This window comes from Silene latifolia, chromosome 10 (genome assembly GCF_048544455.1).
Source record: "Silene latifolia isolate original U9 population chromosome 10, ASM4854445v1, whole genome shotgun sequence".
Taxonomy (NCBI): domain Eukaryota; kingdom Viridiplantae; phylum Streptophyta; class Magnoliopsida; order Caryophyllales; family Caryophyllaceae; genus Silene; species Silene latifolia.
This window is the reverse complement of record NC_133535.1, coordinates 26668157-26730194: the sequence shown is the minus strand read 5'-3', so window position 1 is coordinate 26730194 and position 62038 is coordinate 26668157. Positions and strand designations below refer to the sequence as shown.

Below are 62038 nucleotides of genomic sequence, written 5' to 3'. Positions count from 1 at the left end.
TATGCATGGCTCCTTGTATCGCCCGGACAAGTTGTTCGGGGTCACTTTATGGGCCCTGGTCACTGCGGGTGTGCCGTCACCGTCGTTGCGGCGGGGTGATCGGCGCGATTACCCATCGAGTCCAGGAATAGCTTCAATTTGGTCGCATCGACCACATGTCCCATGACAGGTGACTTGGCGGCGGCGCGGTGTTTCGGTAGTATTGGCATCCCGTACGCCGGTTGAATTACTCGGCCGGTGGGGGACTGCCCAATTTCAGAATTATGGAATGTGTCATCTTGGTAGAATGCGGTTTCGTCACTCACAACTACTTCTTGTTGTTTTGACATCTTCTTAGCTTGCTGGGTGGGTTTTGTTTTGTTTTTTTTGTAAGGGATTTGACTAGCTTCTAGTATACTTCCCCACAGACGGCGCCAATTATTCCGGGTGTAATTCCGGAGCAGGATTTGTTACCACGTAAGCTTGTAGAATGATGACTTTGCTTGACCCTTCCTTTCGGCCTCTCCTGAAACAATGAACAAACTGAGGGCTCGGCTTGGTACCGAGCGAACTCACTCCGACGCTCAAGTCAGTAAACTTAAAAGGGATTAAGTTGTGTGTTACTTGGCAAAGTATATTGTAGAGAGATAAGGGAGTTTATACCAGATTAGTATGTTTAATTGATTATTTTTGGATCCTTTCCTCAATGAGGGTTGAGGAGTATTTATAAACTTTCACCTTTTGTCACGTAGTGGCCAAGTGGCCAAGTGGCAGAGCAGGTGGAAAGACTGTTCTACCCTCGGCCGAGGGACCCATGGCAGGCCGGCGGGCCCTGTTGACTCCATGCCGAGGGGTCTTGGATGTGAGTACGCGGATAAGCCTCCGGTGGCTAGTTGCCTAAGCCGAGATACAAGTGATGCCAATCGACAGTGTCGCGTCGGTTAGGCTGTCTAAGACGTTGACTTGCTGTGGATATCTTTGACCTTGCTCAATATGTTGACTCGGTCAGCGGGTGCAGAATATGCCCCATCAATAATATTAACATTAACATTAATAACATTATTATTCACAACAACAACAACAACAACAACAACAACAACAACAACAACAACAACAACAACAACAACAACAACATTAATAACATTATTATTCATTTTAATAATAATATTCATAATAATTATAGTAATTATAATAAATAAATTATTATTAACATTATTATTAACAATATTATTAAATATAATAATAATAATAATAATAATAAAGAATAATAATATTAAAAAAAATAGTATTATTGATAACAAAATTAATAATAACTATTAAATTTAAGATGAGTAAAAAGTGAAATGAAATTTAACTTAATTGAATTTTGAATGAATCGAATCAATCGAATGAATGGATGGATTCGAATCGAATCAATCGAATCGAATAAAGTGAATCAACTAAATCGAATCGAAGCTAAATAAATCGAATCGAATCGAAAAATCGAATCAATCGAATCAATAAAATTTAAAATTAATCAAATAAAAGTGAAAATAAAGCGCAGAAAGAACAGGCTATTTTTCATTCCATACATATATGATCCACAGTATTGCACCATACAAGTGTTAAACCAATTCTCAGTCCCACCGACTTCATTGCATCGCAACTTATTTGACATCATTACTTTACTAAAATTAAAGTAGATTTGTATTTGTATAGTAATTCTTGCATGCAACTTGCTCTAGAAGACCCCAAAAATCTTGTCATTCAAATTACCAAATTACTAGTACCGTAGTATTAGTCAAAACCAGGTTCTAGAGTCTAGACCCCACTAATTCCATTACCATCTACTGGTTTCTCTCAATTCTAACTATCGCCTCCGTTTTACATATTCTTCTTACATCTAATTTGACTAATTGAGCTCTACATAACACAAATTCTTATTAGGCGTTGTCTGTTGTCATACGGTAATTAATTTCTCATGATTTTACAAAATACGTGAATTGTGAATTGCTCAAAACACGTTTGGTTGATATACAGAAATTGAATTGACACATGAGAGTTTCTAATTGAATCTACGTAATCAAAAATATCTCATTTTTCCAAATCATGGAATTTTCCAATTTACCCATTTTTAGAGTGACAACCAAACAAAGCCTATTATTTAAGACGATATTATTCAGCTTAAGCTTAAGACGGGTCTAAGTATCTTACATCTTGTCATTCTTGTGTACATAAGACAAATATATACGAGTATTATTTTTCAGTATGCATTATCATAAACACAAGTGGTATTCACTTAATCTATCCTAAATTTAGAAAGGATAATACCATCTTGGGGAAGACTAAATGTTCAAATAAAGTCAAGTTTTTTTTTAATTTATTAACAAACAAAGAGGTTTTATATATTTCGTACTCCGTATTTTTTATTGATATTTTTGACTCTTTTTAGTCGGTAACAATTTTTACAATATTAATACTTATTTTATTATCACAAAATCTCATTATAGACGGCACATATTCGTCTATAACTAAAGATGGACCAAATACAATACCACATTTCTAATAGGACAAGCAACAAGTGGGGTGGTGGGGGTAAAAAATGTCACCACTTTCAAGTTATTTGACCCGTCTTTCGCTCTAGACAGATATATCCGTCTATATCCTCTATAGTCTATAACAAGACTAGCAGTTTTATTATATCTTGTTGTCAAATACAGTATTTTTTTTCCGTAATTCTAATCTCGTAATAATTAAATAAAACCAATAAGCCAGTTACTCATTTAATATAGAATAGAACTCGATACGTAATTGCCAACTGAATTTTATAATACAACCATGGAAAATTGGCTGAGTTGAGATCAAATTATAAATACCCATCAAACTTCAATTCTATTAGCATCCCCAAAGAAACATCACTCTAATATCTCACTTACTATACAACACTCTAGATATTTATTTCACCATTAAAAACTTGGAAAAAAAGAAAGGAAAAAAAAACTTTTCTTGCAAGAAAAAAAAAAGTCAGTTATTTTAAATAGGAGCTTCCATTTGTCGAAAGACGTACAAAAAAATATTTGCAGAAAAAATACAGAAAAAAAAAATGTCGAATACTGCTGGACAAGTTATTCGTTGCAAAGGTACAATTGAAAGTTGTTTTTTATTTGATCAAAGGATTAATGGGTTTATGTTATATTTTTCATCATATTGTTTGTTTAATGCAAGATTATATTTTTCATCATTAGAATGTTGTGAATTTTGTTTGTTGATTAATTGTATATATATGATGGATTTGTTAATTTGAAGCTTAAAGATTACAGATCATTTATTCATTTAGTAATTTACAATCAAGAATCAAGATATACTGTAGCATGTTAGACCATATTGATCACTATAACCCGAAATATAAAATGTAAATAAAAGATTAGGACAATATTAGTTTGCAAAATATAAACCAGAAAATGGGTTTATTTGTGTGAATAAAAGGGTTACAAAAAAAAAACTTAAGATATACAGAAAAAGCGGGTATCTTAATAACTTTATGAACTCTCTGAAGAATGTTTTTGGTTTGTGATTTGTGTGAGACGAGCTCTAGTATCTGGAAATTGTTTGATGAAATTTTACAACTTGGTTTTAAGAAATTACAAATTCTTATTGAAGACGGGGCATATTCATCACAAGCTGGAGACGGGTCAACTAATATATGCAAACAATTTTATCACATGAATTTATTGATAATTGATGTAGTAATTGTGTATATTTTTTGGGTGCATGTTGTATTGGTTACATCACATACCCGATATGTGATTAAACGTTTAATTATTGGTAACAACTTTTTTCTTGTATTGTGACATTGTGACCTTTTTGGAGCACATGTGTTACTCCAAAAACAATGGGGTTACATGTTTGTTTGCATCTGTGATGCGCGACTTTTGAAATTCTCGTCACATATTTTGAAAATTATGGGTTTGAATCAACATGATTACGTAGAAATATAATTTGAAAATATTAAGTGAGTAAATAATATCTAGAAATTTATCTATAGACATGGGTAAATTTTTTGAAATACAGTAGTTATTTCTGACTCGAATGTTTGAATGAATGCAGCTGCAGTAGCATGGGAAGCCGGAAAACCATTAGTAATGGAGGAAGTGGAGGTGGCTCCTCCTCAGAAGATGGAGGTTCGGGTTAAGATCCTCTTCACTTCCCTTTGCCACACTGATGTTTATTTCTGGGAGGCCAAGGTACATTTTACTTTAATTTAATTTGATTTTTTAACAGTCTAAAAATGGAGGTAGTACATCTTTTGAGGTTTTATATAATGCAATTTCAGTCATGTTAATATGCTCTTTTAACACTGATCCAGGGCCAAACACCGGTTTTTCCTCGCATTCTCGGTCATGAAGCAGGAGGGTATGCCAATTTCCCTTTCATGCATGTTTTGTTTCTATTTGGGTCTTCTTAATTCTGAGTTGAGTTTGGAGAAGTTTCTTATTTGATTGTCGAGATTGTTTGGGATTAAAACTTGGTGCTTAATTGATTGATCATTCATCATTAGTATGAACTATGAAGGTCTATGGTCCTTTCTAAGTAGTCTCGTGTAAATTATGCCCGCTAATTGATGACAGTCAGTAGTTTTATTCAGTTCTCATGTTATTACATTGGCCTGAGTTGAACATTTGTTGTGGCATTGATTTCAGAGGGGTGGTCAAAATTAATTGATGGTTTTGTGTATTTGGTGATTTAGAATTGTGGAAAGCATTGGCGAAGGTGTGACTGATCTACAGCCGGGGGATCACGTCCTGCCAGTTTTCACAGGGGAATGCAAGGAATGTGCTCACTGTAAATCGGAGGAGAGTAACATGTGTGATTTATTGAGGATCAATACAGACAGAGGAGTAATGCTTAATGATGGAAAATCAAGGTTCTCAATCAATGGCAAACCCATTTACCACTTTGTCGGAACATCTACATTTAGTGAATACACTGTTACTCATGTTGGTTCCCTTGCTAAGATCAACCCTAAAGCACCCCTTGACAAAGTCTGTGTTCTAAGCTGTGGAATTTCTACAGGTGATTATCAAATTGATGCTATCATAGGTTATTGACGCTTTTTATTGAGCTTAATGTTCTGGTGTATGGTTTATAAATGTTTTGCCCTTTTCCTGGCAGGTTTTGGTGCTACTGTGAATGTTGCTAAACCAAAGAAAGGCCATACTGTCGCTGTTTTCGGGCTAGGAGCTGTCGGTCTCGCGGTTAGTATCAATCCCACCATTAGTAATTTATTTTTATCTGCATAGGCAGATCTAGGACTTGAAAATCGGAGTTGGGAATCTATGGTTAATTCTAAACTTTATAGTTAGCCATTCTTCATTGTGGGTTATCTAGAGTAGCGAAAATTAGGATTCATTACAACACCACAAATATCCCAATGCCTCAAGGGAGCAAGCGGGGTAAGGTGGGGTCATGGGGATGTATATAACTATATATGCAACCGTACTTCTGTGTTAGGGGAGGTTGTCTCCAAATATCCATAATAGAAATTGCGTTGAAAATTTAAGGACTACTACTAAACTGAAAAAGAAGAATAAAAAAGGAATGCTGTCTTTGGCTCCAGGAAATCGAAAATTGGATTTGTATTAAAAAAAATGATGGGGAAGCCCTTCACTGCCCTCGCGCTCCACCTTGCTTATCTATACATATAATTGTGTGTTAAATAGAAACTAGACTTAACGATTACTTATGTATTCAGGCTTGCGAAGGTGCAAGAGTTTCTGGTGCTTCAAGGATTATTGGTGTTGATCTCCTTCCTAGTAGGTTTGAAGCAGGTAAATGATCCAATGCTGCCAGTACCGTTTCATTTACCGTGAATATAACTAAGCAGAGCTAATGAAGTTATTATTACCTGTTAACAGCAAAGAACTTTGGTGTGACTGACTTTGTGAACCCTAAAGACCATGACAAACCCGTGCAAGAGGTTAATACTTTATACCTCTCTTCTAATACCGTCACCATTATTTGATACTCTGATATTATTCATGTTTATTTTCGTCTGTCTGAGCTGATATTATCCTCAGGTGATTGCTGAGATGACTAATGGCGGAGTTGACCGAAGTATTGAATGTACTGGAAATGTCCAGGCTATGATCTCTGCTTTTGAATGTGTCCATGATGTATGGCTCTCAAACCCTACTTATCGAATCCTTAATCCTCGATTTAGAGCCGACTTTTGTGCTAGATACTTATGGGATTTTCATTGCAGGGTTGGGGAGTTGCTGTACTTGTTGGTGTACCAAACAAAGACGATGCCTTCAAAACCCATCCCATGAATTTTCTGAATGAAAGGACGTTGAAGGGCACTTTCTTTGGCAACTACAAACCTCGGACTGATATACCGCTTGTTGTGGAGAAGTACATGAACAAGGTAAACTTCTGTTTCATGTAATGTTTAACGCCAGTATCGGGATCCATGTTATAGAATCATTTGTCGCATTCCCACATTATGATCACTTTGTATGTTTAAAGGTGTGGTGGTATCGGCCACAGTTATAGCACATAGAGTAAGATCAGGATGTGGCGAGTGGACATGTGATTCCATGCTAGAGCGCAAATATTGTCTGATTATCAATTGATATTGAAATGCATCAATGTGACGCTTTCCAATTTCCAAAGCATCAAATCGCTAAATAGTGTTATGTTATGGGTTTATACAGGAGATGGAGCTGGACAAATTCATTACACATGAAATCTCCTTCAAGGACATTAACAAGGCCTTTGAGTTGATGGCAAAGGGTGAAGGTATCAGGTGCATCATTCGCATGGACGCATGAAACCAACAGCTGCATCTTCTGTGATATAGTTACCTTGTAGTGTCGAGACGCGAGAGAGTAACTAAGAGGCTCATGGTTTAAATATTACTAAGTGTGTTTTATTTCAGTCAATAAGGGTTGTTCAGATATGTTGATAATGCGTGGTATGTTATTTTAATCAAACATCAAGTTTTTCTGTCTTTCAACTCGGGCCAAATCGAAATTGAACCAAGATTAATTCACACAACGAATTCCAATATTATAATAATATAGTTAATTAAATTTTCATTTAAAAGAAAAAGATATCCGTATCAATAAAATAATAAATGGGTATTATTTTTTAATTATTTTATTGTCACGCTATCAAACTTAACGTCCATTTAACAACCTTAACATTAGAGGGTACCATGGGCAAAAAAATGGAACCTCAAGGGTACCTTAGGCAGATTCTTAAAAATGGGGGTAACATGGAAAATCTGACAAAATTAAGGGGTACCACAAGAAATTTCTGTATCTCATTTATGATAAAAAAATTTTTTGAAGAAAAACAACGTACAAATATTAATGGAGAGTATATGATCATATTATTAAATTTAAATATAACCATTAGATATAATGAGTAGCAATTGTCCGTATTCGGTATTCGGGATCTGGTTGGATGTCGAACTAAGTGAAAAAAGATGGTGTAATTCTGACTGCAATTGGTCTCCCATGTGACGGGTTACCATTTGTGACGGATATTTTGTGAGATAAAATGGTAACAAAATGGGTTAGTGGAGAAAGGGGACCACATGAATAGTGTTGCAGAGAGAGAAAAAGTGGGTACTTTGTGAGGTAAAATGGTATTCGTCACTCAAGAGTGACGGATATGTGCCGTCACAAACAAGAATATGTGTTCTGAGTATGTTATTTGTCCCACATTGAAAAACAATGCAGGTTTGATGAATATATTACGTATAAATAGTACTATAATTGTCGCACATCAGAAAAATAATGGTGAATATATATTACTTATAAATAGTAGAATTGTCTCACATCGAAAGATTAGTATAAGGTGGGTTGATTATATGATTATAAATACTAGTATTGGTGCCCGGCTTCGCCCGGGCTACTTTTACCTACCATTAAATTTTTTTCATTAAATAAAATTACTTAAAGTTGCATAACCCATAAATTTATCATTAATATAATTTTCTACGACATATCCTAAAATTACGATTAAATAAATTTTGAGACAAATTCACTACTCCCGTTATTAATATTTTACTCTTATTAATGAAATAATAGTAATAACATTTCACTACTTGCCTGTAATTATTTTTACTTTCACTACTTCCGCCGTAGTTATTGTTACTTTCAGTTATTGTTACTTTCACTACTACCGCATTAATATTGATAATTTACTACTCCCGCCGTAACTATTTTTACTTTCACTATTGCCGCATTAATATTGATTATTTCACTACTCCCGTTGATGTTTCTACCACTTTCACTAATCTCGCTGATAATATTATTACTTTTACTATTCAAATGAGTGATTACTATCATATAACTATATCTAATGTTACTACAATTTTTTTCTTTACTGACGAAATTACTTTTACTACTTAGAGGCATACAATTTTAAGAGGATTACATATTTATAAATATATTACATATATGCATTAAATCAAATCGAAAGAATTATACAATATTATATATTATGGAATCTAACTTGAATTATTTATAACCTACTTATATTATATTTTTGTATGTTAAATAATTAACATATCTATACATCTAATAAACTATAAAGTTTAATAAAATTGCATAGATTTTAAATTTAATATATAATTTTATGATGATAATAATTAATACCATAAGTGTGCATGTTTATACTAATTAATTATTTTATTTTAAGAAAATTGACCCTCTTCTAGTATTCTATAAATATTTAGGAAAATTACCAAGTATCTTCTTTCTTTTAGTCTCCTTGAAATTGACCATCCTAATTAATTATTTTATTTTAAGGAAATTGAATATCTTAATTAATTATTTTATTTTAAGGAAATTGACCATATTTTAGTCTCTTACAAATGTTTAGGAAAATTACCAAACTTCTATATAATTTAATTTTAACCCAAACAATATAATATTTGCATTGAGATCCCTTAATCGGGTCCATCACACGGTGCTAGTGATTTAAAACTATATAGTATAATTAATTTGTATAACTTTCTTTAATTACATTGAAGTCCCTTGGTTTCTGGAATTAATATATAGTATTGATTGATTGAAGAGTTAACCCACCTATATATTAATCTTTTATTTTTTTGAAATAGATATTTTAATAATATGTAAACAAATCATTAGACATAGAATGTAAACATTAAACCATTATAATGTTTTTTTTTTTCATTATAAATAAGTTAATTATCTCGTTGCAATACACTGACATTTAAACTAGTAATATTCTATTTGATATATTGCTTTTATATATCAATTGGTCTCCCTTGTGACGGGTTACCATTTGTGACGGATATTTTGTGAGATAAAATGGTAACAAAATGGGTTAGTGGAGAAAGGGGACCACATAAATAGTGTTGCAGAGAGAGAAAAAGTGGTTACATTTTGAGGTAAAATGGTATCCGTCACAAGCTTGTGACGGATATGTCATGTCTTCAATGAGAATTTGTGTTTATATATAAAGAGGATGATCCTTTAAAAGGACCAGAAGTATTTTTCATTCCATACATGTATGATCCACAATATTGCACCACGCAAGTGTTAAACCAATTCTCACTCCCACCGACTTCATTGCATCGCAACTTATTTGACATCATGACTTCACTAAAATTAAAGTAGATATTTGTATAGTAATTCTTGCATGCAACTTGCTCTAAAGACCCCAAAAATCTTGTCATTCAAATTACCAAATTAGCTAGTCTTGCTATAGACGGATATATCCGTCTGTAGCTAAAGACGGGTCAAGTAGCTTAAAAGTGGTGACATTTTGCATTATCAGAAACCAAGTGATATTTACTTAATCTGTCTTAAATTTAGGACGGATAATACCGTGTTGAGAAAGACTTACTGTTCAAATAAAGCCAAGTTTTTTTAATATAACAAACAAAAAGTTTTTATATATTTCGTACTCCGTATTTTTTATTGATCTTTTTGACTCTTTTTAGTCGGTAACAATTTTTACAATATTAATACCTATTTCATTATATCTTGTCGTCAAATACTTTTTTTTTTTCATAATTCTAATCACGTAATAATTAAATAAGACCACTAAGCCAGTTACTCATTTAATTTAGAATAGAACTCAATACATAATTGCCAACTGAATTTTACTCGTATAATACAAAAGTATACAACTATGGAAAATTGGCTGACTTGAGATCAAATTATAAATACCCATCAAACTTCAATTCTATTAGCATCCCAAAAAAAACATCACTCTAATATCTCACTTACTATACAACACTCTAGATATTTATTTCACCATTAAAAACTTGGAAAAAAAGAAAGAAAAAAAAACTTTTCTTGCAAGAAAAAAAAGTCAGGTTGTTATAAATAGGAGCTTTCATTTGTTGAAAGACGTACAAAAAATATTTGCAGAAAAAATACAGAGAAAAAAAAAATGTCGAATACTGCTGGACAAGTTATTCGTTACAAAGGTACAATTCAAAGTTATTTTTTATTTGATCAAAGGATTTATGGGGTTTATGTTATATTTTTCATCATATTGTTTGTTTAATGCAAGATTATATTTTGGGATATTCTCTCATGTACCCCCGAACTTTTTCGTTTTCTATGGTGTACCCCTCGTTTTTCGCAAAAAAATTTTGACCGATAATAATTCTCTATTACGAGTTTAGAAAACGATTATTTTTTTCCCAAACCAATTATCTCGTCAAGGCCTTCAATTTGAAAAAAAAATTCACCGCGTTTTGAACTCTTAGCCCGTAGTTATGGTTGGTCAAACATTTTTTAACGAATAAACTTTGACCGACCATAATTTCCGACTACGAGTTGAGACGTCGGTGAATTTTTTTTCAAACGGAAGACCTCTTAAAGACGGACAATTTGGAAAAAAAGTTTATCGTATTCTGAACTTGTAACCAAGAGTTATTGACGGTCAAAGTTTTTTTGCATGAAAAAAGGGGTATATCATAGAAAATGAAAAAGTTGAGGTGTACACGAGAGAATATCCCTTATATTTTTCATCATTTGAATGTTGTGAATTTTGTTTGTTGATTAATTGTATACATGATGGATTTGTTAATTTGAAACTTAAAGATTACAAATCATTTAGGTATTCATTTAGTGATTTACAATCAAAATATATGTAGCATGTTAGACCATATTGATCACTATGACCCGTAATATAAAAGGTAAATAAATTATTGGAGCACGTGGTAGAATATTAGTTTGCAAAATATGTTTATTTGTGTTAATAAAAAAAACGGTATACAGAAAAAGCAGTATCTTAATAACTTTATGAGTAACGGTCTCTGAAGAGTGTTTTATTAATGTGAGAAATTTATATGCAAACAATTTTATCACATGAATTTATTGATAATTGATGTAGTAGACACTAGTTGTATATATTTTTCCGGTTGCATGTTGTATTTGTTACAAACCCGATGATGTTTATAATTACATTTAATTATTGTTTAACAACTTTTTCTTGTAATGTGACATTGTCACTTTTTTGGAGCATCTGTTACTCCAAAACTATGGGGTTATCCATTTAATTTGCGTTTGTAATACGATTTTTGAAATAATCGTCACATATTTTGAAAATTACCAATCAATAAGTAAAAATAATATCTTGGAAATTTATTTTTAGGCATCGGTAAATTTTTTGAAATAGTCTTTTCTGACTAAATATTCCATATTTTCAATGGAGCCAAAGATTCATTACTCTTTGGTTCTGGATTATGATGGAATAAAAGCAAAATGACTCAGTAAAGTGGTTACGCTTCTTTCTCTTGTGAAGAAGTGGTCCTTCGATGTAGTTCTCAACACAATTTTCATCTTGGGTCATTCAGAGACAACCTCTTGCTAACAGTCCTAACACAAGGTAAGGCTACGTATATCCGACCCCCCTTACCCCGCAATTTGCGGGAACCATTGAGGCATTGGGGTATTGTTGTTGTTGTAGTCTTTTCTGACTAAAATGTTTGAGTAAATGTAGCTCTGGTAGCATGGGAAGCCGGAAAACCACTAGCAATGTCGAATACTGCTAGACAAGTTATTCGTTGCAAAGGTAAAATTGAAAGTTATTTTTTATTTGATAAAAGGATTTATGGGTTTATGTTATATTTTTCATCATATTGTTTGTTTAATGCAAGATTATATTTTTCATCATTAGAATGTTGTGAATTTTGATTGTTGATTAATTAAATATATGATGGATTTGTTAATTTGAAGCTTAAAGATTACAAATCACTTATTCATTTAGTGATTTACAATGAAAATATATTGTAGCATGTTAGATCATATTGATCACTATGACCCGGAATATAAAAGGTAAACAAATTATTGGGACACATGGTATAATATTAGTTTGCAAAATATAAACCAGAAAATGGGTTTATTTGTGTGAATAAAAGGGTTAAAATCGTAAAATATACAGAAAAAGCGGTATCTTGATAACTTAATGAGTAACGGTCTCTGAAGAGTGTTTTTGGTTTGTGATTTGTGTGAAAGGAGCTCTAGTATCTGGAAATTGTTTGATGAAATTTTACAACTTGTATTAATGTGAGAAATTTATATGCAAACAATTTTATCACATGATATTTTTGATAATTGATGTAGTAGACAGTAGTTGTATATATTTTTCAGGTTGCATGTTGTATTTGTTACGAACCCGATGATGTTTATGATTACGTTTAATTATTGTTAACAACTTTTTCTTGTAATGTGTTATTGTCGCTTTTTTTGGAGCATCTCTTACTCCAAAACTATGGGGTTATCCATTTAATTTGCGCTTGTAATACGATTTTTGAAATTCTTGTCACATATTTTGAAAATTACCAATCAATAAGTAAAAATAATATCTTAAAAATTTATTTTTAGGCATCAGTAAATTTTTTGAAATAGTCTTTTCTGACTAAATATTCCATATTTTCAATGGAGCAAAAGATTAATTACTCTTTGGTTCTGGATTATGATGGAATAAAGCAAAATGGCTCAGTAAAATGGTTACGCTTCTTTCTCTTGTAAAGAAGTGGTCCTTCGATGTAGTTCTCAACGCAACGCAATTTTCATCTTGGGTCATTCGGAAACAGCCTCTTGCTAACAGTCTTAACACAAGGTAAGGCTACGTACATCCGACCCCCCTTACCCCGCAATTTGCGGGAACCATTGAAGCACTGGGGTATTGTTGTTATAGTCTTTTCTGACTAAAATGTTTGAATGAATGCAGCTCCGGTAGCATGGGAAGCCGGAAAACCACTAGTAATGTTGAATACTGCTGGACAAGTTATTCGTTGCAAAGGTAAAATTGAAAATTATTTTTTATTTGATAAAAGGATTTATGAGTTTATGTTATATTTTTCATCATATTGTTTGCTTAATGCAAGATTATATTTTTCATCGTTAGAATGTTATGAATTTTGATTGTTGATTAATTAAATATATGATGGATTTGTTAATTTGAAGCTTAAAGATTACAAATCATTTATTCATTTAGTGATTTACAATGAAAATATACTGTAGCATGTTAGACCATATTGATCACTATGATCCGGAATATAAAAGGTAAACAAATTATTGGGACACATGGTAGAATATTAGTTTGCAAAATATAAACCAGAAAATGGGTTTATTTGTGTGAATAAAAGGGTTAAAATCGTAAAATATACAGAAAAAGCGGTATCTTGATAACTTAATGAGTAACGGTCTCTGAAGAGTGTTTTTGGTTTGTGATTTGTGTGAAAGGAGCTCTAGTATCTGGAAATTGTTTGATGAAATTTTACAATTTGTATTAATGTGAGAAATTTATATGCAAACAATTTTATCACATGAATTTTTTGATAATTGATGTAGTAGACAGTAGTTGTATATATTTTTCCGGTTGCATGTTGTATTTGTTACGAACCCGATGATGTATATGATTACGTTTAATTATTGTTAACAATTTTTTCTTTTTTTCTTTTTTTTTTTTGACAGCAGTAAAGAAAGGTATGCCTAACTATTCATGGCCTTACATGCAAGGCCATGGGCAATCTTATTAAACTCCCTAAGAACATAACTAAACGATAAACAATGAAATGATGAACAAAGTGCAAGGATATCATTGAGTAGTGCCTTAACCAAATGATGAGGCTTGGCGATATCCGCAAAGACCGCAACAATGGGAAGGCAATCCGAAAAAACTTCCAAGTGCAAGATCTTGTGTTTGACTGCCCACGAGAGGACCTCCCGTAGTCCCAGTGCTTCCGCCTGAAGAGGAGTTTCAGCCCTAATGGATTTCCCTGTCTCAAAAAGAATGTTTCCAACCTGCGAGAACACAACCCACCCTATCCCCGCAACTTCCCTCGACTTCCACCCTGCATCAACCATCAACCGAAGACGGTCACAAGTACTGAGAGACGTTACCAGATGAATCGGCTTACTTTCCCGGATCCATTGCATGCGTTCATGATCCAACTCATTAGTTCCCAGGATTTCACTCTTTTGAGGAGACAGTTTCAAAGAAATCACCTGAACTAATTGCGACCACAAATTCAAGATCATGACGGGGTGAAAAATTTCCTCTTTAAAGACTATGCTGTTTCGCACACTCCATATGGCCCAAATTGCCATGAATCGCACAACTCTCTTATCCGCATCTTGAAGTTTTCCCAAATAGTTAATCCAATTGATGAAACATTTACCCAAACCCAGACTTTCTCCTTCACCCGCCCTTATCCCTAGCTCAGTACATGCCCAAATTCTCCTAGCCACCTGACAGTCCCGGAAAAGGTGCTCCATAGATTCCAAACTCACCTCATTCGTGGAGCAAAGTTTACAACAAGGGTCAATGTCAATTCCTCGCTTCACAAAGTTATACCCTACAGATAGAGTATTAGTCAGAATCTTCCAGATCAGAACTCTCCATGTCATAGGTCCTGGTAATCTCCAGAGCTTCTTTCTACAAAAAATCCTTCCCTCCTCGTCCAATCTTATTTTGTCCTTCCGGGATGCCCTCTACTCCATATACTTTGTGAATAGAACACCATACGCACTTTTGACTAGTAAACTCGCCCGTAGCAATGTGTATCCAATAAATATCATCCTCAGAAAGAGATTGACTGATTGGGGTAGCGAGAATCATCCTAGCGCATTCCTCAGAGAAAATACCCCGAACCATATCTTCTCTCTAACTTCCAGTCTCACCTAAGTCACGAATGATAACCAAATCTTTCACTTGCAAATTCCTCAGATCCACCGTCCTTAAGGACATCATATCATCTCATGATTCAGCCATATTTCCATTGACCCATTTGTTTGTCTAGACATTAAGCATTGAATTACGCCCTGGTTTCCATCCAACATGTTGACAAACAAAGTCCAATCCATACCTTACACTTTTTGTCCCCCATGAAAGATTAGTACCCCTTTTAAGCACTCAATATTCTTAATCCCTAAACCTCGAAAAATTCGAGCGAAGTAAGAAGAATCTTTTCCCAAAAGCCTCCAAGCATGTTTGGCCAGCATTGCCTGATTTAAGCACTCAATATTCTTAATCCCTAGACCTCCTTCCCGTTTTGGAAGGCTGAGGAATTTCTGACTACACCAGTGAATGGTTTTCCCCACTTTACTGCCCGCCCACCAAAAATGTGACAGAATAGAGTTAATCTTTCGTGTCACACTTACCGGTATTTTAAATACTGATAGAAAGAAATTAGAAAGGTTTGATAGAACGGACGAATTCAGAGTCAACCTTCCTGCTGAAGAAAGAAAGATTTCATTCCATGAAGCAATCCTCTTCATAACATGCTCAATCAATCCTTTGAACAACTGCCTTTTTTACTCTTGAAACTCAGTAGGTAGTCCAAGATATTTCCCTAGCCCTTTACTGCATTTTACTTTAAATGTTTTCAAACATCGACGCGCTCTTAGTAGTCTAGTACTTGGGCTGAAAAGGATTCCCGATTTATCGTCATTGATAATCTGACCAGACACCTCACAATAATTATGAAGCAAACGTCTTAGGTTTCTTGGTCCATTATTTTGATCATGAAAGAAAAACACAACATCATCAGCAAAGAACAGATGTGTAGTACGTTCTTCCCCCGGGCAAAGACGTAACCCTTTAATCCTCCCCTCCATCTGAAACCTTTCTAAATTGCAAGACAGAGCTTCCATGCACAAAACAAAAAGGAAAGGAGATAAGGGGTCACCTTGTCTGAGACCGCGCTTTGGCTTGAAAAGATCCATCGGAGCCCCATTGAAAAGAACCTGATAGGAAACCGTACTAACACAATTCATGATAAGGGTCATCAATCTCCCCGGCAGGCCAATTTTAATTTTAATCAACACTGCATGGAGAAAATCCCATCTCACCCGATCATAGGCCTTACTCATATCCGTTTTGAAGGCCATTCTCCCATTCTTCCCTTTTGTGTGAGTGTTTATTTTATGAAGAGCTTCATGAGCCAGTAGGATGTTATCTGTAATTTGTCTTCCCGAGACAAAAGCATTTTGGAAGTCCCCTACCAAATAATTCATAACCTTTGCCAGTCTATTCGAAATACACTTGGACACAATTCTCAAAAAGACATTACAAAGACTGATAGGTCTAAAGTCAGCGATCACCTCCGGATGATCACACTTAGGTACAAGTGCAACGAAAGTTCGGTTCATTTCTTTTAAGACCATTCCTGAGTTAAGTACCGAAAGCAGGGCCCTTGTAACATCAGATTTAATAAAAGACCAGCACTTATGATAAAAAACTCCCGGAATCCCATCCGGGCCCGGTAATTTGAGCGCACCCATTTGAAAGACCGCTTTACGTACCTCTTTAGCTGTGAAAGGACGACCCAACCAATCCGCATCATCATCCCGAATGCACCTTGAGTAACCATTTATAATCCTGTCAAGATGTTGATCATGATTTGGCCCTTGATCATCACGCAGCGGGTTATAAAGGTTCACAAAAGAAGACTGAAACATTTGGCTAACCCTCCCTAGATCATACACCCATTCTCCATTCGCCTTTATACCATAAATAAAGTTTCGTCATGCTCTGCCTTTCACCCAATTGAAGAAGTATTTGGTGCAGGTGTCACCATCCACCATCCATTTCATTTTTGCTCGTTGCTTCCAGAATGTAGCCACCGCTTTTGAATACTCAGTAACCTCTTCATTGGTCTTGGAATATAGTTCATCCTTTCCTTCTGTTATAGCAACATTTATTCCTTCCTCCAGTTTCATATCAAAATCATCCCATTTCTTTCTCCATTCCATCCTTTTATCAAGTGCCCATTTTTTAACGTGGCCTCGAACCCTTGCTAACTTTCGTGCCACTACAAAAGCCGGAGTTCCCATCCATCGAAAAAGCCAAGCTTCCCGCATAATGATCATACACTCTTCGTGCGCGAAAACCCAAGCATCCAACTTGTACGACTTTTTTGTTTCATTTTTTACAAGGTTTAAATCCAGTTCTATCGGAGCGTGGTCAGAAATATGTATAGGGTAATGTTTTATCCCCGTATTTGGAAATAAAGTCAACCAATCCTTCGACCCAAGAGCCCTATCAATCCTTTCATACACTCTTTTATCCCCCTTCCTATTATTACACCAAGTAAACCTCGGTCCTTTGAAGGGAATGTCAACCAATTCATTACTGACCCTCCATATATTAAAATCATATGCTCCATCAATTGCCCTCTTATTGGTACTTAGTTTGTCACTTTCAAACTCTACTTGATTGAAGTCACCGACAATCAAAAAAGGCTGATTAAGGGCCATGATGCACCTTTCCAAATCCTCCAAAACGGATCTTCTCAAATGTAGATATGGAGCACCATAAAACAAAACAAGATACCACAAAAGACTATTATACTTTTCAACTAGCACAACGATGAAATTGCTACATGACCACACATGGCTAAACTTAGCCTCCTTACGATAGCCTACCCACAATCCCCCCGCACTACCAATGGCATCAACGCCTACAAAGTCAGAAAAACTCAACGGCCTAAAAAAAGGAAATAGACTACTTGCCTTATATTTTGTTTCAATTAAAAAGACGAAATCATAATAACTATTACCTAATAACGCTCGTAACTTAGGAATTGTAGGGGCGAGCGTATTATTAAGCCCCCTACAATTCCAAATTAATCCCTTCATGGTTGATGAGGAGGTTGACTAGGCCCAACCTCCGCAAAGTCGTCCTTATTTCCTCCAGTCGAGGAATACGAAGACATTTCAACATCCATATCTTGAACCATCATATGAAAACCACCCTTCAATGGCCTATTCTGATCCTCCTTCCCAAAGCTACCAATATCCATCTTCCTTCTCTTTACCAGATCCATGAGATAATTTTTTGCATTTTCCATTGATGATATAGCATCCTCAGGAACAAGGTCATCCCTAACTTCAGTGCAGCACTTCCTATTACGAGCACCATAAATAACCTCCTTGTTTGCCTCAATAGCAGTGGACTTATGATAGCAGTTAGCTAACCCCATAAAACCGTTTGACAGAGACAACACTTCCCTTTCTTCATCCATTTCAGTAATCAACCTTGCTGAAATGCCACAACCAGGAATATCAAACAATTTGATTGACTGGATCTTACATGACGACTCACCAGCATACAAAGTCCCTTCCTTCTCACGTCCAGATGGTGGCCGCTTGCCCAGAGTAGTGTCAAGGTTAATAATCTCTTCCAGTGGCTTCAGAGAAGATGAACCCAAACGCAGCTCCAAATCTTTCCTAATAATTGCTGCTGGTGTCAAAGAAATTGCACAGTTAATATCTCTCCCCTCCATGTCAACCTTATTGTCCATTCCAGAAGCCATAGTAGAACCCAGAGCACTGTTGTTATGCACCACTTCCAACTGCAGCTCAGTATTGACTTCCTTAGTATTTTCAGAGTATTTTCAGATGTAGAGACTAAATCAATCACACCCATATCATGGAATATCGATGATTCCTCAGATTCAGCATTCAAAGCATTTGGACTCAGTATCCAATCAGAAGGATAAGAGTCAGAATGTGATGCTTCATGGCTCTGATCAGTCTCAGAATCTGAACTGACAATTATAATATTTTCAGCATCCTCCTCCATAACAGCATCATTCTCAGTAACATTTTCCATCCCCTCAGCATTCTCCCCATCAGGATAATGGTACCTGATAGGAAATCCCTCCAAAGGGGGATCAAAAGTCTGATTGAACCCCCTATAATCATCTTCCTTCACTGCCCAGTCCCTATCATTTTTCACTCTTCCTTGAATAGCTTCCTGAATCCTCATATCACGATCAATACCCCCACCTGGACCAGCATTATCAGCAACTAATACATAAGCATCCGTTTCCTGAATATGTTGAACTGCAAAATCAACGGCAGTATTTTCCTCAAACTCCTCTCCCACACTATGGAAATCTTCTTGATTATTGCCCACATCCTCATTAACCCAGCCACCTGCTCCCCTTGAAGTTCCCACATTCCCATTTCCATTAGAAGAACCACCAACCTGATGCAAACCCCCAAAAGAACTCTAATTACCATTTCCAGTCGCCTCAGCCATCTGCACATCACCATTTTCTTCAGCACTCATATTCACAACCCGTCCACCATTACTGCCCAGATGAACATCACCCGTCCCAACCTGAAAAAACACAAGGCTTGCAAACGGCTGTGCCGTTACAGCAAAGCTCATTCCAGGTGTGACCCTGCCACCTGGTGTTATACCCAGATCAAATATCACCATTCTTTCCCTCTCCTCCTTCTTGAAATACTCACTAGTCAATCTTCTGTTTCCCAACTGTAACCTTGATGAGATATGCCTAGTTGTAGAAGGAGTTGCTCTTAAATCAAGATTAAACATTGGACTATTGTTAACCTGGAAAACAACGAAACCCCTATCCACAGACCTATCCATCATCTCAGAAATGCTCGAAACAACACTGTGCATTGTTTCCCTGCACTGTGATCCCCTATGACCAACCTTGCCACACCTAATACAATACTTGAATATTTCCTCATACTTGAACTGCACCCATAAGAGATGTCTGTAACACCCCCTCATACCAAGGTACCTTACCAAGGACTACCCTAGCATGAATGACTGTTACCATCTCGGTTTCCCGAGGTTAGTATATCAAAGTTACCAATTCCAAACAACCTTTATTAAAGTATGAAGAGTTAGCGAATACATGTTTTCAAAACCAAACCAAAACATAACTGCAAAATAACTATTAATTACAAAGAAAGCAAGCTAAGTCTCTCGACGGCGGAAGCTAGACTCTAGTGATGACTCCCATAATCGTCCCATAGCTAAGCATCAGATACGTCACGTCTGCTCACCATCCCCGAATGGATCACCGCAGGTTTTATAAAACAACAACAACGGGGTCAGTACCATTCAATCAATGTAAGATAAACAAACATTGTAACCGGCTGATCATCCACACTCTCCGGTCTCCCGATCTCACATAGTAACCGACTACACACCGAAGTGTGTAGCCCTGCCAGATTACCCATCGCAACGGGTAATCACACGCGATGGGTGACCGCAGTCGATCCCACCAAGTCCAGCTCATCAACGAGCGACTGAAAATCCCTGTCCCTTAATGTGCACATCCCCTCCCGTGACGGGTTCCACAGAGGGCGAACTAGGGTGTGAAGCCACTCCCGCAAGTGACTCCACCACAATCACAACACACACAGCATCACAGCGGTCACAACACCACAACCGTCACAACACAACAACCATACTCCGATGATCAGCAGATAACAACAATTACAACACAAGCACAGTCTTAAATCAATTAACAGTAACCGAGTAGAGAAACCCTACCTTTCCGCAATCCAAGCACACATAAGCAATCAATAGCAACTCCTCATGACACCGTCACCTACATACAATAATCACATAATTCCAATTACCATATCGCACAATCCCATTTCCCCCAATTCATAAATAAAGGCAAAACCCTAAAAGAACATAAATGACATGGGGAATAAAACTTACCAACATTAGAATGAGAGATTACACGCAAGGACCACGACGATTGTATACACAACGAGATTAGGGGATAATTAGAGAGTGATTAGAGAGTGGTTAGAGTAATCGTAAAATGATTAGAGTTGAAAATAGTGTTTTAGAAACTGACTTTGAATATAAAATAACCCTAAACACTCCCGCATCAAACCGCTAAAACAATACTCGCCAGACCGGATACTCAGTCGAGTATAGTGCATACTCGGCCGAGTATCCTCTACTCGGTCGAGTATTCTTCATACTCGACCGAGTATTCCTCGGCAGAACCAAAACAGACTACACAACTAGCACTACTCGGCCGAGTAGGCTCTACTCGGTCGAGTATACAACTTAAGAAAAACCGTAGTATTACAGTCTTCCCCCCTTAAAAAGAACTTCGTCCCCGAAGTTCCAACCCAACCTATAAAACATGGACACCTAACACTAACTCCACCAACCACGCTTACTAGATAACATATCCTCTCGATATAAACTCCATAATACCGTCGAATAACCACAATATAATGTTGCCAACCTTGTCTCACTTCCGTAACACTCACTAGCAACTCAATACTAAGACAATCCACAAAATAAGATCAACCATCAAAACAGAATGTTACATTCTACCATCCTTAAAACGAACTTCGTCCTCGAAGTTTACTTACACACATAAACATCCTCACACAATCCGTTTCTCTCACTCATAAACATCATACTACTACGAGCACTGTCATTACCTGTAATAAAATCGGCAATCACACAAATCCATCCTTATTCTGCACCAACACTCAAACTTCCAATTGTACTATAACATGTACAACCATCAAACTCTCTTTGTCGATCATACTCCTCTTAAGATGAAAGTTACGTCCTCGTAACTCACTAATACTAGGTCCATTGACATACCTCCCATAATCCTCATTACTACCGCATGACAACGATAACCCACTATAACCTCAACACCTACAACCATTCCTATATCCAGGACTCTCTTTCTTTAACAGTTCTCGTGCCTCCAATTATTCTGCACTCCCATAACGTATATCATAAAATCCTCAGTACAGCCACTACTCCATCTCTTCCACATTACCACGACACGACATACTTCTATATACATATACACTTATCTCCACAATCTTATCTCACAATCCTCAAGTGTTACACATACTTACCTTAGCTTCTCAAGTTCATCTTCTTTATTACCATTACTCCCTTAACTTGACACGATACTAAGTCCTAAAACTCCGTACTCCCTGTCCCAAGGAAAGGTGCTAAACCACTTGTAGTTTCAAGTTCAATACCACACAGGTTCCATAATTTCTTTTCACAACTATGTCCACTAATGCCTCATCTAACACAAGATCAAAAGCACTCCAACAACCTCTCACAACTGTGTCTCATTAACAAAATATTACTATACCATGACAACAACAAAACCACACCCAACTCTCTTTCATATCATACTCTATTCTCACTCCTATGCCGACGCTGGTAAGAAACATCGGGAATTAAAACAACGGTCTATACGCCCCAACCGACACTGACAGGAAACGGCAGAAAACAAACAACAAACTATATATATATATATATATATATATATATATATATATATATATATACTTTCGAAAGTTAGTCTATCAAGTAAATAAACAACAGTCATTATAACCGTGCGCAGATCGCCACTCGAGGCACAACAACCATATCAATAGCCATCACCACTTTTACAATCTCATAACACTGACTCAGTACAACATCATTGACCAGAAGACTTTCTTAAAACCGCTTTGCGAAATCACATCGCAACATATTACACAAAATAACACATTACGACTTATAACTATCACACCAACCATTACTCGCGAGGTCAAGACCTCACACAAACATTTACACATACATCTGACCCATAAACAAATCTAACTAGCCAATCCTGATCAAGTAAGTTACCACTTGACAATGAATACCTCTCATCCGGACTTAACTCAGGTGCCCTTCATAACATATCCTCTCATACACACAATTATCACCCCTCCGGCGAATGTAGCCATAACATCGCACCCAACCTCCAAATGAACACCTCATATGTCCACATCTTATACTCCCTCACAACCAAACATACTAATCACCTCCACAAAATCAACCTCATTAGAACAACTAACTTCCCTAAAGTAACATCATCCTCAACCACTAGTGACAACACTACAGCACCACCACCTTTCATGTGAGCACTCTCTTACTATCATTTCTTAATATAACAATCTGTTTCCTCTCTTTGGTTATCATCCCAAATAACGAACGTCCAATCCATCAATACAATCTACCTCAACATGATTCCCAATTCTATCCTTTACCATATCGTTACCTAACTCTCCACCAAAATCTCAGATCGTGCAAACACTCTACAAGCTTCTTATTCCCTTAATACCTCGAAACTCGCGGCTAACCTATCATCATGCTCTCCTATATAACCATTAGCTCACACCCTCTAGTGGAGATATCGTACATTTCCATAATTTCCTACCTTCATGCTCATTAGCTTCGGTCCACGTTCTCTCAACTTACTTCCATCCCTCTTTCTCCCGTATTTCCTTTCTCCTTCTACCTATTTCTTTAGTAATTTGTTTATTTTCCCATAGCTCCACAACTCTAATTCCACTAATTCATATCAATATTTTATCATTCTTCTTATCACTTATCCTCTCATCATGCTTCTCACTCATACTTGTCACCATCAAGTCTACACACTAACAGTTACTCTTCAATTAGTTGTATCTCCCTTTCGCATCTCTAGAATCCAAAATTCACTTCATACCGTTAACTGTCCAAAGAATTACACACTAGGCTCACCCCTTGATATTCCAACTTCCCAAACTTAGACACTATCTACAAATCCACATCGCGACATAACTTCCTCTAAGTTCACTATATACCTCTCTTCTCTATCTTCTTACAACAACCTTCCATTACATATATCCTTAAGCAACTATATCCTAGCCGTCTCCGTTAATAAATCCTTATACATCCCAATATGCCACTATTCATATCCCTTATCTCAATCTTTCATTCTCACGTTTCTTTACACTTACATCACCCTTGCCCATATACACTTACTTTTATACTACTCAACACACGACTATATCACTCATCATATCTCAAAAAATATGCTCCTTAACCTGATTAGCTCATCATTCTTCCCTTTTCTTTACTCACTATCCTTCACAACCACACTAACACATGTCTTCCTTACCCAACACATGTCCCTCATAAGCCGGCATTCTCCATGTCATAACTTCCGGTAACTTACGTATCAAGACCGCCACACATATAAAAGAATGCGTTAAGACTCAAAACATACATGTGTATATACCCTACGACTCAAAACAATGTAAAAACATAGCCACCGGCTCAAAACAAAAGTAAGAACATAGCCACCGACTCAAAGTGGCCGCCCAAAGAGGTACTCGATCGAGTACATAACATACTAGGTCGAGTACAAGGTACTCGGTCGAGTAACTATATTACTCGGTCGAGTTTTCGACTCCAGAAGCAAACTCAATTATCGTAGAAGGACTACTCGGTCGAGTATTGGGAATACTCGGCCGAGTAGACCTTACTCGGTCGAGTATTACTTTACTCGGTCGAGTACCTACACAGTTCTCAACATCGTCCAGTTTTCGTAAAACAGTCATATCTCACTCGTTACTTGGTCATTTTGGGCGTGTGACCTATCGTTAGAATCGTAAGAAGATAAGCTATCACCTCAACTTGGAATCACAGCAATATCTTTTCTAAAACTCGACTTATGACAGTTTTAAGACAACCCTTCCGTAATCGATCTTCATACCAATCAAATTTTCTAAACCAAAACAATTTGAACATGCATAAAGCAGCAACAACAACTCAAAACTCCAAGAAACCAGTACACAAGTGAAATCTTATCATGCCCACATGAAAATTAGACACGACATTCATGTATATAGACACATGCCAGTAACCATATGCTACTACCAACAATCAAGCATTAACATCATCATAATCATATACACATGTACCACTACCCTTTTGAAAGCCACATATTAAACAGGTAACATGCTCAACATATTTCATGCTCAAAGTTTTAACATCAACAATCCTCAATACTTCTTTCAACCACTATCACATTCCACTTCTTTCATCATTCCATCCAATCATGCACAAGTTTCAAACCATAGGTATCAAACACACATAACTCAAACATACAACCGTTTTCCCCCATGTGACCGGCTTGAAATCGTAAGGGCCTTAGTGCGACTCCGGGACGTCTCCCAAGTCTTTGTGGTAGCTCCAAACAACTCTCCCCGGGTTCATTTTATTTAGACTCCCTAAGTTCATTGGGTTCATTAGTTTTAGGTGCCAGAATCTTCGGCTCTGATACCACTTTGTAACACCCCCTCATACCAAGGTACCTTACCAAGGACTACCCTAGCATGAAGGACTGTTACCATCTCGGTTTCCCGAGGTTAGTATATCAAAGTTACCAATTCCAAACAACCTTTATTAAAGTATGAAGAGTTAGCGAATACATGTTTTCAAAACCAAACCAAAACATAACTGCAAAATAACTATTAATTACAAAGAAAGCAAGCTAAGTCTCTCGACGGCGGAAGCTAGACTCGAGTGATGACTCCCATAATCGTCCCATAGCTAAGCATCCAGATTACTGTCACGGTCTGCTCACCATCCCCGAATGGATCACCGCAGGTTTTATAAAACAACAACAACGGGGTCAGTACCATTCAATCAATGTAAGATAAACAAACATTGTAACCGGCTAATCATCCACACTCTCCGGTCTCCCGATCTCACATAGTAACCGACTACACACCGAAGTGTGTAGCCCTGCCAGATTACCCATCGCAACAGGTAATCCACGCCGCCAGTGGGTGACCGCAACCGATCCCACCAAGTCCAGCTCATCAACGAGCGACTGAAAATCCCTGTCCCTTAATGTGCACATCCCCTCCCGTGACGGGTTCCACAGAGGGTGAATTAGGGTGTGAAGCCACTCCCGCAAGTGACTCCACCACAATCACAACACACACAGCATCACAGCGGTCACAACACCACAACCGTCACAACACAACAACCATACTCCGATGATCAGCAGATAACAACAATTACAACACAAGCACAGTCTTAAATCAATTAACAGTAACCGAGTAGGGAAACCCTACCTTTCCGCAATCCAAGCACACATAAGCAATCAATAGCAACTCCTCATGACACCGTCACCTACATACAATAATCACATAATTCCAATTACCATATCGCACAATCCCATTTCCCCCAATTTATAAATAAAGGCAAAACCCTAAAAGAACATAAATGACATGGGGAATAAAACTTACCAACAGTAGAATGAGAGATTACACGCAGGGACCACGACGATTGTATACACAACGAGATTAGGGGATAATTAGAGAGTGATTAGAGAGTGGTTAGAGTAATCGTAAAATGATTAGAGTTTTTTTGGTCTAAACCATCCGGTAATCCGAACCACATTGGGCCGACTAATCCGGATTTCGGGGCGTGTCCAAGGATTACGGTATTTAAACCCCTCCCAATCGCAGTTGTGGGGGATCGATCCGCAGACCTCCCTACCAAGCGCAGCCCCATGCTACCACTGCGCCAACCAACGATTGGTGTAAAATGATTAGAGTTGAAAATAGTGTTTTAGAAACTGACTTTGAATATAAAATAACCCTAAACACTCCCGCATCAAACCGCTAAAACAATACTCGCCAGACCGGATACTCAGTCGAGTAAAGTGCATACTCGGCCGAGTATCCTCTACTCGGTCGAGTATTCTTCATACTCGGCCGAGTATTCCTCGGCAGAACCAAAATAGACTACACAACTAGCATTACTCGGCCGAGTAGGCTCTACTCAGTCGAGTATACAACTTAAGAAAAACCTTAGTATTACAATGTCCCTCATCCATGGCTAAGAAGAACCTCGACATAAGTGGCTCATTCATCTTCAAACACACCCTTAATCGTAGGTAGTCATTCCTGGGAATAACTTCAAAAGGCTCGATATGATAGTGATGGCTAAGCAGCTTGTCAGCCACATGTGCTACATGCATATTAAGACATTCGAAGGGTAACCCACACACACGGACCCATACCTCAACATAAGGGAATCTCACAGTACGTGGTATAGTATCAGGATACCACCTGGTTAAGACCATCAAAGCCCATCAATAGTGACAGTGCTTCTGGTAAGCAACCCTTCCAAATCAGAGACATCTTCACAGTGAAACATATAAATGTCTCCCATCTTAAACGCAGTTATCTTCCCATTTGTACTCCACTTTTTTCTGATCACATCATTGAGCAGATTAGCCTCAAATAATCGATAATCAACCAGAAATCTTAGGCAGCAGTTCCCACAGAATTCCCTGGAATGCACCAACTCAGCTGGGTCCACATTAATTACCCCCCAGACCTCCGATACCTCCATAAGTTTGCATGCAGAGGGTTTTGGGTTGAACTCAGCATTTGGGTGGGTATGGTGATACTGTTGTGGACCTTCATTATTCTCACTCCCCTCTTGACCTTGAAAACCAGCTCCTTGATTGTTTTCAAATCTCCCAAACTGCCCTTCAAAAGCCATCTTATCAGGTGAACTAAAACAATTAAAATGATTTTTTTTTCCATACACTCTTGAATAAAATTATATTGTAGGATTTTTGATGGAATAAATTTCGCCATCTTTTGATTTGCTTAAATAATCCACTAAAACCAGATGGAAGATCAAAGATCATCCGGGAACTGGAAACGTCCGTCCAATCATCAGAAAAGAAGAAACCACCCGAATAAAAATAAAAACCTTGAGCCCAGCAAAATTAACCCCGAATTAAATGAGACTTTAATGTAATAATTAAGGATAATAAAACCAGATATAGACGCAATAGGTAATAAAGATCCTTTATTTGTCCGGACAACCTATTAAGATTCCTCTAAAACCAACCACTATTGGTAGGGCTGTTCACTCAGTGCTCCGGACCGAATTTTGTTTGGTCCGGTCCACGGTCCACCTATTTACTCTACTTTGGTCTTCGGTCCGGTCCTAGACCAACCAGAATAGACCGCGGACCGGACCATGGACCGAAGTTATGTAATAAAAGAATTTTTAAATTTGTAAAATTATTGATTTTATTTTCTACTTTGTTTACACGTATTATAAGATGTGTAATTATGTAGTTAAATCTCGTAGGAAAATAATGTTGTTTATTTTCACCATTACGAACTTCTCGAGTTCTAGTTTTATATGGTAAAACATGTCAAAGACAATAATATTTGGTCCACTTTGGTCCATTTGGTCCGGTCCGGTCCACGTGTTTTTGTGGTCCAGACCGAACCGGACCAATATTAATATGGTCCGGTCCTCGGTCCACCTCTTAACCCTTATTTGGTCTTCGGTCCAGAGAGTTTGGTCCGGTCCGGTCCCGGACCAATGAACACCCCTAACTATTGGGTAGAAGAAAAGAACCATAAGAGCATCTCCAATGGTTGAGTAAAAGGACTTGCTTGCAAATTCTTAAAGTTTTAAGCTAGTTGCTCAACCATTGGAGAGCTCCACATGAACTAGCTTAGTTTGAGCAACTAGCTCCATGGAGCTAGTAGCTCAAATGGATCCACAAAGTGATATATGCCAATTAAATAAATGTTTGTAAATTCATTTAAGCAACAACTCTTATAGCTTAACCATTGGAGGAGTTCGTAGCTTAAAAGTGTTATAGCTCAAAAAGGTGATGTGAAAAGTTAAGCTAGTTGGGTTGTTGCTTACCATTGTGGATGCTCTAATCAAGGCAAAGATTATGGACAGATTAAGAAGAATTTGCAGAGTTTTTAAGATAAAAATGCAATACTGTTGGTCGGAACAGTAGTAATGATTAAAAGAGAACTTGCTTGAAGAATTAGAAGATGCAGAGTTTTCTGATTTGATGTGATTAAAGATAGAAGAACACGTGCTCTCCAAAAAAGAGAGCAAAGTTCTCTCTAGAAATTTCTTGTAATGTGTTATTGTCACTTTTTTTGGAGCATCTCTTATTCCAAAACTATGGGGTTATCCAGACTAAATATTCCATATTTTCAATGGAGCCAAAGATTCATTACTCTTTGGTTCTGGATTATGATGGAATAAAGCAAAATGACTCAGTAAAGTGGCTACGCTTCTTTCTCTTGTGAAGAAGTGGTCCTTCGATGTAGTTCTCAACGCAATTTTCATCTTGGGTCATTCGGAAACAGCCTCTTGCTAACAGTCCTAACACAAGGTAAGGCTACGTACATCCGACCCCCCTTACCCCGTAATTTGCGGGAGCCATTGAGGCACTGGGGTATTGTTGTTGTTGTAATGTTGTTGTTGTAGTCTTTTTTGACTAAAATGTTTGAATGAATGCAGCTCCGGTAGCATGGGAAGCCGGAAAACCACTAGTAATGTCGGATACTGCTGGACAAGTTATTCGTTGCAAAGGTAAAATTGAAAGTTATTTTTTATTTGATCAAAGGATTTATGGGTTTATGTTATATTTTTCATTATATTGTTTGTTTAATGCAAGATTATATTTTTCATCATTAGAATGTTGTGAATTTTGATTGTTGATTAATTAAATATATGATGGATTTGTTAATTTGAAGCTTAGAGATTACAAATCATTTATTGATTTAGTGATTTACAATGAAAATATATTGTAGCATGTTAGACCATATTGATCACTATGACCCGGAATATAAAAGGTAAACAAATTATTGGGACACATGGTAGAATATTAGTTTGCAAAATATAAACCAGAAAATGGGTTTATTTGTGTGAATAAAAGGGTTAAAATCGTAAAATATACAGAAAAAAGCGGTATCTTGATAACTTAATGAGTAACGGTTCTGAAGAGTGTTTTTGGTTTGTGATTTGTGTGAAAGGAGCTCTAGTATCTGGAAATTGTTTGATGAAATTTTACAACTTGTATTAATGTGAGAAATTTATATGCAAACAATTTTATCACATGAATTTTTTGATAATTGATGTAGTAGACAGTAGTTGTATATATTTTTCCGGTTGCATGTTGTATTTGTTATGAACCCGATGATGTTTATGATTACGTTTAATTATTGTTAACAACTTTTTCTTGTAATGTGTTATTGTCACTTTTTTGGAGCATCACTTACTCCAAAACTATGGGGTTATCCATTTAATTTGCGTTTGTAATACGATTTTTGAAATTCTCGTCACGTATTTTGAAAATTACCAATCAATAAGTAAAAATAATACCTTAGAAATTTATTGGGTTTGTCTACGTAGTACCCCTATGTTTTTCCGTTTTCTACGTGGTACCCCTTTAGTTTTTAAAACCTCTATGATACCCCTAACTTTTAGTAATAACAACAAAGCGTAACCTTAACCCTCTATTTCGTAAGTTAGTCTGTTAGTTGCTAACGTGGCTATGTGATTAACATAACTTTTAGTTTAATAAAAGACTTTAAACACAAGATTAACTACTAATCATACCAAACTTACAATTAACCCATCCTTATTCTCAACCCCCATCTCTCACCCACAACCACCCTATCTCCCACCATAGACAGCTCAAAATAGAGGTCCCTGTGACCATAAGCCAACCCGACCACAAGATAGTCTTTCTCCTTTGCACAACTTTGTTATACCACCAAATCTATCTATCTATCTCTCTCTCTCTCTCTCTCTTTTCCACACCTTTGTTATACAACCAATTTATCTCTCTTTCTCCAATGCGTTATTGTAGCCTATCAGTACTACAATTAGATTTAGATTTGGGGTGAAAGAGCATAAAATATTGCGCAAGTTGGTACATAAGAAGTAAAACGACAGAAAAATAAAGGGGATGAGAAATAGAACAATGATACATACATGAAGGAAAGTGGTGAATGTTGAATTGAATTGGGTAATTGAATAATGGGGTTTATCTTGTATGATGCTCTACTTATAATTGAATAATGGGGTTTCTCTTGTGGTTTGATGTGGGTGACATAAAGGGAGTTGAAACGATGGTGGGAGTGGTGTGACTGTGAGGCGGTGCGACGGAGTGAGGGGATGCGAGTGATTATGGGGCTGTTTGGTGGTGCCGCAATGTGAGGCAAACATAGGCGGTGGTTCACTGGTTCTCCTGTATGGTGGTGCAATGAGGTTGAGGGTGGATGATTGACTGATTGTCAATGGTGAAAGTGAAGGGTTAAGGTTTACATGAGAGTTAGAGATGGTTAATAAGATTAATGAGATCCATGTCATCGTCTAGTCATTGCCATGTCAGATAAAAGCGCCAAATATGCAGCCACACCAGAAATTAACGGACCAATTTAACGGATTACAAGCTTAAGGTTACGCTTATTAGTTCTTAATAAAAGTTAGGGGTACCACACGGGTTTTCAAAACCGTAGGGGTACCATGTAGAAAACGCAGAAAATCCCAAATCTATTTTTAGGCGTCGGTAAATTTTTTGAAATAGTCTTTTCTGACTAAAATGTTTGAATGAATGCAGCTGCGGTAGCATGGGAAGCCGGAAAACCACTAGTAATGGAGGAAGTGGAGGTGGCTCCTCCTCAAAAGATGGAAGTTCGAGTGAAGATCCTTTTCACCTCCCTTTGCCACACTGATGTTTATTTCTGGGAGGCCAAGGTACGTTTCATTGTATATCTTTTTGAGGTTTTATATAATGCAATTTCAGTCATGTTAATATGCTCTTTTAACACTGATCCAGGGCCAAACACCGGTTTTTCCTCGCATTCTCGGTCATGAAGCTGGAGGGTATGCCAATTTCCCTTTCATGCATGTTTTGTTTCTATTTGGGTCTTCTTAATTCTGTGTTGAGTTTGGAAAAGTTTCTTATTTGATTGTCAAGATTGTTTCGGATTAAAACTTGGTGCTTAATTGATTGGCGGTTTTGTGTATTTGGCGATTTAGAATCGTGGAAAGCATTGGCGAAGGTGTGACTGATCTACAACCGGGGGATCACGTCCTGCCAGTCTTCACAGGGGAATGCAAGGAATGTGCTCACTGTAAATCGGAGGAGAGTAACATGTGTGATTTATTGAGGATCAATACAGACAGAGGAGTAATGCTTAATGATGGAAAATCAAGGTTCTCAATTAATGGCAAACCCATTTACCACTTTGTCGGAACATCCACATTTAGTGAATACACTGTTACTCATGTTGGTTCCCTTGCTAAGATCAACCCTAAAGCACCCCTTGACAAAGTCTGTCTTCTAAGCTGTGGAATCTCTACAGGTGATTATCAAATTGATGCTATAATAGATTATTGACGCTTTTTATTAAGCTTAATGTATGGTGTATAAATGTTTTGCCCTTTTCCTGGCAGGTTTTGGTGCTACAGTGAATGTTGCTAAACCGAAGAAAGGCCATACTGTCGCTGTTTTCGGGCTAGGAGCTGTCGGTCTCGCGGTTAGTATCAATCCCACCATTAGTGTTTTATTCTTATCTGCATGGGCAGATCTAGGACTTGAAAATCGGAGTTAAGAATCTATGGTTAATTCTAAACTTTATAATTAGCCGTTCTTCATTGTGGGTTATCTAGAGAAGCGAGCATTAGAATGCGTTAAGGGAGCAACCAGGGTAAGGTGGGGTTGTGGGTTATCTAAAGTAGCGAAAATTAGGATTCATTAAGGGAGCAAGAGGGGTTAGGAGGGGTTGTATATATGCAACCGTACTTCTGTGTTAGGGGAGGCTGTCTCCAAATATCCATAATAGAAATTGCGTTGTAAAATTGAATGACTACTACTAAACTGGAAAAGAAGAATAAAAAAGGAATGCTGTCTTTGGCTCCAGGAAATCGAAAATTGGATTTGTATTAAAAAAAATAATGGGGAAGCCCTTCACTGCCCTCTCGCTCCACCTTGCTTATCTATACATATAATTGTGTGTTAAATAGAAACTGGACTTAACGATTACTTATGTATTCAGGCTTGCGAAGGTGCAAGAGTTTCTGGTGCTTCAAGGATTATTGGTGTTGATCTCCTTCCTAGTAGGTTTGAAGCAGGTAAATGATCCAATGCTGCCAGTACCGTTTCATTTACCGTGAATATAACTAAGCAGAACTAATGAAGTTATTATTACCTGTTAACAGCAAAGAACTTTGGTGTGACTGACTTTGTGAACCCTAAAGACCATGACAAACCCGTGCAAGAGGTTAATACTTTATACCTCTCTTCTAATACCGTCACCATTATTTGATTCTCTGATATTATTCATGTTTATTTTCGTCTGTCTGAGCTGATATTATCCTCAGGTGATTGCTGAGATGACTAATGGCGGAGTTGACCGAAGTATTGAATGTACTGGAAATGTCCAGGCTATGATCTCTGCTTTTGAATGTGTCCATGATGTATGGCTCTCAAACCCTACTTATCGAATCCTTAATCCTCGATTTAGAGCCGACTTTTGTGCTAGATACTTATGGGATTTTCATTGCAGGGTTGGGGAGTTGCTGTACTTGTTGGTGTACCAAACAAAGATGATGCATTCAAAACCCATCCCATGAATTTTCTGAATGAAAGGACATTGAAGGGCACTTTCTTTGGCAACTACAAACCTCGGACTGATATACCGCTTGTTGTGGAGAAGTACATGAACAAGGTAAACTTCTGTTTCATGTAATGTTTAACGCCAGTATCGGGATCCATGTTATAGAATCATTTGTCGCATTCCCACATTATGATCACTTTGTATGTTTAAAGGTGTGGTGGTATCGGCCACAGTTATAGCACATAGAGTAAGATCAGGATGTGGCGAATGGACATGTGATTCCATGCTAGAGCGCAAATATTGTCTGATTATCAATTGATATTGAAATGCATCAATGTGACGCTTTCCAATTTCCAAAGCATCAAGTCGCTAAATAGCGTTATGTTATGGGTTTATACAGGAGATGGAGCTGGACAAATTCATTACACATGAAATCTCCTTCAAGGACATTAACAAGGCCTTTGAGTTGATGGCAAAGGGTGAAGGCATCAGGTGCATCATTCGCATGGACGCATGAAATCTACAGCTGCATCTTCTGTGATATAGTTACCTATAGTGTCGTGACGCGAGAGAGTAACTAAGAGGCTCATGGTTTAAATATTACCAAGTGTGTTGTTTTTCAGTCAATAAGGGTTGTTGTGATATGTTGATAATGCGTGGTATGTTATTTTAATCAAACATCAAGTTTTTCTGTCTTTCAACTCCGGTCAAATCGAAATTGAACCAAGATTAATTCACACAACGAATTCACATGAACCTCCATTCATTAAGATCAAACTAGTAGGTTGTGAATTAAAAGAGACTATTTTCTAATATTAGTAAGTGTGTTTTATTTCAGTCAATTGGCCATCTAATGGTAAAACATAATCTCATCCCCACTTGAACCCACAACTGGCCTCTAATTTCATAACATAATTAACTGAAACTACCGTAATACTCGATCAAAGCCAGACCAAAACTAAAGCTCACTTGTATAGTTGAATCAAATCAATTTAATCTATATCTCAGATTCGAATCCCGACTGATTACTCATACGTCATGTACATGTAAAACACAGCTACTAAACTAAACGTTCAACGCTTTACTAATTTCACCTTCGCAACCTAAGATTTAAACATTTGCCATTTTGGTGACCTAATGATAATCAGCAAAACATTACCCTAGCGGAGTATTAATTTTCCATGAAATTTACTTTTATCTAGTACATCACTGATTATTAGCGTACATATCCATGTAGAAAATCAAAATGGCCATTTACCAAATCAAATTTAACTACATTGAACTGAGCCCTAGCTTACTAAAATGATAAAAAAAATCTGAGGGAAGCTTAAAGAGTCTCACATAAATAACCATCTAGTCTGAATGTTTGTAACTCGCAATTTGAGCGGCAAAATGCCTTGGAACATCTTGTTAAAACGTCTGAACTGAAAATTTTGTAACTTGAGGTAATCGAAGTACATAATTTTTTAATGAAATTTGGGTGCATATAAACACTATAAGCCTTGGGATGCATATTGCAAACCCACAAAAATCTGCAATACAACCCACAAACTGCTAACAAATAGCTTTACCTAAAGACAGATTAGGGTACAAGAAAAGAATTGTCACTAAATGAACAAGTGTTCTATAGAACAAAACTTTACATGATGTCTACTAAGCAGCGGATGCTACACGCATCACGATACAAGTCGGGATTACGGTACCCTTGCTAAAATACCCATGTCCAAAATCTTGACATCCAACGATTCATCTACTTTGACAATTCCATCACTACTGTCTATACCAATCAACTTTCCGGTAGCCCCGCGTTGTGCACCTCCCATGATCTTTATTTTGTCTCCTTTCCGAGGAGGAATCACTTCAATTTCATTCGGCAGGGCAGTGATTATTTCTTCATCACCATTCTTCCCGAGAGCAACTCGGCAAGAACCGTCCTGGAGGCCAACATAATTAAATTGATGTAAGAGAGCATATGTGTGTAGCTTTAGATAGAACCGACTAAAAGACAAATGAATGCAAGATCACTTGAACATCCTGTTTGGACAAATTTGTGGCATTTGGATTCACAAGAAAAATCAAGTGTCATATACACCCCCTCTTATTCTCAGGAATCGCCCATTTTCCTTTTTGCCTTCTGAATCTATTTCCTTTTTTTTTTGGGAAAATCATGTGTAAAATGCCAATATGGAAGGGGAGAGATAGAGAAGGGAATGTAGAAGAGGAGAAGGGAAGGGAAGGGAACGGCACGGTCAGTAGGGGGAAACTGACAATGGCATTTCCCTTCTGAATCTTTCTAATTTGATTTGCACAAGGAAAAATGGGTTTCTTCGTATCCTCCACTCCAATTTGCTAGCTAAACTAGTAAAATTGTAACCCACCCTTTCCGTCCACCCTCTCTTCTCTCCAAATTTTTCCACTCCACGAAAGGTTAGTCTTCTTTCAGATTATGGAAACTTGAAAGTGCAAGATTTGTTATAAAATCTACGCAACCACAAACAATTTTCCTATGGGCACTCTAAATCCCATGCAAGCATGAAAAGTATCAAATGTACCACTGAGAACATACCGGTAGCACTTCTTGAACAACTCCGACCATGGAATCGTCGCCTGACTTGTGCACATTCACCAGTATGTCGGGCAAAAGCCAGAGTCCTTCATTCTCTCCACCTGCAAAATTTCATCATAATAAAGGCATTGGTAGGAATTAAGAGTAGTGGGGCTGTAATAAAAAAAATGTAAATATATACAAAGAGAGGAGTAAAAGACGAAAGAAAAAATGGCGCCTGCACACTGGTGTGCCGTGCTAGCTGTACCATATCTAAAAGGTGTGGCAAGCAATTTTGCCTACGGCCTCACCTAGCCAAGCTTAGTAAAAATTGAAAATTCTATAAATGACGAAATATTGATATGCAGCAATTATAGAACACTTGTTGAAAAACTTCTACTTCCTAACTTCCCACCGGTGTGAAATTTTGAATAAAATAGCGAGTCGCCAATCACCATGAACTATATCGAGAACTGTTGGAAAAAGCCAGTCAATCTAAGTCATGATCAATGTCCACCCCATATTCTATTGTGCAATGAAGATGGGGTGGGGGGACAAGTGGCAAGTTAAAAGAAGTCAGACCTATCATGGGAGACATCATATCTAGGCCAACACCTCCAGGAGTCATCGGTTGTCCACCAGGAGTGCCAGGCAAATATGCTGCAGAGCTGGGCGTCGTTGGCTGTCCAGGAGTTGATGGCAGATAAGGGCTTGGAGCATTGGCTGAAATAAAAAAGATCATCAGACTTGTGACAGGACATCAAAAAGCATAAACGCAAGGTAGACGACATACGATAAGCCGAACCACTATCTCTAGGTGTCCCAGCATCAACGTAATTGCCACCAGGAGTTGGTGCATCATATGTCCTCGAGGGAGGACTTCCAGGCTGGAGAGAAGTTAAAAGATGTCAACCAAATTGAACAACAGCTGTTTTAACTTCGAATGCATTGTCAGCGAGAATATTTACCCGATACTGTGGGCTAGTTCCCCAAGAAGCAGGATTGGCATCATCCCAATTATCCCTGGTATGTCGGCGAATCTAGATTAAATCAGTTTCTTTGATTGGAAACAATGATGTCACTAACTGAAAGACGAATATGAAGCTTGAAAGCACACATCTAAGATGTAGAGCTAAACATTAGCTTACCCAATCAGCAAATGCAGAAGTAAGAATAGTAGTTGTACACTCGTAATGGAATTCAGAGATAAAAAGAACACAATTTTTTCCAAAAATCCCTACCACAAATTCAAACCAAATCCAATCTCTCCAAGTCTCCATAAATTCGAAACCCCTAACAGAAAAACTGTGGCCATGGGGAGATTGGATTTGAAGGGAGTGACTATTACTCAAGAAACATCAACGAACATGTGACCAATCCTCATTCTTTTCTCGCTCTCAAGAACCTGTGCCACTTTCAAGGACAGGTTCTGAACCAAAAACATGAAACAAATTCAACGAATAGCCAAACCCGACAAATGTAAACAGACAGAGCAGTGTTGTGTAACTAATATTGTAGTTGACGGAAGTGACGATGCGACTTAGACATCAATAAGAGGAAAGAGCAATGTAACAAATACTAAGGCCAGAAATGTGACCACCATGGAAAAGCTTGTGCGCTGTGACACAGCAGCAAGAGTAGTTTTTCGTCCAAACCATGTACAGCACCACCAATATAATATTCTTACTCGTAACAACCCATGTATTTTTAGGGATAAAAATAGATACCCCAGGGGAGGGGAAAAGGGAGAATTGTGACAATTGGTTCTGCTACAGTAAACTACAACACCAAAGGCCAAAGGGCTAGTATGAAGACGTGTACATTCATTAATCACAAGGAAGCCACCAAATGCCAATAGGCCCTATACAATAATAACGTTGCCCCGTGCCTCAAAGGCTCTATTGTCTCAACAATGAGGGGTTTCTAGATGAGCCATGATAAAATGCATGTCTTTTACAAGATTATGTCTCTTATGAGACTAGCCCAAATTCTCATTAATATATAACCTTCTGTACTAATTCATGAGCAGCTAGGACTTTTCTCTCAAAATGAGACGATCTCGTACAAGAGATTGTGTTATTAAATTACGTCAAGGTTTGAGAGTTGCATTCACCTCCTGCTACTTCACAATATAAGAAGCACAAACCTTTTAGCTAACCATTTGCTTTACTCCATATTCCAAGCAAAGAAGTAGTGAGTTTTTGGCCCCATTGCCAATGGAAATACTCAATGCATACTAGGCAATAACCTCTGTCACTTCGTTGTGCTGTTGTATGTCAACACAACACTTGGACACTTTTAAGATCAAAATATAAAAACACACAATAGATGAATAGATGAGCTTGAAACTCCACGAAACACCTACGTGCGACAATTTCAGATGAGTCGGAGTAACACAGATAACTAAATGATGGATACAACCAACCAGAGAACAATTGACTCCTGCTCGCACAGCCTCCAAGTGAGTTAATGTCAAATAGCACTTTAACAATGAAAGAGCAACAACACAACTCAATAGAACTTATTAACACGTACTCTGGACTTTGAAGGCTTTAACCAGAAGTTAAACGTGCAAAGGACAGAATAAGGAATTGGTCTTACCTTGCTGGACTCATTGGTGCATAAGGATTCCATGCCCTGTCTCGCATGGGTGTTCTCATGCCATCATGGATTGGTGTGGCTATAGAAAATGAGGTAACAATGTTAAATGGTATGGAAACTTCAGTCAGGAACGAATTGGTAATTTAAGAAAGTAGAAGGCAAACAAATAAACCTGCAGATTCTCGCATCGGAGTTCGTGAAGGATGCATGGGAGTTCGTGAAGGATGCATTGGAGTCTCACTTCCCATACCATACCGCGACGTATCCCTTATAGAGAAAAGATATAAGATTCAAAGGTCGACAAGAATACAAATTTAGAATCAAATTATCACAGGGTAAGCAATTACCTGTAAGGAGTTGTCACTGTCACATTGTCGGATATATGACTTCTGTCGACTGGGAGATGGGGAAAAAAGCACCATTTAGGTTGGCGTCTTAAGTACTAAAAAAATAGATCTGAAGCTAACGTCTGACGTACTAAAAAAATAGATCTGAAGCTTAGATCATCATGCCCAAAATACTTGCCTGTGACCTCCTTCATTTGAGACTCCAACTCAACTCGCACTGTTGTACCCTTAATATCCTTGACGCGTCCTCGGTAACCCTTGTATGGTCCAAGACGTATTTTTATCGTAGTCCCTATAAGAGAATCATGTCCTCTGCCACCTCTATGTCTTCCTCCAACTATAAAAGAACAATCAGTCATCAGCTTTGCTTACTTCTCATTTAAGTATATAGTATTCATATCACAAGCAAATCATGTGAAGTAGAACTCACAATCTGAATGCGGACCTCTAGGAGGCAATCTTCCAGGAGAATGTGGAACTCGTTGCGGAGTTCTCAAAGATGACAGTGGATCACTCTGACGAGACAACAATCAGAAACTATTTAATGGATATGCATAACAGAAGTGCATGTGGGAAGCAGATGAGGAACTCAAAAATTCAAATTTGTGCAAAATGACTAAGAGTCTGTGACAAACGAGAGCAACTGAAATTCCCGAGCTCCGGAACACAGTGGAAAAAATTCAGCAATTACATCAATAGGCTATTATACACTTAACAGAAACTCAACCAGCTTAAAGTATAAACATAGTCAATGACAAACCACACCATCCCCCCACAAGGCCAAACACTGAAAGAAATATGTTGATTGAAGAAATTAAGGCTCATCCTACATAGGACAGGTAGTAAAAAGTACTCCCTCCATTTTCCTATTTCTTCCTATTTGCTTTTTGGAGGTCAAAGCTACCAAACTTTGACCGTAAATATATTGGAGAATAGAAATTATTAGAGTACATAGAAGTTCTCTTTTACCCCTTTCCACTTAGAAGAAGCTACAAACGCACCAAGGACTACCAAAGCAAAGTAGGTTCGCCCAAACGCTGAGGGCGCTTACTTGAATAAAATACGAGATTAGATCAATGACAATAACAAAATTTGCTCCTTGACTTTAGGGAATAGAGCAAGCAAGTGAAGCTACCTCGCCCAGGCATTGACTATCAAAGTATCAAACCATCTTTCACAAAATATTATTTTCGAAAAAAAAAAAAGATAACAGTTACATGTCGGAAAATACGGTCAAAGTTCCATCTTGGAGACTATGAAAAAGCAGATGGGAAGAAAATAGAAAAATGGGAGGAGTAATATACTCCCTCTTCATTCAAATTCACGGTAATTACCTTTTTCAAGCATTCAGCTTGCAAATAGCACACCCAACCACACCCATGTGAATGTGTCCCATTCCCTTGCCCCAAATAAGATAAACAAAAACTACAAAAGCTCTACTTGACATAAACAAGAACATCATGCTCATATGCCTGCCAAAAATATTAACCAAGATCGACGCACAATTAAAAAAAAAAAAAAAATTGTGCTCACTGAAAACTGATGAATACAAGGTCGATGTATCAAAGTTAGTAAAAAGTAACAGCTATATAAGCCTCTTTTGCCATTTATAGAACGTTGTGGTTTTCATAACAGGCATACTACGTTAAATGGAACAAAAGCAATTCTCTGTAGGATACTGGTTGTCAGGAGAGCAAATGTGGTGAGATAATAATGTCTTCAAACCCAAAGAAGGGTCAAACCTCAAACTTTGGGATTTGAGAACAAGGGGAGATAGTCTTTTCAGTAATGAGCAAGAGTAATCAGGAAAAGGGATTTTTAAAATCACTAACAAAGGGAGTTTAAGTATGTTGTTTTCTAACCTATCTTTTAACTCACCAACCAAAAGGCCACCAAAAGTATATTAGACTATTCAGAGTAGATTGTTGGCCTAGCTAGTTGAGCTAGATTCAGTCATTTAGAAAGTAAATTAGACAATCAAATAAAATACCCATCAAGCATTCTTTATATACCAAGTTCACACAGTATAATGAAAAAAAACCATGCTTCCCAAATTAACATCAGAGAGAACCGTGTACAAATAACATAAAGGCAACAGTCCTTACAATTTTCTCCCTGTTCCCTCTTGAGCCACCAATTACCAAACAGGACTGAGACTTGGCACAGATAAATCCAGCATGTTCAAGATGATGGCGATCAAATATGAACAGCACTCCCCTAAATATGTGCTCAACAGGGCCTTGCTTTCCCTGAAAAATACAGTAATGAAATAGTGTGGATTATTAGCCCTGTATAAGCTGGTAGGAAACAATTGCATTATTACAAAGCTAGAACGAACATAAAGCTAAATGTTCAATAAAGCTTTTTTAAGTTAAACAACCTTGAAAACTAAGGATCAGCGAAATTTGTTTACAACAGAAAATTCTATAACCCGCACCTTGCATGGGCCATCAAGAACCCTCACAACATCTTTAACAGCTACCGCATTCTTAGACCGATCTTGGGCAACCAACCTCTTATCAATTTTAGATTTGATCTCCCTCAACCTCACGAGCACCACCTCTGGACGGTCTGGTACCCCTTTAAGCACCTGTAAGACGAGTAAATAATTCAAAATGGAAAGTTCACGATAATTTGAAATTTTGAATGTCACAAAAACTAACCTGGAAGGCTTCACTTTCTACCCGTATAATTACACCGAAACTCATATTGCTGCACAAATTACACGGTACAACATGTAAATATCGCTATAACACAAGTTTAAACAAGAAACTGGGGGCTTATTTGTGCAAAGAGAGATAGATGATAGATAATGAAGTTCCTCAATTATATTATCGGGGAAGTGGCAAATAAGCCCCATAGGTTTGACACTATGTGCAAATAACCCCCACAAGTTTTCACAGGAGCAAATTAACCCCACCCCTTTCATTATTGGTGCAATTGAGTCTTACCCCTAATTTTGTTATTAATTTTATATGTAAATTGAATTATAACATTTAAACAAAAATTATACTTCCATATATTATTACTAGCCAATTTGACAAACTCACAGTTTACACTTTTACCCTTTTTAAATCTCTACCAATCTCAGTCTCTCTAATCCTTAACCATAGAACATCGCTACCGCCATGGATATCGTTGCCGCCATGACATCGTCGCCAAATCGTCATCACTAACCACCTCGATTTCAACCCACATGATTCGTTTACTACTAGTATTGCTCATGGGCCGACTTTGATCGTATTGCGATAGTTTTCTAGTTTCCAATAAGTTCTTATGTCACTTCTTTTTTAAATTGATGCCATGATGGTGGCACTAAATCTGTAATCATAAGGTAGATGAATCATTTTGTGGGGTAGATGACTAATTTGTGGCAAGAAAACAAGGGTTGAGCGATTAATTGGAGAAGAAAGAGGGGTGAAAGGCTGTTGGCCAGTAGACATATTAGGGTATTATAGGTATTACAGTCATTAATCAATGAACTGCATATTTTTTTATATTTATAAATAAATTAAAATATTAACTTATTTTTATGATATATTATTATTTATTGGAATGTTATTCAAAAAACAAAAGATGGAGGTATTTGCACCATAGTGTAAACTTGCGGGGCTAATATGCACATAATGAAAGTCGTGGGGGTGATTTGTACATAAGACTAAACGTATGGGGGTTATTTGCCACTTCCCCGATATTATATTATGCCCCATGTTTTCGCAAAATAGAAGAGGAAGGATGGAAATAAGAGGACCCCAGAGCCCCAGTCCCACCATAGTGGATGTTACTATTATTCCATTTACGGAAAAGATAAGAGGCAAAAATTAGTGAAGCATTATTTTTCTACCCTAACCACTTCAGCAAAATTTTGCAGTACAGCTCTTATTCTCAGATCTTTAACTTGTTAATCACTCACCAGCTTTCCTTCCTACTTGACACTATACTTCCATAACTCCCATTTTACACAGACCCAAATGGCCCAAAAGGTGGCTACATAGAGCAGAAAATACATAAAATCACAGAGAACTTACTCTAAAAGTACAAGATCATGCAGTTCATAGTCACCAATTTTAGTGACTCCTGTTGTCACTTCTGAGCTTTCGACAACATGATCAGCGAACACTCGCAGCTGCACACAGAACCAAAAAAATAACAATCAATTTTTTTAAGAAAAAAAAAAACAACGGGGTATGTAATCAAGTATGATCACCTGCAGACCACACAAAACTATGCAAAGAGCAAAAAGGAAAAGATCCATACATGTTCTTTAGTTGTATCAGACAACAGTATCAGCACATGACCCTCAACCTTCACAACCATGCCAGTTGCACCTTCGTGGGAGCCAGAAACAACCTTCACATGATTCCCAGGTTCAAAGTATTTGCAAAGATCTTTTTCATTAATAGCAAGTGTTTTCTGAGAATAAACAAAGAGGGAAGAACTATAAGAATTGCAGAATACATGATAACTCTTGAACATCAGGGGTGGCCAAAGATATTCACTTTACCGGAAGGCCCTTCTCATTTGGTCTTATGTGGACATTTCCATCCTCAACCTTCTCAACCCATCCCTTCAAATTCTTAAGATCTCCTTTGACAATTATAACAGCATCACCCTTCATGAAATGTCCTTTTTTTCTACTTGCAAATAATGATGAGAAGCTGCCAATATCACCATCACCCTCGCCAGGCTGCCGGAATTTCTCCAGCTCATCTAATGTAGGCTGAATATTCTGAGTGCTGAGAGACTTCATAGACACATTTTTAATAAGAAACCCATCCTTGAACATCATTCCATTGATTGTTTCATGGTAATCCCCTGTCATAGGATCGCGTCTACGCTCAACACGAATGTGAAGGTCCCTAAAAACAGCCAAGAGAAAAACAAACAGCAACTTAGCAACTATAAAAGTAGATATACCTATTACAACAAGTGACTTGGAGGAAAAGGTCCTACTATTTACCTAGCCTCTTCTATGTTCATAAATCGAGGAGGAGGAACGAATCCTTTCTTCTTCACAAAATCCCTACCCTCCTACAAGTAAAACAAGCGTAACCAGTTAACGTACAGAATTTGGAAACAAATAAAGAATCTGTAGGTGTAAAGTCAACCAGATTCATGAAACCATACTATTTGCTCCAACATTAAGAAATGCTCAAACAAATGATAACCCAACAGTAACTAGTACCTGCCTATTTGCCACCGCTTGTAAATCTATTCTTGGAATCAATTTTACAGTAACTCTTTGCCGCACATTGTCAACATCCAACACCTACAGCAAATTAGGATCACGATAAGATATGGAAGCAGAAAGGTTGCTAAACTTAAACATAAACGATAAACCAATAAACCATATACTAATATACCTTTGCAAGATCTCCTTTATAGATCCCAGTCTTCAATCGAACCCATGAGTCCCTAGATAGGTCAATCACTTTACTTTCAACGGAAAGAACGTCAGTCATCTCTTTTATAGGAACAAGTGTTATTTTTTGTGCGTAAATATTGCGCATGCCCTTGACAGCCTGAAATCGAAAAGGCCTCAAGGTTAGATAAGGTAGTATGACAAAAAAAAAAAAAAAAAAAGGTTACCAAGACAATAATGAATCACTTTTACATGCCTCTCTAACATGGGCTTCTTTGTCAGCCTCAATATATATATAATTCTTCAGATGATCAAGGGCTACAGCAGATCGAATTTGCAATTCAGATCCTCTATCAATACACTTTTGCATGAGGCAAACAGCGACTTCCTTTTCTCTGCCAATCTGAAATATAAATGAAACATAATGGTTAACTCATCTAACAGAAGAAGGGATCCTTGTTGAGCCACAGCATTGTTTAAAAGTCAAGCTAATTAAAAAATATGAAAACCTACCGCACATTTAACCATCCACAACTTGGGATCCCTAACAGACGGCAAAAGAGCTTGTTGCTCCACATCCGTAGTCTCTTCATCATACTCTGCCTGACTTGACCTAGCATATCTTTCTTGGATTCTCCTCTCAAGGTCTTCAACATCTTCATCCTGATCCTCCCTTGGCAATAAGGGCCGTCGATGCATCCTTCTATCATCATCCTCAGGAACGTCTGCTGAAGGGTCTACTATGAAATCTGCACATCGAAATTCTTTTGTATCAGCTCTAATTCATAGAAATGATAATATATCAGAGTAACAAGATTTATTATTCTGGAGCTTGCAGAGCTATTTTCCATGATATAACATGACTGTCCCATATTGTTGTCCACCTTTATTTGAATGGCACACATGACACAACTGTGAGTTAATGCCAGGATGGACAATAAGTCAAGTGAAAAGTAGAACAATAAGAAAAGTCTTGCATCAAACATTAAGAAATAAGGTAACTAATATCTTTGGTGATATAAAACTGAACAATTTGAACCACTGTTCCAATTTTGAACACGCCAAATAGATTGCCCTCCAAACAAGAAGACTCGAAATGACACTCAACAAAAAAAAATTGAAAACTAATAAACTGAAAAGGGAGGGGAATGGTTTAGGAAATTCGAGAAAGAGAAAGGGAACAAGAGAGCCCCACAACCGTCTTAGGGTACACTAGTGCAGTTTAGTCATTCCCTTACCCAAAACCTTAACGAATACCGACAACCCTCTTTTTCTTTTTTTTCTTTTTTTGGAGCCAAAGACACTCTTTCTCACTTCCAGTCTTCCAGAACTGCACCCCCACCAAGATACCATTATCGAGTTTTCAAAGCAACACACCGCACTATCGCATCCTTGCCACTTGCCAGCACCACCAATCAGCCACAGCTTTCATCTCTGCACCAACACCCGACTGGCACTCAACACCCACTGCTGCCACCCTCACCACCTAAAACTGTCTGTTTTCGGCTTTCATCACATAACACTCCCAAGACTTTGCTAGCTAATTGCACCCTTGCCACCAATTCAACCTTTTACTACCCACCACGACAGCATTACTACAATAGCATTACTATTTTGTGCCAGTGGATGTTTATCGAGGGACGGGGAAGAGGAAGAAACAGTACGCAATAATACTTAACTGCATAGCATATAAACTCAATTTAGTCTCGATATCAGTTGCATGGGACTTAATCTAAGTCGTTGTGAGATAATGTGGCCGCTCGAGCCTCAAAATTGATCCTAGTAACCTTCAAAACTATTTGTAACGCTGTCGTGATGAGGTACAACCACCTAGATTTAATACCATGCCTAAATTTGACAAACTACTTCAGTTTATGTCTATATTCATAAATTAGATCACCCAGAGTGACTTCTACAAGCTAAACAGTCCATCCAAGAAGTCAAGACCCACATTAGGGGCAAGGACAATTAAAGCAACAGGATTTTTGCAGGATACGAGTTTTAGTGCACCAGCCCTGGTACACAACGACAGCAAAGATGACGGTTGTTCCTTTGGACCAGGCTACTACCAATTATTAAGATTGACAAAGAAATCTTAACAGGCCATGAGCCAGCAACTAGCACTGATTATGCAAGAATAACATTGAGAAAATATTTGGTAAGTACTAGCATTATAAAACCATATATACAGGTATTTAGCAAAATTTCTAAGTTTGTTTGTCATTATAAATCACAAAATGCATGAAAATCGAGCCAAACGAATCAACAACTAGCATAAGATCAAGCCCTTACCTCACCTAAAAAACCTGTAGGAGGGAGAGTACGATGAAAATGTAATCATCATAATGGTCGATCAGATTACTTAAGAATTGAATTTCTTTGAAAAACCACTCATATTCCAAATCCGAGACACATGCTTAGGTTGTATGACTTCCATTAAACTAAAATATGGAAAGAATTGAGGAAAAGGACGTGTAAATTCAATAAGTCTCCCTTGTGACGGGTCACTTTTCGACACAAATGTAGGCGGGCCAAATGCTGCCAGTTTAACGACAAATGTGACCATAGGTGTTATAGCATAGAAAATGGGTGTGGTTACTTTTTGTCCTAGATGGGTTACATTTACTATGTTGCCATTTTAACGACAAATGTGACCCGTCTCATTAGTCGTTAAAATGGCAACATTTGGCCCCGTCTTCATTTGTGACAAAAGTGTCCGTGCTGTCACAAATGATAATTTGTGGTGTAAATTTATGTATTAAGGCAAAATTGCTTCTAGAAATCAAAGGTTACAAAATCCTACAAATGATGGTGAACTTTAAATATAACACCCCCATCACTTTCAGAACGCCCCTCAAATGCTCAGTCGCCACCACCGCCTAGGATATCACAGTTTTATATGTTTTTTTAATGGCAAGGGACATAATGTAACCGACAAGGGTTACAATAGATAGCTGAAGAAACAGAATATCTGAAACTCTATTAATCGAATTCAGAGTGGCAAAGACCATAAATTAACCAGCAACTTCAACGATAGGTTGCTCACGACACAGAATATCATATACCTCCAACTAACTGAATTCAGAATGTGAATCACGGTTCATTTTGAACAGAGAGAGAAGAGACGGCTTAAATAGAAAGCCTTACAAAATGTGTATTATACTTTATAACCACCCAAATAGTATACTCTACTTTTCATAAATAGTTTAGTTGAACGCCTAGGATCAGTTGCATCCTCAATTTAATATGAAGCAGAAAATGTTTCTCCGAGCTAGGGTAAATCTACATTCTAAATTAGCCTCTTCACATAATGTTCCATAAATCACAAAACTCTTGACCGAAACGGCAAAATAGACATGAATAACTCAAAAAGTAAACATATATTTCCACACTAAAAATGAAAATTGCTAACTAAATCTAAGAAGCCGTAATTTACGAAAACTAACCTAATCAACTTCAATTCAACTCACATAGTCTCAAAAATTACAAGCAACTAATTCCAAAATCATGATAATAGAGCCTAAAAAAGTTCATTCAATCGTCGCCGAAAAATGCTAAATCCTAAAACAACGTTTACAAAGTACAAATTGCTAATTCCTAAATCTAAGAAGTGATAATTTATGAAAATTAACCTAATTAACTTCAATTAAACTTAAAAATGTTGAAAAAAAAAAGTACACTCAACTAACTCCAAATCTCCATAATAGAACCTAAATTTCATTCAATCATTCATGGAAAAAAACAAAAAGAAAGCAAAATCAATTAAATTGAACAAAATTAGGTAAACATACCATCTTCGCCTTCATCTTCATCTTCATCATCATCGTCAGCTTCCTGAGCAATATCATCAATAAACGAAACACCTCGATTCTTCTTATGTCGTCTGGCACTACCGGCATAAGCGTCGTAATCATCTTCATCCTCTTCATCATCCTCCTCCGCGACGTCATCAATAAATTCCGACCTCCGCCGCTTATTCGCTCCGCGTCCACCACCACCGCCTCCGCCTCCTCCGCCGCGACCACGACCGCCGTAGTCGTCGTCGTCGTCGTCTTCATCTTCGGCATCTTCGTATAGATCTTCAGCGTACTCGCCCTCCTCTTCTTCGTCTACGATATCATCGTCTTCCTCGTACTCGTCACGCTGCCTCGCCATGGTTGATTTTATCGAGGAATTGATTGGGGGAAATGGGAGATTGGATGTATCGAGATTTCTAGGGTTTTTAGGGAGATGATATTATCAGTGTAGAGAGAGAAAGGGGAAAATTGAGGAGAGAGAAAGGAGAGGGTATAAATCTGGGCTTTCGGGCGGTAGGTTTGGCGAGTGTAGGTTCGGGTCGGTTAATGGGTATGGGATGGTGACGGATTTGGTTGGGTTACATCACTCGTTCCCTTGCATAAGTTCTCACTAGTTCATGCCCATTAGTATCCGGCTATCCGCACAGCCGCACCATCGTACTAACTTTTACCTCATCTTTGCGAACCGTCTATTTGATCATTAGATAGTGACAAAATTTCGTCTTATTTGTTTTAGCCAGAATTGACCGTCTAAAATAAAAATTTGCATTATACAATCACTTATAATACAACGACCGGAAGTGTAGACGTGTAGTATATGAGTTTTATAATAAAGTTTGTTTGTGCTTTTAGTTTAAAAAAGTTGTCCTTCAGTAGTATAACATCAAAATATACTTGTAGTATGTGGTTAACTTTTTCATTGTTATAGGAACATCCTTTTTTTGGTGACGAAGGAACCCACAGCCGCTACCTTCGATGCGCATTGGGTAAACCCTCGGGTGTACGTGATAGCCTGCAAACCACGTATACCATAAGTCATCTGAGGGTGACAGGCTCGAAGTCTATTAGGCATGAACTCAAGCCAAGAATGCTCCAAAGATTTTGCTCTTGGGAGGCTTGAACCTGGGTGTAACACTCCCATCTGTCAAGGAGCCTTAACAAGACTTTCCCTAACAGATAAGGGCGTTACCATCTCGGTAGCCCGAGCATAGTAATAATCAAATGTCGATAAAAGAACGTTTATATTATATTACAAATGAATTACAACCACCAAACGATATAAAAGATACAACTCAAGACTACTATCAACTATGTGAAACTATATCTGCCATGACTCGTGATCGACCTGCTAAGACTGACTGCTCACCATAGTGGATCACGGCAAACACAACACAAAAAGACAACACAACAAAAACCACACAAGGTCAGTGACTGAGATAACAGGTATACAAAAGCAAACACAACACAAGTACAACAATACACACACCACACCTCCTCCAACCAACCACACATCTCTGACTGCACGAAGGTCCAGTCCTGCCAGTGGGGGACCGCAGTCGTTCCCACCTAAGCCCCGCTCATCTGTCCGAGCGATAAACTCATGTTCCTTAATGTGCACATCCCTTATGTGACGGGTTCCACAGAAAGCGAATCAAGGGCGTGAAGCCACTCCCGCAAGTGACCCCACTCAGCCGAGGACACACCTCACGAATCATAGACAACAATCACAACCAGTTGTACAAACAACAATCACCAACTACTATTCCAACACAACGATAATCAACTACCACAACCAATCAACAACAATGACCCTAAACCAACCAAACAACATCAACAGACTCTCTAAACAATCAACAGTACTGAGTAGGCGAACCTACCTTTAGCAAGCCGCAGCGATTTCGCGTCCGATCACAAGATACCAATCAACCATGAAAACCACCTATACAACCATCACAACTATCTATTACTACCACTATAACCATGACTGAAAGATGATGATGACAATATACCTATACAAGCAATCTGGCGTCAAGACCGCTACCCGACTCAAGCATCCCACCTCTAAGGTTTACTCAGTCACAAAGGCATCAAGGAGGTGAACCATGGTGAAGGAGAAGAGAGATGACGACATTTAGGTTTAGGAAGAAGGTAGAGAAATGATTTGGGGTTTCACGATTTACGATTTATAATTCCCCGCTGCAAACCCGCTACTCGATCGAGTAACCCACTTACTCGATCGAGCGACCTCTACTCGATCGAGCTCCCAAGCTACTCGATCGAGTAGCCTCAGCTAGATCGAGTAATACACATCCCAAGACTCATATCGTCACAAGTCATCACTCTTAAGGTTTCCGAAGGCCAAGGCAGGCATCTAAGGTCAGTCAACAGGTCCCTAAAAGGACGGGTATTACACTGGGTCTCTTGGGAATTTCACCCAAGTTTTAACCACTATACTCCACCCTTGCAGACGACATCCGGTTTTAGTTAAATACAAAATGTTATGTCTATAAACATATTGTAGGTCACCATAATGAACCCTTAATATCAAATACATGTCTTTATGAATTTTGCAAATTATTTTCACCAACCACAACTACGTAATACTGAATGATATTACGTAAAACAACATGTATCATAATTATATATATTTAGTGTGTTCAGAGAAAATGTTAGATCTCTTAGAACATAATTTTACCTTGACTATATACATACAACTAAGAGTATTTGATCCTTATAAATTTCTCACAAAATCAAATCCAAACTGAACTCCAATAGAATTAGTAGTCTAAACAACACTCAATCAAAAATATATGTAATTCTATTACATCAAATGCAAGGAGCACCTAGTAGTATCATCTGTCCTTCGTGTAGCGTTAATACATTTGGTCTCTATTATTAATGAGAACCTTAATTAATCCCTCGGATGGCGTTGATCTTGACGCATTTACCTAAAGCTCGACATTACTTAAAACTGTTTGTGGCAGATAAATTTAAACATTATTAAGTGTATGTGTCCGCTTAAGAACGAAAGGAGTCTTTCATCTGAGAAAGTCATTACCATACTCGGGTTCAATACCTTTTGCCAACTTTGGAACTCGTAATTATCTTCTCTTTTACTATGATTTTTCTAAAGCGGTTGATACTAAGAGTCTAAGACATGCCCCGTTACATAATCCTGTTACAAAGTTAATGTTCATCAACGACATAACTGGCATGTCACACTTGGTACTGTGGTGAAGCTTTACCATTATGAGTTATATTAAAAAATGTATCATGTTTACTCCATTCGCTTCTCAAACATCTTCCATCTTACTTCTTAGAGAGGCAAACTTTCATCATTAATATGTCAGAAATCATGGTCAAATTACCGCATTGACGACTGTATAAAAGCAATACAAAGATCATTGCGAAGAGAATAAAGTATATTTAGTGTGAAATTCCTAAAGGATAATTAATTTTGATCCTTAAGTCTAATCCTACTAAAGTACTGTGCACCAAAAAACGACTACTAAAAGCCAGGATGTCATTTGGGGGAGGGAATCTGGCGGATGTAGGTCTTCTCATACACGTATTTAATAGAATAATTACATGCCCCTAGTTGTCGCATTACCTGTCGCGGGTAAAAATTTCAAAACCATAACCTACTCATCTTGTGGAGATCTTAAAATAGTTTTATACTCGTTTATTTTATAGCTTTCTCAAATAATTCTCCTAATATTTTAAGTCATGTCTAACACTCATGGGTGACATGATTTAAAATTCAGTTTAAGCCTAAAACTTTATTTATATTCGCTGCATCCAAGACAAATGCGACATAATTGGACACTTGTGATAGATTTTCGCTTTATCGAATTTGCTTTATGCGACATAATTGGATACTTGTGATAGATTTTCACTTTATCGAATTTGCTTTTTCCTATTGTAGAGCTAACAATTTTTATTCTTATGTGTTAGCTTATTTTGAACTAATTGCATTTTATTTTGTTCCTCGTGATTATTATGGAATATATTAGTAATTTGTGTTATAATTTATAATTCTTAATATTAATCCTGAACCAATAGTTGTTTATTCTATCAATCAAGTCTATACAATTAAAAGGAACTTGAGATCAACTCCTAACAATAAGATCATATGCAAGTAAATATAGGCAGACATAAACAAGAAATTAATTTGATATGAGGAGGGTTTGGAGATTATGAAAAATCTCATATGTAGGCTCTGTCTCTAAGAAATAAGATTAAAATTATTTGACCAAAATTTTATTTATCTTAACCGGCTCTTGACGAGCTTGTAATACTACAGTTTTCTAAGCTGGTTACTAGCCCGAATATGGCTTACTCGGCCGAGTAAATGTGTCATGTGTTTCTGGACAGTTTACTGCCCAGGAATACTCGGCTGAGTATGGGAATACTCGACCGAGTAGAGGATACTCGGCCGAGTATACTCTATACTCGACAGAGTATCCGGTCTGACGAGGTTTATTTCCGCGGTTTGATTTAGAAAGGATTAGAGCTATAAAAACGGGATTTACAGTTCTTAATCATTTTAACAAAACCTAAGCAGTACAACGTAACTCTAATCCTCTCCAAATCTCTCTCTTAATTGCGTGGATCGTTCGTGAGTCTAGTTCATCTTTTCTTGCGTCGATTGTATCGGTAAGCCTCTTATTTTATAAGTTTCATTAATTTGTCTTTTAGGATTGTGCCCTAATTTGTGATTTGGGGGAAAGGGGTTTTGGCATGTGGTAATTGGAATTATGTGATTATTGTGTGTAGGTGACAGTGTCATGGAGAATTGCTATTGATTGCTTGTGTGTGCTTGGATTGCGAAAAGGTAGGGTTTTCCTACTCGGTTTACTATTTAATTGGTTTTAAGATATATGTTGTGATTTCCTGTACGATTGATATTGTGATTAACTGCTGTTGTTGGATTGGAGTTGGTGTTGGTGTTGAGATGGTTGATGATGATGTTCGTGAGGTGCGTCCTCGGCTGAGTGGAGTCACTTGCGGGAGTGGCTTCACGCACTAGTTTCGTCCTCTGTGGAACCCGCCATAGGAGGGGATGTGCACATTAATGAACAAGGTTATCGCTCTTTGATGAGCGGGACTTAGGTGGGCAAGGCTGCGGTCCCCAATTGGCAGGGCTACACACTTTAGTGTGTAGCGAGTTATATGTTGTGATTAGGAGTGGAGGTAGATGATGATCAACTGTTTATCTTATCGTACTTGTCTTATGTTGATTATGCAGTAAACTAACTTCGCTGTTTTGTAAATATGTGGTCACTACAAGAATTCCTTAATCGGGCGACTGTTGTCAATAGTCGCCAAATTGGCGACTGAAAAAAAAACCCGGTCGACTGACTTCGGTCGCCAATTTGGCGACTACGAAAATCACACCATCATTTAACTTTGGCGACCGTAAATTACCTCGGGCGACTATAGTTAGTCGACAATTTGGCGACTACCCCTTTCAGTCGCCAAATTCATTAATAGAGAGCAGAACACGGGTTCCTCTCCCACATTCATACACTTTACCAAAATTAAAAAAACTGAAAAGGAGATTTCACCGGATTCCCCACAACCACCACCACCACTACCAACACTCGATTCCGTCGCAACCACCAGCATCACCACCACCATCTCCTGATCCGCCGCCCCTATAGCACTCTTCTTCTTCTTCTCCACTTCATTCAAATTAATCAAGGTTTGTTAATTTGTTTATAATTTCAATTTTTAGTTTTGTTTGTCTTTTGTTTGTAGATTTAGCGATTATAATTATATTAACATAATGTTGTTAGCTGTTATTCTTTTAATTGTTACTTAATTAGGATTTGTATAAATTGGGGTTAGGGTTTATAGAAATTGGGGATTATGATGTAAAATGAAGGATGATTTTGATAATGTTAGTGTTGTTGATTGACATAATTGGTAATAAGTTAGTATAATGTTGATTTTGTTGAAGTTAGTGTGTATTAGTATGATATTAGTAATGTTTAAGGTAGTAAGTTAGAGGTAGTAAGTTAATATAATGTTAGTATAATGTTGAGTATATATAATTAATGTGATAAATTAGTATAATGTTGATATTGTTCAAGTTAGTATGTATTAGTATTGTGTAAAAAAAATTAGTATAGTTAGTATAATGTGAAGTATGGGTGATTGGTAAAGTTAGTATAATGTGATAATTTGATTGTATGTAATAATATTATTGTTAAAAATTGGTTTTTGGTTTATTGTTTAGATTAAAATGAAAAGATTGAAACGTTCATGGATGTATGAAGGAAGGTCAGACAATAAGAAAAAACGTCCTACCTCTAGATTTATAAAGGGTGTTACCGAGTTTATTGAATTTGCTAAACAACAAGATGAATATGACTTGGTAGAAAATAAAGTTAGGTGTCCTTGTACCAAATGCAAAAATATGAGATACCTACATGACAGTGAGGTACAAGAACATCTTTATACAAAGATTTTGTCCAAATTATTATGTTCCGGGTGTAATTCCGGAGCAGGATTGTGACCACTTAAGCTTGTAGAATGATGTCGTTGCTTGTCTCTTCCTTTCACTCTTTCCTGTAAAGATGAACAAACTGAGGGCTGGGCTTGGTACCGAGCGTACTCACTCCGACGCTCAAGTCAGTAAACTTAGAGAGATAAGTTGTGTGTTAACTTGGCAAAGGATATTGTAGAGAGATAAGGGAGTTTATACCAGATTATTCAGTTGGTTTTGGGATCGTTTTCTCAATGAGAGATGACGAGTATTTATAGACTTTTACCTTTTGTCACGTAGTGGCCAAGTGGCCAAGTGGTCGTAGCAGGTGGAAAGACTGTCTTACCCTCGGCCGAGGGACCCATGACAGGCCGGCAGGCCTGGTTGACTCCATGCCGAGGGGAATGGATGTGAGTACGCGGATATGCTTCTCGGCCGACTAGTTGCCTAGCCGAGACCCAAGTGACAGGCCGACTGGCTGCGTCGGTTAGGCTGTTTTTCCTTTGACTTGTTGTCTTTTGGCTTTGACCAAGGTCAATATGTTGACTCGGTCAGCTGGTGCAGAATATGCCCCATCAATTTGCCCCCAGCGTAGTTTATGCCGTGGTATGGACCTTCGATGAGTGTTGAGCGTATTCTGCGCATGTCGAACTTCTTCCTCGGCTTGGTTCTGTTCAGGCCGTACCATATCCCCCCTCCACATTGTTGTGTAATGGACATAGAATGTGGAAAAGAAAATGGCGCTGGCCGAGACCAAGGCTGAGAGTGTCGTGTGCTTTTGATTGCCCATGGCCGGTGTTGCCAAGCTTGGTTGATCAGCTGGCCGTTGGCAAGTAGGTACCAAGGAGTGTGTCGAAGAAGATTGGTCACTGTATGTCGATTGATATTCCGTGGCTGCATGCTTGACATGTGGCCTGGTTTTGATTGGTGGACGCTTCATGGGCTTTGCTCTGATTGGTCCACTGAATGGGCTTTGCTCTATAAATAGAGCAGTGTGCCCCTCATTTTGACTTGCAAACTTCATTTTCTTCAAAAAATTTCTCTCTCTAGTTTTTTCGAAGAGTTTTCTCTCTCTTATTTTTCGAAGCGTTACTCGGCGTAACACTTTCTTCCAAGGTAAACAAACAAATTTTTTCCAACTTTTATTTGTTAAGTATTTGTTGTCACCATGTCTTCTGCTGATACTCTGCCTAGTACCTCAACTCCGGGGGGCGAACCGTCGCGTCCTGATGAACATGAGCCACTGGTTGTCACCCCGATAGGGTTCGGGGGTCGCAAGTCGCCTTCTCCTGAAATTGATGAGAAATTTTTGGAGGATTTTGATGATGACGATGACGAGGCGACCCAATCTGATTCGGAGAGGCCGCATTACTTGTGGCACGGCGAAGCCTGCTCGATTAAACCCGATCGTGTTTGGACGAACAAGTTCGCTAGTGTCTCCGGGCCTGAACTTTTTGAAGACCATTACTCCTTCGGCATGGGGTATAGAATTATTGTCCCTGAGGGTGATCAGGCAGTCTGTTGTCCTCCTGAAGGTTGTATCGGCGTGTATATTAGACACCTGGAGTATGGGTTCCGGTTTCCTCTTAATGAACACGTCGCGGCCATAATTAAAGCCATGAATGTCGCCGTGGCACAACTGCATCCGTTGGCCATCAGGACGATTGTTGGCTTCGTATGGTTCTGTCTCTTTAAGGGGGAGGCCCCAACGGTTAACCTTTTCCGCCGGCTCCACCATCTTCGGCAGACTACCCTAGGCGGCACGGGGTGGTACAACGTGCAGACGGAGCCGGGTTACGTGACCGTCACCAAGCTGACATCTTGTAAAGATTGGAAGGGGCGGTGGGTATATGTCGAGGTTCCGGAGGACTATCCACTGCCCCAGTCCTTCCAGAGCCGCATCAATTTGCGGTGTGAGAGTCAGGGGGAGCATGAAATATATGTCTCCCGTAATAAGATTAAGATGGACGCCAAGAAGATCTATCTTAAGGAGGACGAAATGCGGGCAATGAGCATGTTTGAGGCCGAGAAGGATGGCACGCCGAAGGGATGGATGCCCCCGACGCAGATCGTCCTTCAAGACGAGCCACTTTGCCACGTCGGCCTCATACCGGCCCTCGGCCAGGGTGAGTGGGGTCGGTATGAGGCCTACCTTTGCTTTTTATGCTTCTGTGTTTAAGCCTTGGTTTATTTCTTTTGCTTAACTCCTGCTTTGTTTCTTTTGCAGATCGATTTGGCCGGGATCTGTCTGTCTCCATCCTCAACAAGTTGGGACTTGACCAGGACGGGAGAGTTATTGAGCTGCATCCTAAGGCCGCGCCGCGTGATCGTAGACTGGCCCCGCACGAACTCATGGAGCAGGCGTTGAAGGCAATGGATGTGGGGGCGACTCAGGCAGAGATTGGCGGTAACGTGCCGCGCCGAAAACCAAAAGCAATGTCTTCGGCGGCTACGACGTCAACTCCAACCCGATCTCCAATCCCCGTAGTCCAAAAGGAGAAGGTGGTCGTCAATGTTGACGAGGACGTCACCGTTGTGGAGGGTTCTCCTCCTTCAAATAAGAGGAAGGAAACAACGCATCTTCTTCTTTATTCGAGGCGGGGAAAGAGAAGGGGTCGGTAGGCCCCTCGTCCAAGAAGGCTAAGACCGGTACGGATCTAACCCATGGCTCGGATCTAGCAGTTCTTTAGGCATTCCCGATGACAAGCTTTCGATATGTCAATGAATGTTGACATGGATGCTTTGTCTGGGTTTTTTATAGATCAGCCGTCGCCGGCTGTCGTTCTCACTGAACGGCAATTGGAGAAGCAGCCTGTGCAGACGGACGATAAAAATGTCACCGACGACTCCTCATCCCAGAAGGTTTCCTGCGTTCAGCTCAGGGCGGACGGCATAAAGTTGGCCAAAAGGCTGGTGAAGTGGGCTGAAGTTGCCGGCACTCAGCTTATCGAGCATGAAAAGCTTATGGCTCAATCTGCCCCTGCGCTTGAACGGCTTAGGCTTGAGCTTGCCGCTGCTAAGAAGGAGGCCGAGAGGACGAAGAGGGACTTCCTGGCCACCATGAAGGACTTCCTCGCTGAGCGAAAGCTTAAGGAGGACGCTGAGAAGGTGGTCCTGGCCGAGAGAGCTAAGGTTGAGTCTGCGTTGGCTGAGGCCGCTAAGCTGCGGGAAGAGAGAAACAAGCTTGATGGTGGTTATAAGGCCATGGTTGAGCAGAGGGAAAGATGGAAGTCCCTGCACTTGGCCGAGGCGAAGGAGCACAAGGGTACAAAGGCTATCCTTGCTCAGAGGGAGAAGGATATTGAGATGCTTAAAACCGTCATCATCCCTGAAATGTGTGCCGTGCATCGGGACCAAGTCAAGATGCTACCAGGGATGCGATCAAAGAGCTCCTTCCTGAAGGCACCTTCCCGTGGCAAGATTTTGACAGGCTTCTGGATGAGAAGGCGGCTGCTGCGGAGGCCAAGGCCGCGGATGAGGCAAAGGCTGCTCAGGAAGCTGAGGCCAAGGCGGCCCGTGATGCTAAGGTGAAGGAGGCTAGAGAGGAGGCTGAGAGGGCAAAGGCAAGTGAAGCTGCCAAGTCGTCTTCTGGGCCGCCCACCATTGGTGATGCTGCTACTGTTGCCGGTGGCGAGCAGCAACAAGCATAGGGAGACGGGCGGTCGTCACCAGATTCACCCGGCCCTTCGGACATCTTCAGTTGTTCGGGGGCAACTATTGAGCCTTTCCTCCCTGCCATCCTTTTGGCGCTTCAAGTCTGAATGTTGTAATCTTTTGTTGTTCCTTCTTTTTTTTGTTAAACTTTGGTAGGTTGTGTTTAGGCTATCCCTATGGGGACGGCCGTCGACTTGATTTTGTCTCACCTGTAAACATTTTTAATAAAGTTTGTTTATTTGCCCTCGGCTTGGCCGAGGCTTTGATCTCATCCTCCATTCAGTTGTCTTCTTACGTTTTTAAACATATTGAGCGCTTTTTCGTTTTTACCTTCGGCTTGGCCGAGGCAGTTAGATTGCGTGTCTCAACTGTACTTAAACGTTTTTAGCATATTGGTCGTGTCCTTTGCTGCACCTGAACATGCCGAGGTAGCAAGGTTCACGTTTCCCAATTTGCTTAGCAACATGTTGGCATGTCGGTCGCTTCCTCCACCACTCCCGGCTTTGGCCGAGGCGGTCAGATTTGCGCTTCCCAACTTCTGTTGTAAACATGTTAGCATATCGGTCGTTTCCCCGTTACTCCCGGCTTTGGCCGAGGCAATCGAAGTTACGGCTCGACTGCATTCGTATCTATAGACATATTGATCGCTTCCTCTACCACTCTCGGATTGGCCGAGGCAGTCAGATTTGCGTTCTCAACTGTACTTATACGTTCTTAAGCATGTTGGTCGCTTTCGCGAGTATCAACTGCATTTGTAGTGACTGCCGTGGCGTCTACTTTGGTTGCATGTTGGTCGCTTTCGCGAGTATCAACTGCATTTGTAGTGACTGCCCGACTTTGGCCGTGGCGTCTACTCTGGTACGACTACGGAGGGGACAAGCATTTCGATGGAAAACTTGGATCACTCTTCATAAGATATAATCACGCGTTGGGGTGCCCACAACAGTCTCGGACACCTCCGCCGCTATACCAAATATTTTCTAAAGTTGTCCGTGTTCCAGTGGCTCATTAGAGGCACACCCTCCATGTCTGTCAGCCGGTATGTCCCCGACCTCATTTCTTCAACCACCTTGTAGGGTCCTTCCCAGTTGGCCGTCATTTTACCATGGATGTTTCCTTTGTTGGTCGCGGCCAATGTTCTCAGGACTAGATCTCCTACTCTTAAGTCCCTTTTGTGGACCCTACGGTTGTATGCTCTTCTCATTGGTTTTGATATACTGCCAAGTTGAGCCGTGCCGTATCTCGACTTTCTTCGACCAGGTCTAGGGAGGCTCTTAGGCCTTCTTCATTTTCGGTTGGGTTAAAGGTTTGCGTTCTAAATGTTGGCACCGCTGCTTCAATTGGCAGGACGGCCTCAAACCCATAGACTAGGTGGAATGGACTGTACCCTGTTGCTTCTTTCTCCGTGGTTCGAAGGGACCACAGGACGCCGGGTAGTTCATCAGCCCATCTTCCCTTTAGATCTTCGACCTTCTTTTTCAACCCGTTCAGTATTGTTTTATTAGCTGCCTCCGCCTGCCCGTTGCTCTGAGGGTGGCAGACGGAGGAGTATGCAAATTTGATACCGAGCTCTTCCAACCAATTCATCACCATGTCGCTCCAAAACTCTCGGCCGTGGTCAAATACAATGACTTGGGGTAACCCAAATCGAGTTATGACGTTCTCCCAAATCACCTTTCTTACGGCCGCCGTGGTCTTGGCAGGTACCGCGACAGCCTCGACCCATTTGGTGAAGTAGTCAACGGCGACAATCAGGTACTTCCTTCCTCCGGAGGCCGTCGGAAATGGTCCTAATAGATCCATCCCCCCTTTGTGCAAATGGTAGGGGACTAAGTCTGGTTGCGGGTCTCGGGAAGGTGCATGTATTACTGGAGCATGCATCTGACAATTCTTGCACTTCTTGGTTTTTGCCCTGGAATCTTTCAGCATGGTAGGCCAGAAGTAGGCGGCTCGGAGAGCTTTGTGGGCTAGCGTTCTCGCCCCCATGTGGTGTCTGCAGATGCCTTCGTGGATCTCTGTCAGTATGAGCTCCGCGTCGGCTGGGCCGACACATTTCAAGAGTGGTCTTATTACGGACCTTCTGTACAATTCTCCTTCGAACACTAAGTACCTTGCGGCGATCCTTCTTATCTTCTGAGAGAGACTGCGGTCCTCCGGCAACTCTTTTGTCAGCTTGTATTTCATTATCGGAGTCATCCACGTCGTCTCGGCTTCGATGTCGCCCACCATGCCGACGGTCTCAGTGATGCTTTTAGCATTTCTGATATCCAACAAGACGGTTCGACCGACATTCTTGATGCTTGAACGGCAAGTTTTGAGAGAGCGTCGGCTCGGTTGTTCTCGGTGGGGATGCTTTGTATTTGGAAAGATTTCAATTTTGAGGTGTCAGCTTTTACCCTTTCCAGGTACCTCACCATCCCATCGTCTCGAGTCTCATACTCTCCTCTGATTTGATTAGTCACTAAGAGTGAATCTGTTTTCAACACAATATGCTCCGCCCCGGCAGCTCTAGCTAGCTCGACTCCAGTTATCACCGCCTCATATTCGGATTCGTTATTTGAGGCCGAGAAGGTAAACTTCAAGGCGTACTCAAACTCATCTCCGTTAGGGCTGATGATAAGGATGCCGGCTCCTGAGCTGTTCACCGTGGAGGACCCGTCGGTATATACTTCCCACACACCGGGATGTGATTCTTCTTGATATGTGCACTCGGCCAGGAAGTCTGCAAGCGCTTGCCCCTTTATCGAAGGCTTCGGCTTGTACTGAATGCCAAAGCCGGAGAGCTCCACCGCCCATTTGATAAGTCTGCCGGATTTTTCGAATTTTTCTAGTGCTTTCTCCAATGGCTGGTCAGTTAAGACCGTCACGGGATGTGCGTCGAAGTAGGGTTTCATCTTCCTTGCGGCAATGACGACGGCGAGGGCTGCCTTTTCGATTAGTGGGTAATTTCTTTCGGCGGCCAGCAGTGTATGGCTGATAAAGTAAATTGGGTGTTGCTTTGCTTATTTTCTTCCTCGACGATTACGCAGACCGACCGTGGCCGAGATAACTGCTAAGTATAGATATAGCGTCTCCCCCAGCGTCGGCCTGGACAGGGTCGGAAGTGTTAGAAGGTTGGCTTTCAGTTGCTTGAAAGCTGTGCTCTGTTCCTCCCCCCAGCTAAAGTCTTTATTCCCCTTTGGCATTTTAAAGAACGGAGTGCTCTTGTCGGCCGACCGAGAGATGAAGCGGGCGAGAGCCGCCATCCTTCCGGTCAGCATCATAACCTCTTTTCGATTTCTCGGCTCCGGTAGGTCTAGTATTGCTTTGACTTTCTCTGGATTGGCATCAATTCCCCTGGCGCTGACAAGCACGCCGAGGAACTTGCCGGCCCGGACACCGAAGTTGCATTTCTTTGGGTTAAGCTTCATTTTATATTTCTTTAGTGAACAAAATGTCTCGCTCAAATCGGCCAAGTGCTCGCTGTCAGACTTGCTTTTTACAATAGCATCGTCGACGTAAGCCTCGATGTTTCACCCTTTTTGATTTTAGAACACTTTGTCCATCAGCCTAGTGTAAGTTGCGCCAGCGTTCTTCAAATCGAACGGCATCATTTTATACATGTATGTGCCGTGAATGGTGATGAATGCGCACTTAGGCATGTATACCTCGGCCATGAATACCTGATGATACCATGAGAAGGCGTCTAGCAGGCTCAGCATAGTGTAGCCTGCCGTGGCGTCAATTAAAC

At 39.0% G+C, this 62038-nt stretch overlaps 3 protein-coding genes across 7 annotated transcripts; 2 read left to right on the top strand and 1 right to left on the bottom strand.

Moving 5' to 3' along the window:
• The first annotated feature begins 2785 nt into the window (after positions 1-2785).
• Positions 2786-6990, top strand: LOC141605407 (alcohol dehydrogenase). Its single transcript, XM_074424147.1, has 10 exons — positions 2786-3098; positions 4066-4202; positions 4325-4371; positions 4706-5031; positions 5131-5213; positions 5711-5786; positions 5874-5935; positions 6036-6131; positions 6221-6382; positions 6672-6990. Exons 1-10 carry the CDS (start codon positions 3062-3064, stop codon positions 6786-6788), a joined length of 1143 nt encoding a protein of 380 aa, XP_074280248.1. The 5' UTR covers positions 2786-3061; the 3' UTR covers positions 6789-6990.
• A 3200-nt stretch (positions 6991-10190) lies between these two features.
• Positions 10191-34213, top strand: LOC141605406 (alcohol dehydrogenase-like). Of its 3 annotated transcripts, XM_074424144.1 has the most exons (12): positions 10331-10429; positions 13186-13257; positions 29404-29475; positions 31511-31647; positions 31730-31776; positions 31933-32258; positions 32350-32432; positions 32952-33027; positions 33115-33176; positions 33277-33372; positions 33462-33623; positions 33913-34213. In XM_074424144.1, exons 1-12 carry the CDS (start codon positions 10393-10395, stop codon positions 34027-34029), a joined length of 1287 nt encoding a protein of 428 aa, XP_074280245.1. In that variant the 5' UTR covers positions 10331-10392; the 3' UTR covers positions 34030-34213. The 3 variants fall into 3 exon arrangements, with proteins under 3 accessions (XP_074280246.1, XP_074280245.1, XP_074280247.1); XM_074424145.1 differs by lacking the exons at positions 13186-13257; positions 29404-29475 and having other exon boundaries at positions 10191-10429; XM_074424146.1 differs by lacking the exons at positions 10331-10429; positions 13186-13257; positions 29404-29475 and adding an exon at positions 30498-31349.
• An 851-nt stretch (positions 34214-35064) lies between these two features.
• LOC141605405 (putative transcription elongation factor SPT5 homolog 1) lies at positions 35065-48835 on the bottom strand. 3 transcript variants are annotated; one of them, XM_074424142.1, is made up of 22 exons: positions 48159-48835; positions 44881-45116; positions 44624-44770; positions 44369-44527; positions 44191-44274; positions 43966-44036; positions 43510-43864; positions 43263-43418; positions 43034-43131; positions 41669-41717; positions 41443-41595; positions 41111-41254; positions 39436-39520; positions 39184-39342; positions 39006-39054; positions 38831-38925; positions 38659-38737; positions 37026-37080; positions 36851-36944; positions 36640-36780; positions 36079-36179; positions 35065-35446 (listed from the first exon to the last, which is right to left on the bottom strand). In XM_074424142.1, the coding sequence occupies exons 1-22, from the start codon at positions 48520-48522 to the stop codon at positions 35207-35209; spliced, it is 3114 nt and encodes a 1037-aa protein (XP_074280243.1). In that variant the 5' UTR covers positions 48523-48835; the 3' UTR covers positions 35065-35206. The 3 variants fall into 3 exon arrangements, with proteins under 3 accessions (XP_074280243.1, XP_074280244.1, XP_074280242.1); XM_074424143.1 differs by having other exon boundaries at positions 36863-36944; positions 48159-48683; XM_074424141.1 differs by having other exon boundaries at positions 39006-39100; positions 39137-39342; positions 48159-48679.
• Between the last annotated feature and the right edge of the window lie 13203 nt (positions 48836-62038).

Excerpts from the sequence above, each read along its gene's own strand:
- LOC141605407 (XM_074424147.1), top strand. The coding sequence starts at position 3,062 with ATGTCGAATACTGCTGGACAAGTTATTCGTTGCAAAG. Across the intron at positions 4,203-4,324 it reads TTTATTTCTGGGAGGCCAAG|GGCCAAACACCGGTTTTTCC; the intron begins GTACATTTTACT and ends ACACTGATCCAG. Across the intron at positions 4,372-4,705 it reads CTCGGTCATGAAGCAGGAGG|AATTGTGGAAAGCATTGGCG; the intron begins GTATGCCAATTT and ends TTGGTGATTTAG.
- LOC141605406 (XM_074424144.1), top strand. The coding sequence starts at position 10,393 with ATGTCGAATACTGCTGGACAAGTTATTCGTTACAAAG. Across the intron at positions 32,433-32,951 it reads TAGGAGCTGTCGGTCTCGCG|GCTTGCGAAGGTGCAAGAGT; the intron begins GTTAGTATCAAT and ends TTATGTATTCAG. Across the intron at positions 33,028-33,114 it reads TCCTAGTAGGTTTGAAGCAG|CAAAGAACTTTGGTGTGACT; the intron begins GTAAATGATCCA and ends ACCTGTTAACAG.
- LOC141605405 (XM_074424141.1), bottom strand. The coding sequence starts at position 48,522 with ATGGCGAGGCAGCGTGACGAGTACGAGGAAGACGATGATATCGTAGAC. Across the intron at positions 44,528-44,623 it reads AAGAAGCCCATGTTAGAGAG|GCTGTCAAGGGCATGCGCAA; the intron begins GCATGTAAAAGT and ends TTTCGATTTCAG. Across the intron at positions 43,865-43,965 it reads ATGAACATAGAAGAGGCTAG|GGACCTTCACATTCGTGTTG; the intron begins GTAAATAGTAGG and ends GGCTGTTTTTAG.